This window comes from Ovis aries, chromosome 1 (genome assembly GCF_016772045.2).
Source record: "Ovis aries strain OAR_USU_Benz2616 breed Rambouillet chromosome 1, ARS-UI_Ramb_v3.0, whole genome shotgun sequence".
NCBI classification, from domain to species: Eukaryota; Metazoa; Chordata; class Mammalia; order Artiodactyla; family Bovidae; genus Ovis; species Ovis aries.
Genome location: NC_056054.1, coordinates 108,617,375 through 108,689,463, shown reverse-complemented (window position 1 = coordinate 108,689,463; position 72,089 = coordinate 108,617,375). Strand labels below are relative to the sequence as shown.

Genomic DNA, 72,089 nt, shown 5'->3' with positions numbered 1-72,089 from the left:
TTGAACTGCAATCAGTATGTTGGCTCTCAGGATAATTTTTGTTTTTCCCCACTCAGGAAAAATATTCTAAATTTGTGGATCTATATCATCTACATTTTGAGTGTAAGGAGAGGTTTTCACCAAGCCATCTTATTTACATAGACAAGAAGATAGAAAATGAGTAATAATACATTCTTTTTTCCTGGAAATAAAATAGACTTCATCCAAGATTTTCACTACCTAATTATAAAATCAAGAATAAAAAATTCCAAAGTAAGGAAGTTTGAACAATATTCCCAGAATCCAGTACATTGTATAATCTCATTCACTTTTTGTGTAACAACCACAGACAACAGCATTCACACAACATTAACTGCCTGTACATCATGACATTATACCATTGTTTGTTCTTTATAAGCTTTGAGTTGGACACTCAAGATTCAGTTTATACAACATACTATAGATTCATTGGCAAGAGCAAATTTTATGTGTGGGCATAACCAGTAGGTAATTCTCTTATACAACAAATATAGCACTGACAGTGAGGTAGCAGTAACACAGAGGTAGTGCAGGTAGTCTTGGAGAGAATACCAAATGGATCAGTGTGAGTGGCCACAGTACCTTGCTGTACATTCCCAGAGAGACCTGCTCTGAGAATGCAGACACACCATAGAAAGAGAGATTCTGAGAACCCCAACCCCCATTTCAGGGAGTCAGACACCGGAAAAGTGAATCTGTGCTCTTGTACTGTTACCATCACCATTAGTATCTCCTACTTGCCTAAAACTTGGTTAAAGGTATTGACAGATTCACTGGGACATGAAGATGATGGCCAGGAATAAGGGCCCTCAGAACTTAATTTTTTTTCCACACTAATCCTGTAAAACACAGTCCAGTTTTCTTGGGCTCTCCTAGTGGCTCAGATGATAAGGAATCTGCCTGCAATGCAGGAGACTCGTGTTCAGGTCCTCTCTCAAAAGCCCATGCTGCCAGAGCAAAAACCTGAGTGGAAACAAATTATTTCTGAATCTCAGTTACTCCAATCGAGAAGCTCAGAAGACAAGATCCTGTCTTTATTGGTGACAAGCAGAGTGAAAGGTAGCGATGAAAAGGTAAAAATTTACCTCTGATTCCCTTAAGTTCCCTAAAAAAACAAATACAACAAATATCTTACAGTCTACTCCAAAAGCAGGAAAAACATACACCCTGGGTCCAGAATTAAGATTTCTAAGTCTGAGGACAACAGAGGACCTTCCACTGAAGTACAAGGCAGGTGCCCAAGTGAGCTGGTATCTAGTGGTCGCCTGAGGGCAGCTACTGTGTGCAATCTTACACAGTCTGAGTGGTGTTCCCAGTATCTAAGAGTATTAGTATTAACTACAAATGGAGGCTGGGTTTGAGAATTTCCTGAGCAGACATTTAAGTCATGTAAGAAAAACGAAATCTGGCTTATTTCAAGAGTGTAAGTGAAATTAAACCTAGATTATTCTTTGTAAATGGCTCTGACAATCATAAAAGAAACATAGTTATCTTCCTAAAAATGACATGAGAAACTTCCACTGTAATAACCAATCACTGTAAAAATTAATAACATCCTCATTTTTACTCTGTAAGTCATTCTGTAAATTCAGGTCCCCAAGCTTCACATCAGTCTTTGAATTTGGAAGCTCCCTGTTTGTGAACTGTTTTTATATCCACAATAAATTCTTACTAAATATTACTCATTTATTTGGGGGTTTTAATTTTGACATTTCTGGGGTTTGGGCAAGGTGTTACACTAAACAAAAGAAATTGAAGCAAATGAGTAGCCTGTGGTATTACTTTTTGTTTTTAATGTTGTGATTTTAACCAAATGCTAATAGTTAACAGTAGATCTGAAAATGGCCAGTATATTTTGACCTACTTATTTATATATGCACTCATTCATTTTTTTTAACAATGACTTATTGAGTGCCTACTGTTTGCACATATAATATCTCTACACTACCTCTTCACCACCCAAATTGTCATCACCCACCCCAACTTAGGGTTTCCTTTGTGGTTCAGATCGTAAAGAATCTGCCTGTGATGTATGAGGCCTGGGTTCGATCCCTGGGTCTAGAAGTTTCCCTAGAGAAGGAAATGGCAAATCACTCCAGGATTCTTGCCTGGAGAATCCCATGGACAGAGTAGCCTGGTGGGCTGCAGTCCACGGGGTCCAAAGAGAAGGACACGACTGAGCACTAACACTTGCCACGTTATGCCAAACTTGAAAGTGAATTCACAGACTCCCTTTTAGCTCAGGAACATTGCTTGGCTTAGTCTTGTCCAGGATCCATAGATTCCTTTTTTTCCTTAATATATATATTTTATTGAAGTATAATTAACTTACAATGTTTCATCTACACAGCAAGATGATTCCATTATACATATACATATATATTATTTTTGAAATTATTTTTTATTATAGGTTATTACAGATATTTACTATAGTTCCCTGTGCTATACAGTAAACCTTGTTGCTTGTTGCATATCTATTTTTTTATATTAGAAATCTAGCATTCTATTCATACCAAGTCAAACAAGTGGAATCAAAATGTCATTAATTTTTTAATTAGGCAAAAATTCATGCTTTCTAAATTATATATATATATTATACACATTATTTATATATATATATATATATATATGTGGCCACCTCATGTGAAGAGTTGACTCACTGGAAAAGACTCTGATGCTGGGAGGGATTGGGGGCAGGAAGAGAAGGGGACGACAGAGGATGAGATGGCTGGATGGCATCACTGAGTCGATGGACGTGAGTTTGAGTGAACTCCGGAAGTTGGTGATGGACAGGGAGGCCTGGTGTGCTGCGATTCATGGGGTTGCAAAGAGTCAGAAACAACTGAACAACTGAAATGAACGGAACTGATCTGATTGTGAACAGTGCTTCTATGTACCTCCACGTACAAGTATTTCTTTGAACATCTGTTCTCAGTCATTATGGATATTACAACTAGAAGTGGAATTGCTGAGTGAAATGATTACCTTAATGTCTAATTTTGTGTAATATTCAGTTTTCCATAGTACCTGTACAATCTTATATTCCCACAAGCAATGTGTGAGGGATGGAATTTTAAATGGGTGGATGGATACATATATATATATAATAGATGCATACTATATTAGGGGTAAATTAACATTTTAAAATACATATTATTAACTATTCAAAATAAAAATAAACTAATTATAATAGAGAATTTTAAAATAATTTTTTGCAGTTCTCTTGAACATGTGACTTAGTAGAACACTGCTATATTTTCATATCTGCTCCCAAATACAATCTGATGTCCAATAGTCTCTGGAAAACAATTTACACTCAAATAACAGGTTGGTGTTGGTATAAAAATAGCTTTGAACTCATGTCAAGAGCAAGCAAGTGTCCCTGAACACACCTCAAGAACAACTTACCTAGATCTGGTACTTCTGTAGGGGATGTGTGAAGGTATCATGTCTTCTAAGTTAGAACATTTCTAAAAAAGTTTCATTTTAAGTAACTATCTCATTACCCTGAGGTAACCAAAGACAGAATGAGTACTTGATCTTTCCATATATTTACCAATTTTCGAGAGAATGAATTGCTTATACGGCTTCCTAGCAGAACAATGGGTAAGTTTTTGCATTATTGAACACTCATGAATTTCAGCATATTAAAAATATTTGAATCCATCCTGGCCATTGTTTCTCTTGAGGTTCAAACTGTCCCAGCTCTGACATGGGAACATTTTAAAACCAGTCACTTATGAATCTTTTCAACATGCCTTTATCATTGAGCTTCCCTTTACCTTCTGGTACAGCAAAGTTGTTCCAGATTCCTGTAGAAACTTCCTACCCCAAACTAGAAATTAGCCATTTCTCCAAGATGCTTTAATGACTTTCAATGGGAAAATAATATGTGGAAACCATAATCTGAGTCCTAAGCATTGGTTTGGGGGATTTTCAAGTGACTAGGATCTTTTTTCTAAAGTTTAAATATTATGATATTTTACTTTATACTTGCAATAAATATATTTTACATTTTTATGTATACTTCAAGTTTAAAACTACAGAGTTTTATTTATCCATCTCATATCAACTACTCTTCTCCACAAAGAAAATCCTGGTTCCCAGGGAATCAACACAAATGTACTCACCTAATTTCACTATACACTATACTCTATACTATCTACCTGTCCCACTGTACACTCTATCTCACTAGCCTATATACACTCGATAGTCTTAGAACAATAAAAACCCTACCACCTAAACTATGATGTGGGGTAATTTAAGATTTATTTTCTTCCCCTACAGTGTATCTTCTGGAGACATATAAATTTTTATGCTTCAAATCACCCTGACTTCTGGTGTGTTACAAACTTGATAAGCAGTTATGCTCCTTGTTGCATTTTGCTTTAATTTTTAGGAATAGAAACTCCTGTTTGTTCAATCTATCATGTTGTTAAATGTCTATGTGGAGCAGGGTATCCTGAATGTCAGAGTTAGTAGCTCAGCAAGTCCTTTCTCCAAATAGTGATAACAATAGTTGGACAAAATTTTCAAAATAACCAACTTTAGATTTCTAGAAAATCACCAAAGATATGGAACAAAAGCTATTCAAAGAACTACCTGAACCTCAGCAAGAACAGTGGGAGGGGCAACTTGACATGGGGTTGTTTCCATGCTTTCCTTGACTTCTGGATACAGATATTTGGCAACCTCTTTGACCTCCAAATTCCACCAAGAAACAAACACAATTTAAGCCCCACCCAAATCACTCACAAGCACCAGATCTCATCTTTGTTGAGTCTTCTTGTCATTAGCAAGCACTTAGTTTGCAATTTTAGGAAGCTATAGCTGATATAATGCTACATGTTAACCATATTTTTTACCTAGCAACCTATTCTTAAAATGCCTCTGTTTTTCTCTCTTGTAATTGACTCAAGGCCATGTTACTGAGTTCTGAGCAATGAAATGCAGTGTGCTGGAGATGTAGCTTCCTCCAGGCCTGACCATGTAGGCAACGTGCTGATCATCTTGCCATGCAGTGCCATCCTGGAGGTCACCTGTTAGGGAATGTTTAACAGGAGGATTCCTACATGCTGTTTCTCATAAATCATCTGTTCCTTATCAGTGGAATGGCAAGCTGCTCCCAGGACTGAGGTCATTATATGAGACAGGCTTGAATCTTCAGTAAACATTCTCTGTACAACAAAACTGCTTCATCTCAATCCTCTTTCTTGAGATATGGATTGTCTCCTGACCTTGTGACCAATATTAATCCCTTGTTCCCTTGGTAATGGTTGCTGTATGTTTGGTTTTCTGATCTTTATCATTGTCGAAAGAAATTTCTTGTACAACAGCCTATATATACTCACAGAAAGATCATCAAAGCACCTTTGATCCATCAGAGCTAGGGTCCCTGTGTCTTTCTTTCTTTCATTTTCTCCCTCTCTCTCTCTCTGGCTAATTCTCTGGAGCGTACAAACCCGCGATGCTCACTCTCCTGTCCGGGCTTCCAAGACCCCCTTGAGAAGGTGCCCTGTGCCTTTGTGAGCAATGCAAGCCCCGTGTCCAGGTCTTTGGTTCTCTGCACAAACCACAGAATATCAGCCTCTTTCTCTCTTTCACTGTCTTATCACCAACTCTGGACCACCAGGTTCCAGTCCACTAAAGGACCCTAACAGTCACCCATTACAGATGGCAGATAAAGGAAAAAGGGCTGTCTGGCCTACATGAGGTTTGCTTTCCTGAGAAATATACTTTGTTGTCTTTAGCTGCTGGATCCTCAGATTTATTTAAAACTGCAACACAACTATCTTTACTGGTTAATATTGTTACCAAACCAAACTTGGGTCTACTTGTCCAACTCGCAGTAAAATCAATCTACTGACATTGAGTTATGGTGAAGCATTTATTGCAAGGTGCCCAGCATGGGACCGAGCAAGGAGAATGGGCAACTCATGCTCTAAAGACCTGAACTCACTAAAGGCTTTCAAGGAAAGATTTTTTAAAGACTGAATGAAGGAGAAGGTCTCCAGGTGCATGATCAGCTTGTGCACACCCTTCTGATGGGTTGATGATGAGGTAACTGGGTGGTATTTCAGCAGTTAAAATCATCAACCTCTGGTTCTAACTAGTCTGCGATTTACCTGTTGGTGGTCAGCCTGCAGTTAACTTCTTTCACCTGACAAAGGTTTTAGCATCTGCAAAATAGTACACGGATATGGTTTGGAATATTATCTATGTCCCTTGAGGAGGAATTAAAGGTTGTTGACTTTGTTTTGTAGCTAAACGATAATATTGTCTTGTCATGCTTGACTATTTTCCTTTGTTTCTGCATTTCCTCACTTCTCCAATTAAGTTTGCCCTTGGGAATTCAGAGAAGGACTAGGAGGGGAAAGCTTTTCTACAGACAAAAAGCAGAGAACACTAGGTTTGTTCCCAGAAAGGCCTTGCAGGGTCCTGCTCAGTTACCATATTATAGAACCCAGTAACTAGTATTCTTTCCCTTCTCCTGAATTGAGAACCAAATGAGATACAGATAGAGAGGATAAGATGTGTGGATGAAATTGTCAATTTAATTTCTGATAAACTTCCTAGAGAATTTTCCTTAAGTGTGTAATCCAAGTAATCTTGCTGGCACTGAAAATTGAAGTGGACTTACTCACTCTTATAAACTGCTTTTGTTCAAGCCCCAAAATCCATATGTTGAAGCCCTAACTTCCTGTGTGGCTATATTTAAAAATGAAGCCTCTAAGAAAGTATTGATAATTGAGATTAAATAATGTCCTGAGTGTGGGAACTTTTAAGAAGAGACACCAGAGAACTCTCACCTTCTCTCTCTCCCTCTCTCTCTTTCCCTTTCTCTCTCTTTCTCCTATCTCCCACCCCCTGCTCACCACACGCACTGGGGAAAGTTCACATGAGGACATATCAAAAAGGTGGCTGTCCATAAGCAAGCCAAAAGGAGAACCTTCACCAGACTTCTCAAGAATTGTAAAAAAATTTCTGTGGTTTTATGTAACCCAGGTTGTGTGTTTTGCTATGTAGCCTAGACAGACTAATACACTAATCTAGTCCAGGCAATTCTGGAAAATCTCCAAGTACCTCCACCTCAGGGTCTGTTTCTGATCAAGTCAGGGGATGGAGGAGAGACCAGAGCTGGCACTTCTGAGAGCAGCTTGGCTCCAGAGACAAAGAGCAGGAAGAAGCTGTTGAGACATATCTCAAACCCAGTTTCTCTCCTGGAGTCACCAATGAACTAATTCACTCTATTGTCATGGGAAAGAATAGGTATAAGAAAAAAAAATATTTATGGGAAATAAGATGGTATCAGCTCTATCCCCTGACATGATAATGTCCACCCACTCATTCAAACAGAAACCTAGAAATCTGCATTTTTTGAAAATTTATCTCTTCTTGTGAAGAAGATTGAACACTGAATAATTGATGCTTTTGAACTGTGGTGTTGGAGGAGACTCTTGAGAGTCCCTTGGACTGCAAGGAGATCCAACAAGTCCATTCTGAAGGAGATCAGCCCTGGGATTTCTTTGGAAGGAACGATGCTAAAGCTGAAACCCCAGTACTTTGGCCACCTCATGTGAAGAGTTAACTCATTGGAAAAGACTCTGATGCTGGTAAGGATTGGGGGTAGGAGGAGAAGGGGACAACAGAGGATGAGATTGCTGGATGGCATCACAGACTCAATGAACATGAATCTGAGTGAACTCCAGGAGATGGTGATGGACAGGGAGGCCTGGCGTGCTGCGATTCATGGGGTCGCAGAGTCAAACACGACTGAGCGACTGAACTAAACTGAACTTACTCCTTACAGTCACCATGGCATTTGTCTCCATAATCTATAAAATATGCCCCTCTCTAACCTCACTATCATTTAGCTCTGCTTTCATCACATGTGACCCAGGTCAAGGCCACAACTCCTTATCTAGACAATGCAATCCAAACCCTCTCTCTATCTTTTCAGCACTATGGTCATCATTACTACAAAAAAAAAAAAGCAAACTTAATCATGTCAAGTTCATGCTATTAATAGCTCATTTAATTTCATAAAAATAATCCAAACTCCTATATACGTCACTTTTATACACAAAGGTTCATATATTAATGTATCATTACCCAACAAAAAGGGTTGAGGAGGTGAAAGGAGTGAGATGTGCAAGAAGGGAAAACGACAGACTATTTATATCAGGGAACGTTTATGAACATATATCCAAGAGTCTGAAATCTGTATGAAGTGCAACAGGGAAAGAAGGAGGTGGTTATATAAGCTGTCTAGACACACATGATCCCCACGGAATAATCTGATATGGATGGGACATCCTGATTAAAGTCCAACCTGGGACTTCCCTGGTGGTCCAGTGGTTAAGAATCCACCTTGCAATGCAGGAGACATGGGTTCAATTGCAGTCAGGGAACTAAGATCCCACATCTTGCAGAGCAACTAAGTCCACACACTGCAACTAGAGAGTGCATGCACAGCAACAGAATATCCCACATGCTGCAGTGAAGACCCACATGCCACAAGGAAGAACCGAGGTAGCCACATAAGTAACTAAATATTAAAAAGAATGCATCCTGCCTGAGGGCCCTTGCCCATCGTGGGGGACTCCAGTGCTCTTCCTCTGTCACCAGCCTTCCCCAGGCTCCCTCTTCTCGCCCCACTGGTGCCTAGCCACTAGTGTCCTCACACTCACCTTTGCCTGGGCTCTTACCTAGCCCTCCACCAAGCTCAATCAGTGGGTTGTTTAACTGCTATAGATCACTGTCCTCAGCACTCCACTGTTGTGTGCCCACCCCACAGTGTCACACTCTACGCCATCATCCCCTCTGTGCCAGCAGAAACCTCACCCTCTGACCACTTCCCTGCTCAAGAAACCACACTGCTTCCATAACACAGGCCTTTTACTGGTCTTTCATTTCCCCATCAGTACTTCTTCAAGTGATTCTCTCCCCTTCCTAGCTCCCAGCAGCAGTCTCTGCTTCTGTTCTGGGTCCTCCTGCCTCTCACATCTACAGCAGTGGGAAGGGTACCCTGAGATCCAGGATAAACTTCTTACTAGAATACACGGATTATTGCCCAGGGTCTCAATTTCTCCCACTGTAAAATGACTGCACTAAAAGAATTTGACATTCTCCAATTCTGCTTCAACTCTAACATTTTTTGGCTTGGTTTGTATTGACATTTATTTTTATTTACATAATCTTTTCTTTCTCTACCTCCTGAACTTCTTTTCTATGGTTCCATGATATTCTCTATTTACCTTAAACCTGAGTCGCCTGGGTCTCTTCTCTCTTTTATCACCACTCTTCCCTATCCATTCATTCTAAGTGCTGCCCACCACCTTGGCTAAATTTTGAAACCTAAAACATTGCCTTATCACTAGACCTTAAGTTTTCTTTGTGTAAATATATTAACAACAGGCAAAATTCTTTTTTTGTAAAATAAAATCAAAAAGAACACTAATAGATGGAGAAATATACTATGTTCATGGATTGGAAGAAAAAATATAGTGAAAATGAGTATACTACCCAAAACAATCTACAAATTCAATGCAATCCCGAACAAGCTACCAACGGTATTTTTCACAGAGGTAGAACAAATAATTTCATAATTTGTATGGAAATACAAAAAACCTCAAATAGCCAAAGCAATCTTGAGAAAGAAGAATGGAATTGGAGGAATCAACCTGCCTGACTTCAGGCTCTACTACAAAGCCACAGTCATCAAGACAGTATGGTACTGGCACAAAGACAGAAATCTAGATCAATGGAACAAAATAGAAAGCCCAGAGATAAATCCACGCACCTATGGACACCTTATCTTTGGCAAAGGAGGCAAGAATATACAATGGATTAAAGACAATCTTTTTAGCAAGTGGTGCTGTGAAAACTGGTCAACCACTTGTAAAAGAATGAAACTAGAACACTTTCTAACACCACACACAAAAATAAACTCAAAATGGATTAAAGATCTAAATGTAAGACCACAAACTATAAAACACTTAGAGGAGAACATAGGCAAAACACTCTCCGACATAAATCACGGAAGGATCCTCTGTGACCCACCTTCCAGAATATTGGAATAAAAGCAAAAATAAACAAATGGGACCTAATTAAACTTAAAAGCTTCTACACAACACAGGAAACTATAAGCAAGGTGAAAAGACAGCCTTCGGAATGGGAGAAAATAATAGAAAATGAAGCAACTGACAAACAACTAATCTCAAAAGTATACAAACAAATCCTATAGCTCAATTCCAGAAAAATAAATGACCCAATCAAAAAATGGTCCAAAGAAAAAAACAGACATTTCTCCAAAGAAGACATACAGATGGCTAACAAACACATGAAAAGATGCTCAACATCACTCATTATCAGAGAAATACAAATCAAAACCACAATGAGGTACCATTTCACTCCAGTTAGAATGGCTCCTATCCAAAAGTCTACAAGCGATAAACGCTGGAGACAGTGTGGAGAAAAGGGAACCCTCTTACACTGTTGGTGGGAATGCAAACTAGTACAGCCACTATTGAGAAGTGTGGAGTTTTCTTAAAAAAACTGGAAATAGAACTGCCTTATGACACAGCAATCCCATTGCTGGGCATACACACCAAGGAAACCAGAATTGAAAGAGACACGTGTACCCCAATGTTCATCGCAGCACAGTGTATAATAGCCAAGACATGGAAGCAACCTCAGTTCAGTTCAGTTCAGTCTCTCAGTCGTGTCCGACTCTTTGCGACCCCATGAATTGCAGCATGCTATGCCTCCCTGTCCTCACCAACTCCTGGAGTTTACTCAGATTCACGTCCATTGAGTCAGTGATGCCATCCAGCCATCTCATCCTCTGTCATCCCCTTCTGCTCCTGCCCCCAATCCCTCCCAGCATCAGAGTCTTTTCCAATGAGTCAGCTCTTCGCATGAGGTGGCCAAAGTACTGCAGTTCCAGCTTTACCATCATTCCTTCCAAAGAAATCCCAGGGCTGTTCTTCAGAATGGACTGGTTGGATCTCCTTGCAGTCCAAGGGACTCTCAAGAGTCTTCTCCAACACCACTATTCAAACGCATCAATTCTTCGGCGCTCAGCCTTCTTCACAGTCCAACTCTCACATCCATACATGACTACTGGAAAAACCATAGCCTTGACTAAATGGACCTTAGTCGGCAAAGTAATGACTCTGCTTTTGCATACACTCTCTAGGTTGGTCATAACTTTTCTTCTAAGGAGTAAGCATCTTTTAATTTCATGGCGGCAGTCACATCTGCAGTGATTTTGGAGCCCTAGATGTCCATCAGCAGATGAATGGATAAGAAAGCTGTGGTAAATATACACAATGGAGTATTACTCAGCCATTAAAAAGAATTAATTTGAATCAGTTCTAATGAGGTGGATGAAACTGGATCCTATTGTACAGAGTGAAGTAAGCCAGAAAGAAAAACACCAATACAGTATACTAATGCACATATATGGAATTTAGAAAGATGATACGATAACCCTGTATGTGAGATAGCAAAAGAGACACAAATGTATAGAACAGGCTTTTGGACTCTGTAGGAGAGGGAGAGGCTAAGATTATTTGGGAGAATGGCATTGAAACCTGTATAATATCATATATGAAATGAATCGCCAGTCCAGGTTCAATGCATGATACTGGATGTTTGGGGCTAGTGCACTGGGACTACCCAGAGGGATGGTACAGGAGGGAAGAAGGAAGGGGGTTCAGGATGGGGAACACGTGTATACCTGTGGTGCATTCATGTTGATGTATCGCAAAACCAATACAATATTGTAAAGTAATTAACCTCCAATTAAAATTTAAAAAATAAATAAATAAAAGCCAAGAAATGAACAAGAAAAAACTACCACATGACAGAGGTATAATAGGTAACCTATAGTTTTGTAAATTATTAATACAAGCATATGCTGACCTCACAAGATGAATAAAATCTTTAAGAAGGAACTCAAACAAGACATTGAAAATAAGAGTGGGAAATGGAAGCTGACACTTCGGCTTCCCAGGGCATTGTCATGAGTTGGTTCCCAAGACTTATGTCTATAGTAGCCACATGAGTGAGGAGGTAATGTCTTGAAATCACCCACCTCCCGAAATGCAAGTTGTCATGGGACTTTTTAAGGGTTCCCAGGTAGGGCTAGTAGTAAAGAACCCACCTGCCAATGTACAAAACATAAGAGACTTGCGTTTGATCCCTAGGTTGGGAAGATCCCCTGGAGGAGGGCATGGCAACCCAATCCAGTATTCTTCTCTAGAGAATCCCACAGACAGAGGAACCTCAAGGGCTACAGTCTGTAAGGTCACAAAAAGTTGGACACAACTGAAGTAACTTCGCATGCACGCATGCATGGGACTTTTTACTACACCCTCAGTGAAATTGGATTAGGAAAAAAGAAAATCCACCCATATGAACAGGGAAATAATAAGAAAACTTATGCCTGCTTTGTGCTTTGCCTAGAAAATTTTTAAATCATTCTTATGAAAGTTCTTAATCACAGGTTTGCTAACATGAGTTTGGCATTGAAAATATCTATTTAATTTTTAATGCCCAATCAGAATTTAATATCTTCCCCATCCAGAGATCAAACCCATGTCTTTATGTCTCCTACATTGGCAGGCAGGTTCTTTACCACTAGTGCACCTGGGAAGCCCATATGCCACTATACACTTGCCCAAATCTGCAGAATGCACAGGTGACACTAGAGGTAAGGAATCTGCCTGCCAATACGGGAGATGTAAGAGATGTGGGTTCGACCTCTGGGTTGGGAAGATGCCCTGGAGGAGGGCATGGCAACCCACTCCAGTTTTCTTGCCTGGAGAATCTCATGGGCAGAGGAGCCTGGCGGGATACAGCTCATGGTTATGCAAAGAGATGGACATGACTGAAGTGACTGAGCATGCACAGAATGCACAAAACCTTTTCTAAACAACCAATTAAAAAGAAAATCTATTCTGATCAACTGATGCTAGGCAACAGAGTGAATTACCTTTCCATGTGCTCTAAGTAAGATGATGATTTTTAAATTTTCTTATTTCTTTGGATGATATATTACTTCTGGTATTTTTTCAGCTTTTTTAAAAAACTGAAGTACAGTTTACATAAAACTGTATATGAATCACAGGCATATGATATAGTGATTCAGAACTTTTATATGTTATACTCCATTTGTAGTTATTATAAGATATTGGCTATACTCTCTGTGTTGTATAATATATCCTTGTTTGTTAGCCTTTTAAAATAAAATGTTATTGTCATTTCTGTTGTGTCTTTTGAATATTAAGTAACTAATAGCTCATTCTTTTAAAGGTTTCAGACTTGGCAAAAGTAAACACAGAACTGAACTCTAGGGATCCATGACCAACACAATCTTCTTTTTTTTCTAATATATGCTGTCCTTGCTTTATGCAATTTCAACATATAAAGGTTTCAGTTACCATGGTTTATTTAAATAATGCCAAATCCCCAACAATATGGCTCAAAATTCAGTTACCACAGTATATTAAATACTAGTAATTGAATTAAGCACAAACTGTACTAGTAGCTCACCATTCTATGAAAGACAGTGGAAATAATAAATGTGCAATCAGTAACCAATGACATCAATGATCAACCACAACACTTCTTTCAAAGCTTGTCAGTGACTACTAATTCCATGCACAGAGAGCAAATTGTGTACAGCTGGCGCTTGAATAATGTGATTTGAGCTACATGACTCCACTTATAGCTGATTTTTTTCAGTTAATACAGTCTACAGTACTACATGATCAGAGGTCAACTGAATCTGCACATGTAGAACTGTGGTTTTGGAGAGCCAACTGTGAAGTTATACATGGATTTTCAACTGCAGAAAGAGTTGGCCCCCTAACTCCAGATTGTTTCAGAGTCAACTGTACCCACATTATTTCTTTGTATTCCAATAATAAATCCATGTGGCATTTATATGGATTGCAACATGTCAGGCTTTCCTGTCCTTCACTATATCTTTTGCTATCAAAATTTTCAAATTAATGTGCACAGATCAAAGTATATAGAATGCCATCAAAAATTTTTTAAGTATTTCAAGGTGCTTGTCAATTATATTTTTCACACAGGGTGATACTATCATATACCTGATGTTTCAAATCATTTTTGTCTGTATTCAGCTTTTGTAGCTATGTATGATTTATATAATTCCTTCCCAATCATCTCATGTACTAAGCTAGCTATTCAACACACACACACACACACACACACACACAAATGTTTTATGTATTTATAAATACATAAATCTAATAATTACGTTTTACCTGGCTCATATCTGAGATGATATCATCAAATCATAGTGGAAAATATTTAGCATTTCTTACCTTATTTAAAATTGCTTGGTTTGGACTTCCCTGGTGCTCCAGTGGTTAAGACTCTGTGCTCCCAATGCAAGCGGCCTGGGTTCAATCCCTGGTCAGAGAACTAGGTCCCACATGCCATAACTAAGACTTGGTAAAGCCAAAGAAATTAATATTTTAAAATTTTAAAAATTGCTTGATCTATAACATCTACCATAATTTCAATGGATGGTTTCATATTTCATCCCCTAAATAATGTGCTACTATATTATTTGTTGTAAATGTTAGTCTTCTGCATAAATGTTCTATCATACTGATAGTGTTGGCATAATTTACATAATATCTGCCAAATGAAGAGAACGCTAATACATTTTCTTGGGTGGTGCTCTGAACGCTTGATTTTGTCCTATCAAGCATTCGATCATGCATATGATGTATTCATTTACAGCATGTCGATATTTTCAAAATAGTCATAGTCCCACAGCGCTTATAGTTTCACAATTGATCATATTTCATTTTGAATATTTATTATGTATTCAAACATTGTTAAGGAGTTTTAACTTCCTTTTGCTATTAACATGATAACTCTACTGATCATCTACTCATTTCCTTTATTAGATAATTTTTTCATCACTAAAAGATTTTCAGTATAAATTTTAAAATAATAATAAAGAAATACATATAGGATTTTAGAAAACAGAATCTAGTTATTTTTCACCAATTGAAAAATTTGTGTTAATTGATGTTATATATATATATATATATATATATATATATAGTCATATACTGACTATACTCACTGTAGTCACTATATTGAGTGGTGAACACCACTAAGCCATAAAAAAGAATGAAATAATGCCATTTGAAGCAACATGGAAGGAACTAGAGATTGCCATACTAAGTGAAGTAAGTCAGAAAAAAGAAAATCAAACATCATATGATATCACTTACATGTGGAATCTAAAAATGACTGAAATGAATGTATCTGCAAGGAGGAAACAGAATCATGGACATAGAGAACAAACTGTAGCTGCCAAGGTAGAGAGATGGAATGGGAGGTCGGAGTTAGCAGATATAAGCTTTTATTTAGAGAGCTTTCCATTCTATATATAAAACAAGGTCCTACTATATAGCCCAGAGACCTATAGTCAATATCTTACAATAAATATTTTTAATATTGCATATATATGAATAACTGAATCACTTTATTGTATCACAATAAGTAACACAACATTGTAAATCAACTATACTTCAATTTTTAAAAGAAGGAAGAATTTTTATTTTTTTGAAAAGCATCATATCTTTTCTTAATCTTTTTACTGAGCATTCAAAAATGTACCCAATCATACAGTTCATTGATATATCACAAATAGAACACATCTATATTATGCAATTCAGATCAACAAGTAGAATATCACTAGTACCTGGGAAGACTCCATATGTCACTCCTTACTGCATCTCTCATTCCTAAACATAACCACTATTTTGACTTTTAACATCATAATTAGTTTTTCTCTCCCACTGTAGTATCTTCTGCCTAAAGAATATGCTTCAATATTTCCTTTTCTGATAACAAATTGCTTCAGTTTGCTCTTGTCTAAAACTAAGAACAGTATTTACCTTCAGTTTTGATGGATAGTCTCATTGACTACAGATTTCTAGATTTTCAATTTTATTGTCTTAGAACTCTGAAAACAGTATTGCATGCAATTCTGGTGTACATTGTTTTCTTTGAGATGTCAGATGCTAGTTTAGTGATAGAAAACTAGTCTCTAGTCTCTGGCTATTATTAAAATATTCTCTTTGTTTTTGGTTTTTGGTAGTTTTACTGTGATGTATGTGGTATGATTATACACAGGAGGTGATGAATAGATTCACAGATTAGATCTGGTAGACGAGTGCCTAAAGAAGTTTGGATGGAACTTTGTAACACTGTACAGAGGCAGAGACCAAAATCATCCCAAAGAAAAAGAAATGCAAGAAGGCAAAGTGGTGGTCTGAGGAGGCTTTACAAATACCTGAAGAAAGAAGAGAAGCGAAAGGCAAGGGATACAGGGAAAGATATACTCAACTGAATGCAGAGTTCCAGAGAATAGCAAGCAGAGAGAGATAAGAAGGCCTTCTTAAATGACCAATGCAAAAATTAGAGAAAAACAATAGAATGAGAAAGATTAGAAATCTCTTCAAGAAAATTGGATGTAACAAGGGAACATTTCATGCAAAGATCAGCATGATAGAGTACAGAAACGATAAGGACCTAACAGAAACAGAAGATTTTAAGAAGCGGTGAGAAGAATACACAGAAAAACTATACAAAAAAGACCTTAATGACTCAGATAACCACAATGGTGCGATCACTCACCTACAGTCAGACATCCTGGAATGTGAAGTCAAGTGGGCCTTAGGAAGCATCACTGCAAACAAAGCTAGTGAAGGTGATGGAATTCCAGCTGAGTTATTTCAAATCCTAAAAGATGATGCTTGAAAGTGCTGGCCAATATGCCAGCAAATTTGGAAAACTCAGCAGTGTCCACATGACTGGAAAATGTCAGTTTTCATTCCAGTCCCAAAGAAAGGCAATGCCAAAGAAATTTGTATGGAGATCAAGAAGAAACAGATGGAGCTCAATATGGAACAAAGGACTGGTTCAAAATTGGGAAAGGAGAGTGAAAAGGCTGTATATTGTCACCCTACTTATTTAACTTCTATGCAGAGTACATCATGCAAAATGCCAGGCTGGATGAATCACAAGTTGGAATCCAGATTTCCAGGTGAAATGTCAACAACCTCAGATATGTAGATGATACCACTGTAATGGCAGGAAATGAAGAGTGCCGGGGTCCAGCCCCTGCAGGTTCTAGGAGAACCTGAAGGAAAAACCATGTTGGTGGATGATTTAGAGAGAGATAAGGAAAGAATACTGTAGACAAGAAAATAGAGGCAAGAAAGAGGCTGATATTCCTTGGTTTACATAGAAAGCTAATAAAGTCTTAGAAGCCCAGGCAGAAAAGTGAATGCAGAGAGCCTCTGTGTTCCAAGGGATCAGCCTGAAAAAGAAAGTAAGAGAGCAAAAAGGAAAAACACGGGGTGACCAAGCTTCTTCAAGCGAGGCCCAATAGCTTTATTTTTAAAGGCATTTTTATACCTTGTCTTATACATAGAGGGAAATGAAAGATGCAAAGGCATACAGAGTCAGCCCAAACATTACATCTGTTTTGTCTTTATTGAAACCAGGATTTTTTTTTTTTTTTTTTTTTTTTTTGCAATCCTTTCCCATAGGTAATGTTGTGTACATTATCTTTTGGCTTTGGAGGCCTGTGGACATTTTATGACCCTCTTTTGATAAAGGCTGCTCAACCAGAAAACTTATTTTCCCTCAAAGTGTTTTTTCTTTGTATTTCTAATCTATGTCAACCTCAGAAAGTATTAAACAAGTTACATTTCTCACAGAGCAAAAGTGCAGTGAGTTACAAGAAAGAACCAATTAGCTCAAAAGTCTGATGTAGTTAATTTCAAGGCTGCACTTGTTTTCAAGGCTGCTTCTTTACTAACTAAGACTTCTGGGGGTTCTGGACAGTCATCATCTGCCTAAAAAGGAACACCGGTGGTACACCCAGAAAACTGAGCAGAAGGGAAAGGTGATAAGTCGCAGTGACTGCGCTCACCTAACTCCTAAGCTACTCGGACATGGGAAGGGCACAAAACGCAGGCCCAACCAAATCTGCATCTCTGAGGGCTACCTGAGCGCTGAGCCTGATCGGCTTAGACCGGGGAGGTGCATGAAGCCTAGGGCCGGCCTCAGATGGTTCCTGAGTTCCCTGGTGGAGCAACATAGAGCCTGAGCGGTGTGTGCTGCGAGCAGGGGCAAGCCCAGCGTGGATGAGACACTGCAAGTACACACCAGTAATATTTGTTTGCAGCATCCCTCCCTCCCCAGAGCACAACTGAACAAGTGAGCCTAAAAAAAAAAAGAAAAGTGTCCACCACCACCTCCCTGAGTCAAGACGGAAATCAGACGCTGAAGAGACCAGCAAACAGAAGAAATTAAACAGAGGGAACCGCCTTGGAAGTGATCCCACACTGCCCACAACACCAGGGAAAGGGCCAGATATATCTTTACTATTTTTATGATCATTCTTTTTTTTTTTATGTTGATGTTGTTGCGTGATTGTTTTTTCTTCTTTTCTTTTTCCTCTTCTTTTTTTTAACTTTCTTAAAATTTTAAGTCCTCTACTTCTCTAATTTTTATTTTTATAACCTACTATTACTTTTCCAAAAAAAAGACATTATTTTTAAAGCAAACCCGTACATAGTCTTTTTGTGGTTGATGTTATTGTTTTTTATAATTCTTATGGCTTGTTTTTTTCTTCGTCTTCTTCTTCTTCTTCTTCTTTTCTTTAATATTGTATTTTTGAAAATCCAATCTCTACTCCAGATTTTTAATCTTTGCTTTTTTGGTTTTTGTTGTCAATTTTGTACATTTAAAACCCCAATCTTTAGTGCCCAATTTTACCTGAGAGCGAGATTACTGGCTTGACCACTTTCTCCTCCTTTCAACTCTCCTTTTTCTTCACCAGGTGGCCTCTGTCTCTTCTCGCCCCCTTCTCTTCTCTGCCCAACTCTGTGAATCTCTGTGTGTTCCAGACGGTGGAAAACACTCAGGGAACAGGTTACTGGCCGGATCTGTCTCTCTCCTTTTCATTTCCCTCTTTTATCCTCCTGGCCACCTCTGTCTACTTCCTCCCCTCCTCTTCCCTGTATAACTCTGTTAACACCACTGAGCAGTCCAGACTGTGGAGTGCACATAAGGAAATGATTACTGGCTAGCTTGCTCTCTCCTCTTTCTTTTTTTAATTTTTTTTATTTTTTTATTTTTACTTTATTTTACTTTACAATACTGTATTGGTTTTGCCATACATTGACATGAATCCACCACGGATGTACATGCAATCCCAAACATGAACCCCCCTCCCACTTCCTTCCCCACAACATCCCTCTGGGTCATCCCCGTGCACGAGCCCCAAGCATGCTGTATCCTGCATTGGACATAGACTGGTGATTTGATTCTTACATGATATTATACATGTTTCAATGCCATTCTCCCAAATCATCCCACCCTCTCCCTCTCCCTCTCCCTCTCCCTCTCCCTCTCCCTCTCCCTCTCCCTCTTCCTCAGAGTCCAGAAGTCTGCTATACACATCTGTGTCTTTTTTGCTGTCTTGCATACAGGGTCATCATTGCCATCTTTCTAAATTCCATATATATGTGTTAGTATACTGTATTGGTGTCTTTCCTTCTGGCTTACTTCACTCTGTATAATCGGCTCCAGTTTTATCCATCTCATCAGGACTGATTCAAATGTATTCTTTTTAATGGCTGAGTAATACTCCATTGTGTATATGTACCACAGCTTTCTTATCCATTCATCTGCTGATGGACATCTAGGTTGTTTCCATGTCCTGGCTATTATAAACAGTGCTGCGATGAACATTGGGGTACATGTGTCTCTTTCAATTCTGGTTTCCTCGGTGTGTATGCCCAGCAGTGGGATTGCTGGGTCATAAGGCAGTTCTATTTGCAATTTTTTTAAAGGAATCTCCACACTGTTTTCATAGTGGTTGTACTAGTTTGCATTCCCACCAACAGTGTAGGAGGGTTCCCTTTTCTCCACACCCTCTCCAGCATTTATTGCTTGCTGACTGGTGTGAAATGGTACCTCATTGTGGTTTTGATTTGCATTTCTCTAATAATGTGTGATGTTGTTGCTCTCTCCTCTTTTGATCCCACCTCATCTCATTCCAGTCACCTCTAACTACCCCCTCCCTCTTCTCTTCTCCATGTAACTCAGTGAACCTCTCTGGGTGTCCCTCAATGTGGAGACACCTTTCATCTTTAACCTAGATGTTTTATCATCGGTGCTGTATAGATGGAGAAGTCTTGAGGCTATCGTAAAAATAAAACTGAAAACCAGAGCAGGAAGCTTAAGTCCAAATCCTGAGAATATCAGAGAAATCTTGAATCCAGGGAACATTAATCTATAGGAGCTCATAAAATGCCTCCATAACTACACTGAAACCAAGCACCACCCAAGGGCCAACAACTTCCAGAGAAAGACATACCATGCAAATTCTCCAGCAACACAGGAACACACCCCTGAGCTTCAATATACAGGCAGCTCAAAGTTATTCCAGAACAATTGACGTCTCATAACCCATTACTGGACACTTCATAGCACTCCAGAGAGAAGAAATCCAGCTCTACCCACCAGAACTCCACACAAGCCTCCTTAACCAAGACACCTTGACAAGCCACTGATACAACCCCACCCACAGTGAGGAAACTCCATAATGAAGAGAACTCTACAAGTTCCCAGAATATAGAAAGGCCACCTCAAATGCAGCAATATAACCAAGATGAAGAGAGAGAGGAATATCCAGCGGGTAAATAAACAGGAGAAATGCCCACCAAATCAAACAAAAGAGGAAGAGATAGGGAATCTACCTGAGAAAGAATTCCAAATATTGATAGTGAAAATGATCCAAAATCTTGAAATCAAAATGCAATCACAGATAAATAGTCTGGAGTCAAGGATTGAGAAGATGCAAGAAAGGTTTAACAAGGATGTAGAAGAAATAAAAAAGAGTCAATATATAATGAATAATGCAATAAATGAGATCAGAAACACTCTGGAGGCAACCAATAGTAGAATAATGGAGGCAGAAGATAGGATTAGTGAAATAGAAGATAGAATGGTAGAAATAAATGAATCAGAGAGGAGAAAAGAAAAACGAATTAAAAGAAATGAGGACAATCTCAGAGATCCCCAGGACAATATGAAACACTCCAACATTCGAATTATAGGAGTCCCAGAAGAAGAAGACAAAAGAAAGGCCATGAGAAAATACTTGAGGAGATAATAGCTGAAAACTTCCCTAAAATGGAGAAGGAAATAATCACCCAAGTCCAAGAAACCCAGAGAGTTCCAAACAGGATAAACCCAAGGAGAAACACCCCAAGACATATATTAATCAAATTAACAAAGACCAAACACAAAGAACAAATATTAAAAGCAGCAAGGGGAAAATAACACACAAGGGGATTCCCATAAGGATAACAGCTGATCTTTCAATAGAAATTCCTCAGACCAGGAGGGAATGGCAAGACATACTTAAAGTGATGCAAGAAAATAACCTACAGCCCAGATTACTGTACCCAGCAAGGATCTCATTCAAATACGAAGGGGAAATCAAAAGCTTTCCAGACAAGCAAAAGCTGAGAGAATTCAACACCACCAAACCAGCTCTCCAACAAATGCTAAAGGATAATCTTTACACAGGAAACACAAAAAGGGCGTATAAATCCGAATCCAAAACAACAACGTAAATGGTAACGGGATCATACTTATCAATAATTACCTTCAACGTAAGTGGGTTGAATGCCCCAACCAAAAGACAAAGACTGGCTGAATGGATACAAAAACAAGATCCCTATATATGCTGCCTACAAGAGACCCACCTCAAAACAAGGGACACATACAGACTGAAAGTGAAGGGCTGGAAAAGATATTCCATGAAAATAGAGACCAAAAGAAAGCAGGAGAAGCAATACTCATATCCTATAGAATAAACTTTAAAGCAAAGTCTGTGAAAAGAGACAAAGAAAGCCACTACATAATGATCAAAGGATCAATCCAAGAAGAAGATATAACAATTATAAATATATATGCACCCAACATAGAAGCACCACAATATGTAAGACAAATGCTAACAAGTATGAAAGGGGGAATTAACAATAACACAATAATAGTGGGAGACTTTAATACCCCACTCACACCTATGGACAGATCAACTAAACAGAAAATTAACAAAGAAACACAAACTTTAAATGATACATTAGACCAGTTAGACCTAATTGATATCTATAGGACATTTCACCCCAAAACAATGAATTTCACCTTTTTCTCAAGTGCTCACGGAACCTTCTCCAGGATAGATCACATCCTGGGCCATAAATCTAACCTTGATAAATTCAAAAAAATTGAAATCATTCCAAGCATCTTTTCTGACCATAATGTATTAAGATTAGATCTCAATTACAGGATAAAAACTATTACAAATTCCAACATATGGAGGCTGAACAACACGCTTCTGAATAACCAAAAAATCACAGAAGAAATCAAAGTATGCATAGAAACAAATGAAAATGAAAACACAACAACCCAAAACCTGTGGGACACTATAAAATAGTGCTAAGGGAAAGTTCACAACAATACAGCATACATCAAGTAACAAGAAAAAGTAAATAAATAATCTAACTCTACACCTAAAGCAACTAGAAAAGGAAGAAATAGAGAACCCCAGAGTTAGTAGAAGGAAAGAAAACTTAAAAATTATGGCAGAAATAAATGCAAAAGAAACAAAAGAGACCATAGCAAAAATCAACAAAGCCAAAACCTGTTTCTTTGAAAGGATAAATAAAATTGACAAAGCATTAGCCAGACTCATTGAGAAACAAAAGGAGAAAAATCAAATCAATAAAATTACAAATGAAAATGGAGAGATCACAAAACACAACACAGAAATACAAAGGATCATAAGAGACTACTATCAGCAATTATGAGCCAATAAAATGGACAACGTGGAAGAAATGGACAAATTCTTAGAAAACTACAACTTTCCAAAACTGAACCAGGAAGAAGTAGAAAATCTTAACAGACCCGTCACAAGAAATTGAAACTGTAATCAGAAATCTTCAAGCAAACAAAGGCCCAGATGGCTTCACAGCTGAATTCTACCAAAAATTTAGAGAAGAGCTAACACCTATCCTACTCAAACTCTTCCAGAAAATTGCAGAGAAAGGTCAACTTCCAAACGCATTCTATGAAGCCACCATCATCCTAATACCAAAACCTGACAAAGATGCTACAAAAAAAGAAAACTACAAGCCAATATCACTGATGAACATAGATGCAGAATTCCTCAACAAAATTCTAGCAATCAGAATCCAACAACACAATAAAAAGATCATACACCATGACCAAGTGGGCTTTATCCCAGGGATGCAAGGATTCTTCAATATCTGCAAATCAATCAATGTAATTCACCACATTAACAAATTTAAAAATAAAAGCCATATGATTATCTCAATAGATGCAGAGAAGGCCTTTGACAAAATTCAACACCCATTTATGATTAAAAAAAAAAAACTCTCCAGAAAGCAGGAAAAGAAGGAACATACTTCAACATAATAAAAGCTATATATGACAAACCCACAGCAAACATTATCCTCAATGGTGAAAATTTGAAAGCATTTCCCCTAAAGTCAGGAACAAGACAAGGGTGCCACTTTCACCGCTACTATTCAACATAGTTCTGGAAGTTTTGGCCACAGCAATCAGGGCAGAAAAAGAAATAAAAGGAATCCAAATTGGAAAAGAAGAAGTAAAACTCTCACTGTTTGCAGATGACATGATCCTCTACATAGAAAATCCTAAAGACTCCACCAGAAGATTACTAGAGCTAATCAATGAATATAGTAAAGTTTCAGGATATAAAATCAACACACAGAAATCCCGTGTATTCCTATACACTAATAATGAGAAAGTAGAAAAAGAAATTAAGGAAACAATTCCATTCACCATTGCAATGAAAAGAATAAAATACTTAGGAATATATCTACCTAAACAAACTAAAGACCTATATATAGAAAACTATAAAATGCTAATGAAAGAAATCAAAGAGGACACTAATAGATGGAGAAATACACCATGTTCATGGATCAGAAGAATCAATATAGTGAAAATGAGTATACTACCCAAAGCAATCTACAAATTCAATGCAATCCTTATCAAGCTACCAGCGGTATTTTTCACAGAACTAGAACAAATAATTTCAAGATTTGTATGGAAATACAAAAAACCTCGAATAGCCAAAGCAATCTTGAGAAAGAAGAATGGAACTGGAGGAATCAACTTGCCTGACTTCAGACTCTACTACAAAGCCACAGTCATCAAGACAGTACGGTACTGGCACAAAGACAGAAATCTAGATCAATGGAACAAAATAGAAAGCTGAAAGATAAATCCACACACATATGGACACCTTATCTTTGGCAAAGGAGGCAAGAATATACAATGGAGTAAAAACTATCTCTTTAACAAGTGGTGCTGGGAAAACTGGTCAACCACTTGTAAAAGAATGAAACTAGATCACTTTCTAACACCACACACAAAAATAAACTCAAAATGGATTAAAGATCTAAATGTAAGACCAGAAACTATAAAACTCTTAGAGGAGAACATAGGCAAAAGACTCTCCGACATAAATCACGGCAGGATCCTCTATGATCCACCTCCCAGAATACTGGAAATAAAAGCAAAAATAAACAAATGGGATCTAATTAAAATTAAAAGCTTCTGCACAACAAAGGAAAATAAAAGCCAGGTGAAAAGACAGCCTTCTGAATGGGAGAAAATAATAGCAAATGAAGCAACTGACAAACAACTAATCTCAAAAATATACAAGGAACTCCTACAGCTCAACTCCAGAAAAATAAATGACCCAATCAAAAAATGGGCCAAAGAACTAAACAGGCATTTCTCCAAGAAGACATACAGATGGCTAACAAACACATGAAAAGATGCTCAACATCACTCATTATCAGAGAAATGCAAATCAAGACCACAATGAGGTACCATTTCACACCAGTCAGAATGGCTGCGATCATAAAGTCTACTAGCAATAAATGCTGGAGAGGGTGTGGAGAAAAGGGAACCCTCTTACACCATTGGTGGGAATTCAAATACAGCCACTATGGAGAACAGTGTGGAGATTCCTTAAAAATTGCAAATAGAACTACCTTATGACCCAGCAATCCCATTGCTGGGCATACACACTGAGGAAACCAGAATTGAAAGAGACACATGTACCCCAATGTTCATCACAGCACTGTTTATAATAGCCAGGGCATGGAAACAACCTAGATGTCCATCAGCAGATGAATGGATAAGAAAGCTGTGGTCCATATACACAATGAAGTATTACTCAGCCATTAAAAAGATACATTTGATTCAGTTCTAATGAGGTGGATGAAACTGGAACCGATTATACAGAGTGAAGTAAGCCAGAAAGAAAAACAACAATACAGTATACTGACACATATATATGGAATTTAGAAAGATGGTAACAATCACCCTGTATGGGAGACAGCAAAAGAGACACAGATGTATAGAATGAACTTTTGGACTCAGAGGGAGAGGGAGAGGGTGGGATGATTTGGGAGAATGGCATTGAAACATGTATAGTATCGTGTAAGAAACAAAGTGCCAGTCTAGGTTCAATACAGGATACAGGATGCTTGGGGCTGGTGCACGGGGATGATCCAGAGAGATGATATGGGGTGGGAGGTGGGAGGGGGATTCAGGCTTGGGAGCTCCTATACATCCGTGGTGGATTCATGTCAATGTATGGCAAAACCAATACAGTATTATAAAGTAAAATAAAGTAAAAATAAAATTTAAAATGAATAAATAAATCCTTCAGGAGAATCTCCAAAAAATAAAATAAAATTTACAGTTCAGTCTCAACATGCATCATCGCCTCTTTCAGGGCATCCACCCCCACCTTTCACTTCCCATTTACAACCTCTTGTGTTGCCAACACCAAAGAAATATTTTTGGACATAGTATCAACATACTGGGCAGTGTGTACTTGTTGAGCCAACGACATCGCTGCTAAGCAACAATAACAGTAACATTAACAGTAACAGTTGAAGTAACAGAAGTAATTGCTGTTATTAAAGCAGATATTTTTAAGATAAGTAAGCCCATAAACCATCTTGATCACATTAAATCTTGTAGTTGTTGTAGCACAGCAAAACCATAGTTATCATACCAATAAGTGGTTACAGTCACGAATATCATAAGATTGGGTGGACGTTGCAATACCACAAAGGAGCAAAGATTATATTGAGAGTTAAACAAGATGAAAGCATACATTGTTTATAAAATATTACATTAGGTCTATCTGAATAATTTATTTGTACATTAAGTTTTTTTTGAGATCTCTGTTGTCAGTCGTCTTAGAGTCTGTTGGACTTTTCAGGTGGACAGCGGAGGCAGGGGCAGAGGAGTGTCTTTCTTCTTTTGTGGTCGAAGCTATGGGGGAACTGTATGTCTAGGGGACTGTGACATGGCGAATCAGTCTGTCTGGGATCCAAACAGGAGAAGTGGAATCCTGTAGGAACACACAAGCATACCCTTTCCCACAAGTTAGCAACACGTTTGGCCTTTTTTACTCTCTAGCAAGGAGGTCTTTTTACTTGACCAGGGTCCAAGTCGTAGCCCCTTCAGGAGTCCAGTGCCTCGTCATTGCCGTCTGTCTCTGTGTGTCTATGTTTAAATGATTAATTACAAACAAAGCATGGTATAAAACATGATGTGGAGAGGAATACTTAAATTTTTCTTGTTTTAATTTAGCTCTCTGATTGACCAGCGTTGGCTTGGTAGGAAAAGGGTTAATCTTTTTCAACAATGTAAGAGACATCTGTTTTAGTATCTAATAGCCTTGACATTTTATTTTTTTGAATTAAAAGATCTTTTAAAGGCCTTGGAGCTGTAATTTTTTGCACCCAAAAGTCTAGATCACTAGATTTAAATGTTCTGGGGCCCCTAGCTTGAGAAGTTAAGTTTATTTTTGTCTGATAATAAGGTAAAAGCAAAAGCTGTGTTACTCTTCCACCTTTATTAATTTACACAGTTTTGGTAGGCGGCAAGATCAAAACTTTAATTTCTCCAATATAATCAGAATCTACTACACCAGGCACCACCGAAATTTTTTGAAAACAAAGCTAGCTATGCCCTAGCACAAGTCTCACAACGCCCTCAGGTAGGGGGCTAGCCACTACCGTTGGAATCAGAGTAACCAGCACATCAGGGGTTAATATTATTGCCAAGTCTCCTTTTTGCTGTTTCTCTCCTAGCCTGGGTGAGGCCCCCCTAAGCAGCTCTGCTTATTGTGCATGCGTCCGCTTTTAAAGTTACTTTGTTCAAAAAACTTTTTATCTTTTTCAGCCTTAGGCAATGCTTTAAGAGGCTTTGGGGACAAAGTGGGGAACTCCTGTACCCTGGGAGGTGCAAATGAGGCAGCAGCGATCTCACCTTAAATCAGGAAGTGGTGGATAAGTTTTTAAAGGTTTGTGTAGAGGAGAGGGGGCTCGCCAGGGTGCCTGGCCACAGCGTCCTGTAAGCCCTCTCCTTCTTCGGGAGGTAGAGCACAGTGTCCCTCTTTTTCTCTGTCAAACAGCAGAAAATATGATCTGCATAGAAGGTGGAGACCTATTACCATCCACCGTTATAGCCTCTCCCATAGGCTATCTAACAGCCTCATGACGGGGGTCCAGGACATTTCTAATCATATTCCACAGAGCAAAAGCATCTACAGGAAACTTTTTCTGGCCCATGTAAAGTATAATAAGTTTTTTAGTTGTTTTCCTACCTTTTCCCAAGTATCTAAATTAACAGTGTCCTCTTCTGGAAACCAAGGACATTGTTCTTATACAAATGTAAAAAAGGATTGAACACTAGCCTTTTAATTTTGATTCCTCTTTTGTTTAACAGTTGCAAAATTACTTCTATAAAGAGTTGTCGTTCTTGTGACTCATTGTTACCCGTGTCAGAGATTTTTTTAGAGAAAGATTTAAGATTTCAGTACTGATTTCTACAGAGAAAGATTTAAGATTTCAGCAGAGATCTCTGTAAGTCTCCGAGAACCGCACTCTGAAAAGAACACTCAGGGACAGCCTCTAGTGGACTGACAAAGTTTATTATCCAATTGTGTAGTTTTATAATTTTCAGGTAATAGAGCATAAGGCTGACTTGCACGTAGCCATTCCAGATAAACATTAAAGCATTCAAGCATAAAATACAGTTCCCACAGCCTAAGCCATAACACAGCTTTGGTGAAACTCTAAGGGAGCCTTATCATAAAACAACAGTCCTTGCTCTCAGAAACAGGTGGTCAGAAGGAAGCCTTCGAATGCCTCATGGCTGGGCGTATAACCCTTCGTTATCCGTTCCCAGACTTGGGCCCTCGGTGAACACTCATAACCCTTTGTTATGCTCATCCCAGCTTCCAACCTTCGTCATGAGTAAAGCAAATACATTCTCAGTATTTGCTCAAAGCCTTCCAGCTCCTCCACAGATCTCTTGTCTTATATTGCAAGAGTTAACACTGTAACACTGATTTCTTGTCTTATATTGCAAGAATCAGCACTTCAGGTTTCTTTCAACCTGTCAACTGGGTTTCTTTTAACCCAATACTTCCCATCCCTCTTTTCCTACCTACCTTATGCAGAGGGGTCCCAGAAACCCTGAGTGGGGACCTAGCTGTTTCGAGTAACTGCACAATGGAGGAGGATTACCTTTTAGGTTCCTGTTCGTGGCGCCACATGCCGGGGTCCAGCCCCTGCAAGATCCAGGGAAACCTGAAGGAAAAAAGACATTGCGGATGATTTAGAGAGAGATAAGGAAAAAATATTGTAGATAAGAAAATAGAGGCAAGAAAGAGGCTGATATTCCTTGGTTTACATAGAAAGCTAATAAAGTCTTAGAAGCCCAGGCAGAAAAGTGAATGCAGAGAGCCTCTGTGTTCCAAGGGATCAGCCTGAAAAAGAAAGTAAGAGAGCAAAAAAGAAAAACACGGGGTGACCAAGCTTCTTCAAGCGAGGCCCAATAGCTTTATTTTTAAAGGCATTTTTATACCTTGTCTTATACATAGAGGGAAATGAAAGATGCAAAGGCATACAGAGTCAGCCCAAACATTATATCTGTTTTGTCTTTATTGAAACCAGGATTTTTTTTTTTCAATCCTTTCCCATAGACGATGTTGTGTACATTATCTTTTGGCCTTGGAGGCCTGTGGACATTTTATGACCCTCTTTTAATAAAGGCTGCTCAACCAGAAAACTTATTTTCCCTCAAAGTGTTTTTTCTTTGTATTTCTAATCTATGTCAACCTCAGAAAGTATTAAACAAGTTACATTTCTCACAGAGCAAAAGTGCAGTGAGTTACAAGAAAGAACCAATTAGCTCAAAAGTCTGATGTAGTTAATTTCAAGGCTGCACTTGTTTTTCTTACTTTCCAACTATGTTAACTAATGCACTCCCAGGTGCACAGTGGATAAGAGATATGGGAACTTAGCAACAAGCATTGGCCTAATAATGAAATCCTATGCCAGCACTACTCTAATAAATTTTAACTCTTTAAAAGGCTCTATGTTTTAGGCTTTCCATGCCTCTCATAGTTGGGAGGCTGTAAATAATCATATGCATAGCTGCAAGAGTCTGGATATACCTGCCAAGTAAGCTGGAATGCTAACAGAGGGACTTTGATTGGAAATATTCCTCTCATGTCCAGGAGACTTAGTAGCTATAGCCCTAAGTTAATTTTCTCCAGGGAAAGGTAGTCAGGAATAGCCCCCTGTTAATGTTAGAGGAATTGTTAAAAGTCATAAAATAATAAAACAGACATATTCTGGTTTTGAGGTACATGCTCGAGAAAGCCTAGGGAGCCCCTTGAGTTTTAAAGCCTTGCTTAACAGTTCTCTTCCTCATGACCTTGTCAAGGGTGGAATCTCCCGTGGTGGCTCCCTGCAGAAGAAGAACTAAGGAGTCTCTAGATGAAAGGGAATGAGGAGAGTCAGAAAGCTGGCTTAAAATTCAACTTTCAAAATATTAAGATCATGGCACCTACACCTATCTCTTCATGGCAAATAGAAGGGAAAAAAGTGGAAGCAGTGACAGATTTTATTTTCTTGGACTCCAAATCAATACAGACAGTGAGTTCAGTTGAGTTCCGTTCACTCGTTCAGTCGTGTCCGACTCTTTGTGACCCCATGAATAGAAGTTAAATAAGCAGGGTGACAATATACAGCCTTGAAGTACTCCTTTTCTTATTTGGAACCAGTCTGTTCCATGTCCAGTTCTAACTGTTGCTTCCTGACCTGCATACAGATTTCTCAAGAGGCAGGTCAGGTGGTCTGGTATTCCCATCTCTCTCAGAATTTTCCACAGTTTCTTGTGATCCACACAGTCAAAGGCTTTGGCATAGTCAATAAAGCAGAAATAGATGTTTTCTGAAACTCCCTTGCTTTTTCCATGATCCAGCGGATGTTGGCAATTCGATCTCTGGTTCCTCTTCCTATTCTAAAACCAGCTTGAACATCTGGAAGTTCATGGTTCACGTATTGCTGAAAGCTGGCTTGGAGAATATTGAGCATTACTTTACTAGTGTGTGAGATGATTGCAATTGTGTGGTAGTTTGGGCATTTTTTGGCGTTGCCTTTTTTGGGGATTGGAAAGAAAACTGACCTTTTCCAGTCCTGTGGCCACTGCTGAGTTTTCCAAATTTGCTGGCATGTTGAGTGCAGCACTTTCACAGCATCATCTTTCAGGATTTGAAACAGCTCAACTGGAATTCCATCACCTCCACTAGCTTTGTTTGTAGTGATGTTTTCTAAGGCCCACTTGACTTCACATTCCAGGATGTCTGGCTCTAGGTGTGTGATCACACTATCGTGGTTATCTTGGTCATGAAAACCTTTTTTGTACAGTTCTTCTGTGTATTCTTAACAATATGTATATATCAATCCCAATCTCCCAGATTATTCCTTCCCCTTTCAGCTGGTGACAGTGTTTGTTTTCTACATCTGTAACTCTATTTGCATCTTGGAAATATGTTCATTTTTACCATTTTTTAGATTTCATGTACAAGCAACATTGTATGCTGTCTCTCTGTCTGACATTTCACTCAGTATGACAGTCTTGGATCCATCCCTGTTTTACAAATTACATTACTTTGCTTTTTTTTTTTAATGGCTGAGCAATATTCCACTGTATATATGGGCTACAGGACTTCACTGGTGGCTCTGACGGTAAAGCGGCTGTCTACAGTGTGGGAGATCCGGGTTCGATCCCTGGGTTGGGAAGATCCCCTGGAGAAGGAAATGGCAATCCATTCCAGTACTATTGCCTCAAAATTCCCACGGACAGAGGAGCCTGGTAGGCTACAGTCCATGGGGTCGCAAAGAGTCGGACATGACTAATCGACTTACTTTCACTTTCACTTTTTTCTTTATCCATTCCCAACATAGAGATTTTTGTATGCTGTGTAGCTTTTTTATTGTTGTGGCCTGGACAGGCTCTAGAAGGACTTTTCTTCTAGTGTCCACTTGAGGCTTACTGTGCTAGGCTGCTGCTACTTAGGATGGTTTTGTCCAAGTGGCTATTTTTCATACAGATGAGTGTCCTAGGTCAGTTTCTAAGGAAACACACTCATGTGTGTGCAGGAGGCTTGCTGGCGGTGCTCTCAGCAACAGGAGGACTGAGGAGAGGATGAGGCTGAACTGTGCTGCAGATTCAGTAGAGGATCTAATCAAACTCACAGAGACTTCTGGAGCTAGGAGGACCCTTCAGAGACTTCCTAAAGCTAGGTAATGTGACGTACTTTTTACTCACGTTTGATATGTGTTTTCTGCAGGGCAGGGATGTTCCTAGGCCAAACCACTTCTTCCAGTGTAGGCAATTCCCAGAGAGGAGCACGTCTGTGAGCTGTCAGCAGCCAGCACTCCCTGAGACTGAGAAAACATGCCTGCTTATCTTGAAGCGGGTACACTGGTGGCTCCACAGCATCTGCTAGAGCAAGGGCGCATTTCTATGGAAGTAGAGATTTACTTGCTAAGCCTTAAATAAACACACAGACCTCAAAAAATCAGCATTGAAAACAGGCCACAAAGCAAATCTTAAGAAAATGTGTATGAGATTCTATGAACAATGGCCTTCAATTAGGTTGCCTCTGGATGAATGGCTGAGGCAAAGAATCTGTTAAAGAAACCAGAGACTCTTAGATATGGGCTATTTTAAAACACTGGTACCAGTTTTGCCCTTGTTTTCAGTTTGGACTAGGCGGGGAGCTTAGATAAGATATCTCAAATTTGGTTCCTTTACTATATTATTTTGAACTGGCTTCACAGTAAAGGAGACTTGTGAAGAAATTCACCTTGAATTCACACATTTTATATAGAAGCTCAGGGGTCACTTCCCATTATAGAGACTCAACTTGTTTGTTCCAACTCTGTTGTTGCCTGGATTCCTGAGACAGAATTTGAGGTGTACACATGGAAAGATGGTAGGTTTTATTAATAAACAATTTAAAGGCTTCCCTGGTGGCTCAGACAATAAAGAATATGCCTTCAGTGCAGGAAACCTGGGCTCGATCCCTGGGTCAGGAATATCCCTTGGTGAAGGGAATGGCTACCCACTCCAGTATTCTTGTCTGGAGAATTTCATGGACAGTGGAGCCTGGCAGGCTACAGTGCATAGGGTCACAAAGAGTCAGACATGGCTAAGTGACTAACATTTTCACTTTTTTCAGAGGCCTTCTGCTTCTAGGAATGGTGGACTATCCAATTTGAATCAACTCTTTTGTCAAAGAGAAGTAAAAAAAAAAAAAAACAAGAAAATATGAAATAAAATCTGCCTCAAGACATTGAGGAACTAACAAAGGAGAAATAAATCACTGGCTTAATATCTAGGAGAAAATAGAAATTCACAGAATGAGTCTTATAGTTGAGCTCCTTTTCCACTACGATCATCTTCTGATTCCATGAGAGGTGCTGAAAGCACTGAAAAAGTTTATTTTAAGGAGTTGTTTATTGATGTTAGGAGAATGTTGCTTTTTATGTTTGAGCAAGTATTTCTGACAATGGACAATATTTGGTCAATATATAATGCACATATACAATGCACAGTAAGAGGCAGAGAGAAGGCCAAAAGGCAGAGACAAATTTTTATGTTTAAATGTCTCTTGTCTTGCCATACAGTATGCATTTTACTCCACAAGTGTCCATTTCTTCTTGATCTTGTAAGGGGTCACATGTCCCACCAGGATGACACTTAGATCTGGATCATGTTAACTGTCAATAATACATCATTTAATCCACTTTCTTTTGTCTCCCAAATCTTCTGTAACTGTGCCTTGACTTCTAATGGGTGAAACAGTTCTCAGAACTTTCTGAGAACTTTTTTCTGGGTTATAATCCTCACATTTGGCTTGAATAAAATTTTCCATTTCTTTCTTAGAAAAACAAACAGAAAACACACCAAGAAGCACATCAAAGCTTTCAACAGACTTGCAAATCTTTAAATGTATCATGGCCTGAACTTTGGGTTACAATCTTAAAGGGCTGTATCTGAAGTCAGTGTAGATCAGAAGGAGTGTAACTCTGCAGAGACTGTAACCAAGCTTCAGTTTATTGTAATTTCTGAAATTAATAAGGTGATTTTGTATTGTCAATACCCACAAATGATTCTAGGGGAAGGTAACATTTTCCTAAGCCCGAGATTTCTGTATACTTTTGAAGTGCAAATGATCAACACTAAAAAACAAAATTTAAAACAAAAACAAGTATAATATATATGAAATGAATCGCCAGTCCAGGTTCGATGCATGATACTGGATGCTTGGGGCTGGTGCACTGAGATGACCCAGAGGGATGGTATGTGGAGGGAGGAGGGAGGGGGGTTCAGGATGGGCAACATGTGTATACCTGTGGCGGCTTCATGTTGATGTATGGCAAAACCAATACAATATTGTAAAGTAATTAACCTCCAATTAAAATAAATAAATTTATATTAAAAAATAAAAGCAAAACCCAAATACTGAGAAACATAGAGACAAGGTAAAATGAATAATTTTTCTTTAGAACAATGCAGAGAACAACACGGACAACAGATACAGGTTTACTACCATCCTAGATAATGAAGTAATCAGGCCCAGACTTTGAAATGAGTAGGCTTAACACATTCAAGAAGGTAAAAACAAGATTGAGAGTTTTGGCAGCTAAATGGAAGTTACATAGAGAGAAGCAAATGAACATTCTGTAATAGAAAAATAAAATGAAAGTAGCTAAAAAATGGATGAATATATTACCAGATAAGACCTCACTAAAGATGGAATTAGTGAACTGGAAGATAGATTGGAAAAATATATCTAGAATGAATTTTGAAGGAACAAAGTAGAAAATACAGAAAAGACAAAGTATGCAGCTGAGGAAATACCATATAAAGGTCAAATATGTGCATGAAAGTGAAGGCACTCAGTCGTGTCCGACTCTTTGCAACCCCATGGACTGTAGCCTACCAGGCTTCTCAGTCCAGGTTATTTTCCAGGCAATAGTAATGAAGTGGATTGCCATTTCCTCCTCCAGGGGATCTTCCCGACCCAGGGATCGAACCCGGGTCTCCCACATTGTAGACAGACGCTTAACCGTCTGAGCCACCAGGGAAGTCCCTTCAAATATATGCATAGCTGGTCACAAAGTGACTGAAGAGATGTAGGGATGAAATAATGGTTGAGAACTCCCCAAAAGAGAAAAATGGGATCAAGAATTCCAATGAAGAAGGAGAAAATGACAAAAACAACAAAAATGTCATAACAAATGTTGTTGTTCAGTCAGTAGGTCATACCCAACTGTTTGTGACCACATGGACTGTAGTAGTTTAGGCTCCTCTGTCCTCCACTAGCTCCTGGAGTTCATGTTGAGTCAATGATGCTATCCAACCATCTTATTCTGTGTCATCCCCATCTCCTCCTGCACTCAATCTCTCCTGGCCTTCTGGTCTTTACCAATGAGTTGGCTCTCTCATCAGGTAGCCAAAATGTTAGAGCTTCAACTTCAGCATCAGTCCTTCCAATGAATACTCAAGGCTGATTTTCTTTAGGATTAACAGTTTTTGACCTCCTTGCAGTCCAAGGAACTCTCACAAGTCTTCTCCAGCACCACAATTTGAAAGCATCAATTCTTCAACACTCAGTCTTCTTTATGGTCCAACTCTCACATCTGTACATGACTACTGGAAAAATCATACGGACTGACTATATGGACCTTTGTTGGCAGAGTAATATCTCTTCTTTTCAACACACTGTCCAGATTTGTTATAGTTTTCCTTCCAAGGAGCAAGTGTTTTTTAGTTTCATGGTTGTACCCACTGTCTGCTCAAAATTCTCCAAGCCAGGCTTCAGCAATACGTGAACTGTGAACTTCCTGATGTTCAAGCTGGTTTTAGAAAAGGCAGAGGAACCACAGATCAAATTGCCAACATCCGCTGGATCATGGAAAAAGCAAGAGAGTTCCAGAAAAACATCTACTTCTGCTTTATTGACTATGCCAAAGCCTTAGACTGTGTGGATCACAATAAACTGTGGAAAATTCTGAGAAAGATGGGAATAGCAGACCACGTGATCTGCCTCTTAAGAAATCTGTATGCAGGTCAGGAAGCAACAGTTAAAACTGGACGTGGAACAACACACTGGTTCCAAATAGGAAAAGAAGTAAGTCAAAGCTGTATATTGTCACCCTGCTTATTCAACTTATATGCAGAGTACATCATGAGAAACGCTGGGCTGGAAGAAGCACAAGCTGGAATTAAGATTGCCGGGAGAAATCTCAATTACCTCAGATATGCAGATGACACCACCCTTATGGCAGAAAGTGAAGAGGAATTCAAAAGCCTCTTGATTAAAGTGAAAGAGGAAAGTGAAAAAGTTGGCTTAAAGCTCAACATTCAGAAAACGAAGATCATGGCATCCTGTCCCATCGCTTCATGGGAGATAGATGAGGAAACAGTGGAAACAGTGTCAGACTTTATTTTGGGGGGCTCCAAAGTCACTGCAGATGGTGACTGCAGCCATGAAATTAAAAGATGCTTACTCCTTGGAAGGAAAGTTATGACCAACCTAGATATCATATTGAAAAGCAGAGACACTACTTTGCCAACAAAGGTCCATCTAGTCAAGGATATGGTTTTTCCTGTGCTCATGTATGGATGTGAGAGTTGGACTGTGAAAAAGGCTGAGCGCCGAAGAATTGATGCTTTTGAACTGTGGTGTTGGAGAAGACTCTTGAGAGTCCCTTGGACTGCAAGGAGATCCAACCAGTCCATTCTGAAGGAGAGCAGCCCTGGGATTTCTTTGGAAGGAATGATGGTAAAGCTGAAACTCCAGTACTTTGGCCACCTCATGTGAAGAGTTGACTCACTGGAAAAGACTCTGATGCTGGGAGGGATTGGGGGCAGGAAGAGAAGGGGATGAGATGGCTGGATGGCATCACAGACTTAATGGACGTGAGTCTGAGTGAACTCCGGGAGTTGGTGATGGACAGGGAGGCCTGGCGTGCTGCGATTCATGGGGTCGCAAAGAGTCAGACATGACTGAGCGACTGACCTGAACTGAACTGATCCCACAGTTTGGGTTGCTATCTCACATTAACTCCCTCAATTGTTTTCATGGCATTCAGGCCTGCATCTCCCTGTTGAGCCGCTGCTTGCTGGTAGTGGATGCGAGCGTCTGGGCTACTCTTCCACTGGGAGTTGTGGTTAGGTGCATAATCTGTGGGTTTTATTTATTTATATTTTCCTCCTGATTATGTTGCCCTCTGAGATTCCAAAACTCCCCACAGACCCGCCAGGGAGAGGTTTCCTGGTGTTTGTAAACTTCTCCTCCTTCAGGACTCCCTCCTTGGGATGGGTCTCCATCCCTAACTCTTTTGTCTCTCTTTTTACCTTTTATATTTTGTCCTACCTCCTTTCAAAGACGATATGCTGACTTTCTCGGTGCCTGGCATCCTCCACCAGCATTCAGAAGTGGTTTTGTGGAATTTGCTCAGTGTTCAAATGATCTTTCAATGAATTTGTGGGAGAGAAAGTGATCTCCCCGTCCTATTCCTCCACCATCTTAGGACTGCTTCCCCCAACTGATTATCTTCTTTGCAGCCAAAATGGAGAAGCTCTATACAGTCAGCAAAAACAAGACCGGGAACTGACTGTGGCTCAGATCATGAACTCCTTATTGCCAAATTCAGACTTAAATTTAAGAAACTAGGGGAAAACACTAGACCATTCATGTATTACCTAAATTAAATCCCTTATGATTATACATTAGAAGTGAGAAATAGATTTAAGGGACTAGATTTGATAGACAAATTACCTGATGAACTATGAACGGAGGTTCATGGCTTTGTACAGGAGACAGCAATAAAGACCATGCCCAATAAAAAGAAATATGAAAAAGCAAAATGGCTGTCTGAGAAGGCCTTACAAATTTCTGTAAAAAGAAGAGAAACAAAAACCAAATGAGAAAAAGAAAGATATACCCATTTGAATGCAGAGTTCTAAAGAATAGCAAGGAGAGATAAGAAAGCCTTCCTCTATGATCAGTGAAAGAAATAGAGGAAAACAATAGAATGGGAAAGACTAGCGATCTCTTCAAGAAAATTAGAGATACCAAGTGAACATTTCATGCAGAGTTGGGCACAATAAAAAACAGAAATAGTATGAACATAACAAAAGCAGAAGATGTTAAGAAGAAGTGGCAAGAATACACAGAACTGTACCAAAAAAAAGGTCTTCACAACCCAGATAATCCTGATGGTGTGATCACTCACCTAGAGCCAGACAACCTGGAATGCAAAGACAAGTGGGCCTTAGGAAGCCTCATTACGAATAAAGCTAGTGGAGGTGATGGAATTCCAGTTGAGCTATTTCAAATCTTAAAAGAGGATGCTATGAAAGTGCTACACTCAATATGCCAGCAAATTTGGAAAACTCAGTACTGGCCACAGGACTGGAAAAGAACAGTTTTCATTCCAATCCCAAAGAAAGGCAGTGTCAAAGAATGCTCAAACTACGACACAATTGCAATCATCTCACACGCTACTTAAGTAATGCTCAAAATTCTCCAAGCCATGCTTCAACAATACGTGAAATGTGAAATTCCAGATGTTCAAGCTGGTTTTAGAAAAAGGCAGAGGAAGCAGATGTCAAATTGCCAACATCCACTGGATCATTGAAAAAGCAAAAGAGTTCTAGAAAAACATCTATTTCTGCTTTATTAACTACACCAAAGCCTTTGACTGTGTGGATCACAACAAGCTGTGGAAAATTCTGAGAGATGGGAATACCAGACTTGCCTCTTGAGAAATCTGTATGCAAGTCAAGAAGCCACAATTAGAATTGGACATGGAACACATGACTGGTTCCAAATAGGAAAAGGAGTACGTCAACACTATATATTGTTGCCATGCTTATTTAACTTATATGCATAGTACATCATGAGAAACTCTGGGCTGGATGAAGCACAAGCTGAAATCAAGATTGCCAGGAGAAATTTCAATAACCTCAGATATGCAGATGACACCACCTTATGGCAGAAAGTGAAGAACTAAAGAGCCTGTTGATGAAAGTGAAAGAGGAGAGTGAAAAAGTTGGCTTAAAGCTCAACATTCAGAAAACTAAGATCATGGCACCTGGTCCCATCACTTCATGGCAAATAGATGGAGAAACAGTGTCAGACATTATTTTGGGGGGCTCCAAAAATCACTGAAGATTGTGATTGCAGCCATGAAATTAAAAAATTCTTACTTCTTGGGAGAAAAGTTATGAACAACCTAGACAGCATATTAAAAAGTATGGCGGGGTGGTCCTAAGATGGCCGAGGAATAGGACAGGGAGACCACTTTCTCCCCCACAAATTCATCAAAAGAACATTTGAACACTGAGCAAATTCCACAAAACAACTTCTGAATGCTGGCAGAGGACATCAGTCACCCAGAAAGGCAGACCATTGTGTTCGAAAGGAGGTAGGACAAAATATAAAAGATAAAAAGAGAGACAAAGAGGTAGGGATGGAGATCCGTCCCATGAAGGGAGTCTGGAAAAAGAGAGAAGTTTCCAAACACCAGGAAACACCCTCACTGGCAAGTTTGTGGGAAGGCTTAGAACCTCAGAGGGTAACATAACTGGGAGGAAAAATAAATAAATAATTAAAACCCACAGGTTATGAGCCTAAAGGCAACTCCCAGTGGAGAAGCAGCGCAGATGCTTACACTCACCACTAGCAAGCAGGGATTGGACAGGGAGGCATGGGCTGCATTGCTCAGGGCAAGGACTGGGCCTGAATGCCAAGAAGGCAATCTGAGGGAACTAACTAGAGATAGCAACTTAGACTGTGGGATAGCTATCCTGCGAAAAGCCCTAACCTAAGACACTGCCAGGCCTGCTCACAGAAGAAAGGACTGAGCAGAGCTAGCTGGCTGCGGACTGGCCCATCCCTCACCAGAGACAGGGGCAATCGCGGCCCCAGAGAGGCATCATTTATCAAACTGAAAGCAGGCGTCCTTGCTAACCAAGACTACTTGAGATTCTGGATGGTCGACATCCACTGGGAGGGTCGCAACCAGAAATCAGCTTCCCCGGAGAGACACACAGCACACCTGAGAAAGTGCGCCAGTTGTGCACCCAGAAAACCAAGCGGCAGGGATGGAAGAGGCAATAACTTGCAGCGACAGCGCTCTCCAAGCATCTGGTCACCTGAGCTCCTCGGACTGGGGAAGAGCACAAAATGCAGGCCCATTCAAGTCTGTGCCTTTGTGGAGTATCCAAGAACCTGAACCTGAATGGTTCAGACCTGGAAAGTGCATGCAACCTAGGGCCAGCCTCAGACAGTTCCCAGCAGAGCAACCTAGAGCCTAAGCAGTGTAAATAGGGAAAGCACACACGCTGTAAGCGGGGGCAAACCCAGTGTGGCCGAGACACTGGGAGCACTCCCCACAGGTGCCAGTGTTATTTGTTTACAGTGTTCCTCCCTCCTCACAGCACAATTAAACAAGTTAACCTAAAACAGTGTCCACACCACCACCCCCTTGTGTCAGGGTGGAAATTAGACACTGAAGAGGCCAGTAAACAGAAGAAGATAAAATAAACAGAGGGAACCTCCTTGGAAGTGACAGGTACAATAGATTAAAACCCTACAGTTAGCACCGACTACATAGAAAGGGGCCTAGAGATCTTGAGAAAAGTAAGTTGGATCAATTAATGAACTGGCCCCACACTGTCCGCAACAACACCAGAGAAAGTCCTAGATATATTTTCACTATTATCATTTTATTAATTAATTTTTTTTATTTTTAAGTCCTCTATTACTCCTTTAATTTTCATTTTTATAACCCACTATTACTTTGCAAAAAAAAAGAACCAATTTTTAAAGCAAACTTTATATATATATAATAATGTTGTGACTTTGCTTTTTCCTTTAATATTGTATTTTTGAGAATCTAACCTCCACTCTAGATTTTTAATCTTTGCTTTTTGGCATTTGTTATCAATTTTGTACCTTTAAGAACCCAATCTTCAGGACCCATTTTTACTTGGGAGTGAGATTACTGGCTGGATTGCTCTCTCCCCTTTGGACTCTCCTTTTTCTCCACCAGGTTGCCTCTATCTCCTCCCTCCCACTTCTCTTTTCTAACCAACTCTGTGAATCTCTTTGTGTGTTCTGGGTTGTGGAAGACACCTAGGGAACTGATTATTGGCTAGATCTGTCACTCTCCTTTTGATTCCTACTTTTATCCTCCTGGCCACCTCTATCTACTTCCTCCCTCTTCTGTTCTCTGTGTAACTCCATGAACATTTCTGAGGGGTCCAGACTGTGGAGAGCACTAGAGAAGTGATTACTGGCTAGCTTGCTCTCTCCTCTTTTGTTTCCCCCTCTTCTCCTCCTGGTCACCTCTATCTCCTTCCTCCCTCTTCTCTTCTCCATGTAACTCTGTGTACCTCTCCAGGTGTCCCTCACTGTAAAGAAACTTTTCATCATTAACCTAAATTTTTTATCATCCGTGCTGTATAGATGGAGAAGTCTTGAGGCTACTGTAAGAATAAGACTGAAAACCAGAGACAGGAGGCTTAAGTTCAAATCCTGAGAATACCAGAGAATTCCTGACTCCAGGGAACATTAATCGACAGGAGCTCATCAAACACCTCCATACCTACACTGAAACCAAGCACTACCCAAGGGCCAACAAATTCCAAAAAAGACATACCACACAAATTCTCCAACAACACGGGAACATAGCCCTGAGCATCAATATCCAGGTGGCCCAAAGTCACACCAAACCCACTGACATGTCAAAACCCATTACTGGACACTTCACTGCACTCAAGAGAGAAGAAATCCAGCTCTACCCACCAAAACAATGACACAAGCTTGCCTAACCAGGAAACCTTCGCAAGCCACACATCCAAACTCACCCACAGTGAGGAACCTCCATAATAAAAAAAGAACCACAAACTGCCAGAATATGGAAAGGCCAACCCAAACACAGCAATATAAACAAGATGAAAAGGCAGAGAAATATTTAGCAGGTAAAGGAACATGATAAATGCCCACCAAACCAAACAAAGTAGTAACAGATAGGGAATCTACCTGATAAAGAATTCCGAATAATGATAGTGAAAATGATCCAAAATCTTGAAAATAAAATGTAGTTACAGATAAATAGCCTGGAGACAAGGATTGAGAAGTTCAAGAAATGTTTAACAAAGACCTAGAAGAAATTTAAAAAGAGTAAATATATAGTGAATAATGCAATAAATTATATCAAAAACACTCTGGAGGGAATCAACAGTAGAGTAACGGAGGCAGAAGACAGAATTAGTGAGGTAGAAGATAGAATGGAAAAGATAAATGAAACAGAGAAGAAAAAATAATTAAAAGAAATGAGGACAACCTCAGAAACCTCTGGGACAATGTTAAATGCCCCAGCACTCAAATCATAGGAATCCTAGAAGAAGAAGACAAAAAGAAAGACCATGTGAAAATACTTGGGGAGATAATAGTTGAAAACTTCCCAAAAATGGGAAAAGAAATAGTCACCCAAGTCCAAGAAATCCAGAGAGTCCCAAACAGGATAAATCCAAGACGAAACACCCCAAGACACATATTAATCAAATTAACAAACACCAAACGCAAAGAACAAATATTAAAAGAAGCAAAGGAAAAACAATAAACAACACACAAGGGGATTCCCATAAGGATAACAGCTGATCTTTCAATATAAACTCTTTAGGCCAGAAGAGAATAGCAAGACATAAAGTGATGAAAGAAAATAACCTACAGCCCAGATTACTGCACCCAGCAAGGATCTCATTCAAATATAAAGGAGAAATCAAAAGCTTTACAGACAAGCAACAGCTGAGAGAATTCAGCACCACCAAACCAGCTCTCCAACAGCTAAAGGATCTTCTCTAGACAGGAAACACAGAAAGTGTGCGTAAACTCGAACCCAAAACAATAAAGTAAATGGCAATGAGATCATACTTATCAATAATTAAATGTAAATAGGTTGAATGTCCCAATCAAAAGACAAAGACTGGCTAAATGGACACAAAAACAAGACCACTATATATGTTGTCTACAAGATCCCACCTCAAAACAAGGGACACATACAGACTGAAAGTGAGGGGCTGGAAAAGATATTCCATGCAAATAGAGACCAAAAGAAAGCAGGAGTAGCAATACTCACATCAGATAAAATAGACTTTAAAACAAAGGCTGTGAAAAGAGACAAAAAAGGACACTACATAATGATCAAAGGATCAATCCAACAAGAAGATATAACAATTATAAATATATATGCACCCAACATAGGAGCACTGCAATATTTAAGGAAAATGCTATCAAGTATGAAAGGGGAAATTAACAGTAACAGAGTAATAGTGGGAGACTTTAATATCCCACTCACACCTATGGATAGATCAACTAAATAGAAAATTAACAAGGAAACACAAACTTTAAATGATACAAAAGACTAGTTAGACCTAATTGATATCTATAGGACATTTCACCCCAAAACAATGAATTTCACCTTTTTCTCAAGTGCAAATGGAATTTTCTCCAAGATAGATCACATCCTGGGCCATATCTAGCCTTGGTAAATTTTTTTTTTTAATGAACTCATTCCAAGCATCTTTTCTGAGCACAATGCAGTAAGTTAGATGTCAGTTACAGGAGAAAAACTATTACAAATTCCAACATGTGAAGGCTGAACAACACGCTGCTGAATAACCAACAACCCACAGAAGAAGTCAAAAAAGAAAACAAAATATGCATAGAAACTAATGAAAATGAAAATACAACAACCCAAAATCTATGGGACACTGTAAAAGCAGTGCTAAGGGGAAGCTTCATAGCAATACAGGCATACCTCAAGAAACAAGAAAAAGTCAAATAAATAACCTAACTCTATTCCTAAAGCAACTAGAAAAGGAAGAAATCAAAAACCCCAGGGTTGGTAGCAGGAAAGAAATCTTTTTAAAATTAGGGCAGAAATAAATGCAAAAGAAACAAAAGAGACCATAGAAAAAAATCAACAAAGCCAAAAGCTGGTTCTTTGAGAAGTTAAATAAAATTGACAAACCACAAGCCAGACTCATCAAGAAACAAAGGGAGAAAAATCAAATCAACAAAATAAGAAATGAAAATGGAGAAATTACAACAGACAACATAGAAATACAAAGGATAATAAGAGACTACTATCACCAACAATATGCCAATAAAATGAACAACTTGGAAGAAATGGACAAATTCTTAGAAAAGTATAACTTTCCAAAACAGAACCAGGAAGAAATAGAAAATCTTAACAGACCCTTCTGTACTTAATCACAAGCACAGAAATTGAAACTGTAATCAGAAATCTTCCAGCAAAAAAAGCCCAGGACCAGATGGCTTCACAGCTGAATTCTACCAAAAATTTAGAGAAGAGCTAACACCTATCCTACTCAAACTCTTCCAGAAAATTGCAGAGGAAGGTAAACTTCCAAACTCATTCTATGAGGCCTCCGTTACTCTAATACCAAAACCTGACAAAGATGCTACAAAAAAAGAAAACTACAAGCCAATATCTCTGATGAACATAGATGCAAAAATTCTTAGCAAAATTCTAGGAAACCGAATCCAACAACATAGTAAAAAGATCATACACCATGAGCAAGTGGGCTTTATCCCAGGGATCCAAGGATTCTTCAATATCTACAAATCAATCAACATAATACACCACATTAACAAATTGAAAAATAAAAACCATATGATTATCTCAACAGATGCAGAGAAAGCCTTTGACAACACTCAACATCTGTTTATGATTTAAAAAAAAAAAAAAACCTCCAGAAAGCAGGAATAGAAGAAACATACTTCAACATAATAAAAACTATATATAACAAACCCACAGCAAACATTATCCTCAATGGTGAAAAACTGAAAGCATTTCCCCTAAAGTCAGGAACAAGACAAGGGTGTCCACTTTCACCACTACTACTCAACATAGTTTTGGAAGTTTTGGCCACAGCAATCAGAGCAGAAAAAGAAATAAAAGGAATCCAGAATGGAAAATAAGTAAAACTCTCACTGCTTGCAGATGACATGATCCTATACATAGAAAACCCTTTAGACTCCACCAGTAAAATACTAGAGCTAATTAATGAATATAGTAAAGTTGCAGGATGTAAAATTGACACACAGAAATCCCTTGCATTCCTATACACTAACAAGGAGAATACAGAACGAGAAATTAAGGAAACAATTCCATTCACCATTGCAACGAAAAGAATAAAATACTTAGGAATGAATCTACCTAAAAAACAAAAGAACTATACATAGAAAACTATACAACATTGATGAAAGAAATCAAAGTTGACACAAATATATGGAGAAATATACCATGTTCATGGATCAGAAGAATCAATATACTGAATATGAATATACTACCCAAAACAATCTATAGATTCAATGCAATCCCTATCAAGCTACCAATGGTATTTTTCAGAGAACTAGAACAAATAATTTCACAATTTGTATGGAAATACAAAAACCTCAAATAGCCAACACAATCTTGAGAAAGAAGGATGGAACTTGAGAAAGAAGAATCAACCTGCCTGACTTCAGGCTCTACTACAAAGCCACAGTCATCAAGACAGTATGGTACTGGCACAAAGACAGAAATATAGATCAATGGAACAAAATAAAAAGCCCAGAGATAAATCCACACACCTATGAACACCTTATCTTCGACAAAGGAGGCAAGAATATACAATGGATTAAAGACAATCTTTTTAACAAGTTGTGCTGGGAAAACTGGTCAACCACTTGTTAAAAAGAAAAAAGAAAGAAAGAAAGAAACTAGAACACTTTCTAACACCATACACAAAAACAAACTCAAAGTGGATTAAAGATCTAAATGTAAGGCCAGAAACTATAAACTATAAAACTATAAACTATAAAACTATAAAACTATAGAGGAAAACATAGGCAAAGCACTCTCAGACATAAATCACAGCAGGATCCTCTATGACCCACCTCCCAGAATACTGGAAATAAAAGCAAAAATAAACAAATGGGGCCTGATTAAAATTAAAATCTTTTGCACAACAAAGGAAACTATAGCAAGGTGAAAAGACAGCCCTCAGAATGGGAGAAAATAATAGAAAATGAAGCAATTGACAAAGAATTAATCTCAAAAATATACCAGGAAACCCTCAGCTCAATTCCAGAAAAATAAATGACCCAATCAAAGAATGTGCCAAAGAACTAAACAGACATTTCTCCAAAGAAGACATACGGATGGCTAACAAACACATGAAAAGATGCCCAACATCACTCATTATTAGAGAAATGAAAAACAAAACCACAATGAGGTACCATTTCACGCCAGTCAGAATAGCTGCTATCCAAAAGTTTACAAGCAATAAATGCTGGAGAGTGTGTAGAGAAAAGGGTACCCTCTTACACTATTGGTGGGAATGCAAACTAGTACAGCCACTATGGAGAACAGTGTGGAGTTTCCTCTAAAAACTGGAAATAGAACTGCCTTATGACCCAGCAATCCCACTGCTGAGCATACACACTAAGGAAACCAGAATTGAATGAGACATGTGGACCCCAGTGTTGATCGCAGCACTGTTTATAATAGCCAGGACATAGAAGCCTCCTAGATGTCCATCAGCAGACAAATGGATAAGAAAGCTGTGGTACATATACACAATGGAGTATTACTCAGCCATTAAAAAGAATACATTTGAGTCAGTTCTAATGAGATGGATGAAACTGGAGCCTATTATACAGAGTGAAGTAAGCCAGAAAGAAAAACACCAATACAGTATACTAACACATGTGTATAGAATATAGAAAGATGATAATGATAACCCTTTATGTGAGACAGCAAAAGAGAAACAGATGTATAGAACAGTCTTTGGACTCTGTGGGAGAGGGAGAGGGTGATTTGGTTTGGGAGAATGGCATTGAAACATGTATATTATCATATGTGAAACGAATCGCCAGTCCAGGTTCGATGCATGATATAGGGTGCTCGGGGCTGGTGCACTGGGATGACCCAGAAGGATGGGATGGGGAGGGTTGTGGAGGGGGTTCAGGACGGGGAACACATGTACACCCGTGGCAGATTCATGTCAATGTATGACAAAACCAATACAATATTGTAAAGTAATTAGCCTCCAAAAAAAAAAAAATAAAGAAAAAAAGAGAAAAGAAAGAAAAGAAAAAGAATAAAACAAAAAGCAGAGATGTGACTTTGTCATCAAAGTTCCATCTAGTCAAGGCTATGATTTTCCAGTAGTCATGTATGGATGTGAGAGTTGGACTATAAAGAAAGCTGAGTGCTGAAGAATTGATGCTTTTGAACTGTGGTGTTGGAGAGGACTCTTGCGAATCCCTAGGACTGCCAGGAGATCCAACCAGTCCATCCTAAAGGAGATCAGTCCTGAGTGTTCATTGGAAAGACTGATGTTGAAGCTGAAACTCCAATACTTTGGCCGCCTGATGCAAAGAGCTGATTCATTTGAAAAGACCTTGATTCTGGTAAAGACTGAAGATGGGAGGATAAGAGGACGACAGAGGATATGATGGTTGTATGGCATCACCAATTCAATACACATGAGTTTTGGTGATGGACAGGGAGGCCTGGTGTGCTGCAGTCCATGGGATCACAGGGAGTTGGACACGAATGAGCAACTGAACTGAACTCTTAATAACAGTACCAATGAAAAGCAGGTCAAAGAAACAGTTTCCAACATCGAGTCAAAATTAGTTATTCTCTGCAACAATTACTCCTTCTCTGCAACAGTTATCCACTGTCAAAGTCCATTCCACAGTCTTGTGGAAAAAAGGGGTGGTGACCATTCTGCTTTGTCAGAATGGATCTTTCTGGGAGTGTCTGCCATTGATGCCAGTGTTCCAATGTAGAATTGTCTTCTTTTTGTTTCTCTTTGGAAAGTGTCTACTTTACACCTGTAGGCCTACTAGATCAAGTCCACTGACTCAAGGCTTGATATTTCTAATAAGTTCTACTACCTGTCCTTAAACCACCCTGAATAATTAGGGCCTACATTCCACCTTCTTCTTTCTGTTTAAACACTTGGGGCAAAACTTTCACACCAATAGGCTTCCAGAGTTAGATAATAAGAATGGTCAGAGGCAAGTTTGAAGGTTCATCAAAAATTAAAATTAGAGCTGCCTTACGATTTGTCAGTCCAACTCCTGGGCACGTACCCAGACAAAACTCTAATCCAGAAAGATACATGCACCTCTATGTTCAGGGTAGCACTAACTACAATAGCCAAGATATGGAAACAACCTAAATGTCCATCAACAGATGAATGAATAAAGATGTGATGCATGTATACAGTGAACACTACTAGACCATAAAAAGAGAATGAAATAATGCAATTTGCAGCAACATGGATGGGCCTACAGCTTATCATACTGAGTGAAGTAAGTCAGAAAGAGAAAGAGAAATACGATGTGATATCTCTTATATGTGGAATCTAAACTATGACACAAATGAATTTATCTATAAAACAGGAACAGACTCTAAAGCATACAGGTAGATTTGTGACTGCCAAGGGGGAGATAGAGTAGCGAGGGATGGATTGGGAGTTTGGGATTAGCAAATGCAAACCACTGTTTATAGAATGGATAAACAAAGTCTTGTTGCATATCACAGGGAACTATATTCAATAAGCCATGATATAAGTGATATAATGATATAAGCTGTATTCAATAGACCGTGATTCCATGTGATAAACCATGATGGAAAGGAATATGAAAAAGAATATGAAATATATATTTATATATTCATTAAGTAATATAATAATTACTATATTATAAATAAATAAAATATATGTAATATGAAATATACTGAATATAAGAATATTCTCATATTCTTTTATATATTCTTGTGTGTGTGTGTGTGTATATATATATATATATATAACTGAATCACACTGCTTTAGAACAGAAATTCACACAACATTGGAAATCAACTATACTTCAGTACAACAAATTTTTTTTTTAAAAAAGCAATCAATGGAAAATTGCATCTGTTTCAATTCAAAAAAAATAACTAAAAATGTGCAAAATTTCTTGCCAAAGTGAGACTTCTAACCAGACAAGCATCAGATGCCTTAACACAGCAAAGATGGCAGAAAGGAAAAGAGTTTTAGAAGACTGTAAATTTGGTGCAAATTCAACACAGACTTTTACTGAGAGCATAGTGCATGCAGGCAAGACAATTTGACAGGGATACAAACAGTAAAAAGACGTGGATGCTGCTCTAAAAAAGCTTAAAAATTAGAAGGGAAAAGGAACTTAAATATCCACAACAAAAGGTCTAAAGTGAGGAGAAGATTTAGCAAAATCCAGTTAAATTGTGATAGTACTTTAGATGAGGCAGAGACAACTCCCACTTGTAAATCAGGGAAGGTCTTCTTCAGGAAGTGGCATCTGAAATAAGCCCTGATGGTCTATTCACATCTAAATACACAAAGGGCCCTTGGACTTAATTCCATTCAGAATTTAAATTATGAATTTTAAAGCCTTATAACACAGGATAGAAAAATAATTCTGCAAAATTACATTTAGCTTATATTGATCACTAAGTAGAAATAAACAACAACCAAAACAGGTATACAAGGAGAGTATGTATAACTCTCCTTGTATGTATGTATGACTGTCCTATGTCTACATGTGTCCTGAGCTCTTGAGCTGCTGGGATCTCTTTCTAAAGGGAGAAGAGTGCTTGGGGGCTCACAGTTTGTCCTGATGAGAATAGAGATGGAAGTCATTCTACATGGGATGGAGGTGAGAAGGAAAGAGCTGATAGATAAGAAGGAAGGAGCTGGGAGGAGGAAAACAGAAAAGAGAGTGAAAAAGAAATGGGCAAGCAAGTGGAGACTGAGGGAAAGTGTAGGAAAAATGGACACAACAACTCACCAGTGCTTCCTAAGCCAAAATGCAAGACCTGTTAGGAGTACCAGGGGCACAGTCACTGCCAAAATGATCCAACCCACAGAGCAGTGATGATCTGTGGATGGATGTGCACACAAGGGTGTCCTCTCAAACCAACCCACTGTTTTACTGCATTTCTGTGCCCTTCATTTGTTATTCAAGTATCTGCCTCAAAAATCTTCTTCCCTATTTCCTCTCCTATCTCTCATCAGAGATGACTCCATCTAACCTCTTCCCTATATCTAAGGGGTTCTCATTATCAACTCTCGTATTTCTTATTTTTATTCCTTTTGCGTCTGGAGTCCCTAGAATCCCCAAATTTTTCATCTAGCTCTCCTGCTCTGCTTGAGGACCACCTAGTCCCATCCCAGTGGGACTCCAGTTCTTCCTCACCCCAGTAGACGATGATGTCTTGGCCTCCTATACTGCTGTGCCTCACCTGGCAACTCAGGCCAGATGCCTCACTGGCTTCCACATCCAAGGAATCCCGAAGATACCACGTCCCATCAGCTTTAGGCAAGACATCACTTTTCTGAGTGCCCTATTGCTCCTGCTCACCCTGCATCTACATCACCCAAATGGGCTTTGGGTAGAAGCCAGAGGCATGACAAACCAGCATCAGATGGCCAGGGCCAGGACTGGAGCCAAGGGAGAACTAGGCCTCTGGTCTTACTGCATAGGACAGAGAAAATAGTCAGATGAGGACTCTAGTACAGACTAAGAGTTTCAGAGCTTCACGTCATCTTAGATGGACATACTTTTCCCATCGTTAGCAGTTGTCACCCATTATCCCCTCCCCCACTTGGCTCCTTATTAGGAAGATGAGAAGGTGTTATTTTAGAACAAAAAATTTGTGGAGAGAGAGTGCAGGATTGACCTCAACTCTGGAGATATGCCTTGTCTGCCTCAAGAAGACCCAAGAGGAAACATGGGCAGATGTCACTCAGCAGCTTATGTATTTCCTGGGTGTGTCCGCAAAAGCTGAATAGTCTGCTGACTAACATGACTTGTCTGGAAGCTCAGCAGTTCTGATCCTTGATAAGCAAACCACACAAAGTCTATTGAGGCTTCACCAGCATGCAACTCACAGCCTTCTGTTATCTGTATTTCAAAGGGATCTAGGGAAGAGGAGTTACCAATCAGAGAAAATAGGACATTAAAAGGAAAAAGTGAATCAAAAGATGATGGAAGCAGAAAGAAGAAGTTTAGAAGATTTGAGGAAATGAAGCAAGATTGGCTTGACAAAGGTTCAAAGAAAAGGAAATTGGTGGAAGCTGGAGATTGAGAAAGAGATGAATGGCATGAGGAGAAAAGTATTTGAAGAAGGCAATATAAAGGGTGTGGATAATAGATAATATAATAAGGAAGGACTTAGTGTGAGACAGTGGGGAGTATAATAATCAAGAGTGAGTGGAATGCAATAGGTTATATTGAGTGTGTAAATAGAGATTGCTGAAGAGATTGAATGGGGAAGAAAGTCACACTTTAAGGAGTCCATCACAGAGTGAGGAAACTGAAGGTATCTAGTCAGAGTCAAGCGGAAGGGGCTGTCACAGGTGACCACTATTGGAATATAATAAACCACAAGCCTTCAGTCAATGAGAGGGAAATGTATAAGTAAATAGCAGAAGTCTTGAACATTATGGGAAGACAGGGTCTGGATTACACCCTTTGCCCAACTGCTGTTCTATGGTAGGGAGAGGTAAGGTTCAGAATTGAGTGGAAATTGATTGGAGGATGTATATTAGAGAAATACAAAACTCAGAGATACACACACACACACACACACACACCTCACACTGTATCCCCAATACCCATTGAGGGAACTGAACTTATGTTCAAGATGCCATTGATTGGCACTGTTGTGAAATGCCTGCAAAACTATAGTGAATCTCCTGTGAGATACACTTTGCAGTTCCATTAACTCCTCATTGTTGACGTTGCCCTTGGACCAAGGCCAAAGGTCAATGACTGTGTGAGAGCTGCTTTTCCAGCCATGAGTCTGCAAGTCACCCAACTAAGCTGAGCCCAGATTTTGTACCCAGAAATGGTTATAAAATTATAAAATCCAAATGAAATAGAAGGAGATTGGCTCCTGGAAGGGACATTGGGAAGGAGAGAGAATGGAGAAAGAAGGTACTAAAGAGGGGAAACTTGGTATATAATAGAAAAGGCAAGCCATCGATATCTCAGTGGACATTTGGCTGCCCCAGGGTCCCAAGAGTTAGTTATATGCAGCTTTCAAGAGAGCACAGAGACCTGGAGTCGGGGATACTTAGAATGGAACTGGGCTGATAGCTCTCAATCTCCAGCTTGGGGAAACCATTACACAGGCACACACGCATGCATGCGTGGGTACACACACACACACACCTTCCTGGATAAGAGCTCTTACCTTCTTCATTGTCACCACCTGGGAGGAGAGTGAGGAACAATGAAAGTTGCAAAAACAGCATCTCATTTGCAGATGTCCTTTCTTACAGAAAAGTAGGTCTTTGATTTCTGTTCTAAACAAACCTACCCCAAAACACCTCTGTTCTGACTTCCTCTTCCTGCCAACAGGCAAACCTTTCTTTTAGTCACTGACTGAAGAAAGAAAGCTTGCTCCTTCCCTAAGTCCTGGACCGCATACTCAGATATTCATTTCCCTTCCACTTCTGATACTCCTCTCTGGATTCCAGTGTCTCTCCTTGTCACCAACATCCATTCTGCTCACCTTTCTATGATTTAACTGCTAGGGACCAAATCTTGTAGGAAAGTCAATGTATTTGTAAGGCCTCTTTTCTCATTCATACAATAAAAGAATGAAACTAAACGTCTTCTTAACATCCTATCTAATATTCTCATGCCCCTGCTCTTTTCCATCAGTCTTTCTCTTGCCTTGCTGAATATTTCCTCAAATATTCTCTTCCTGTTTCTCACCTTCACCTCACCTCATTCATATCTCTGACTTTTCTTGTTTCCTTTATTAGCTTTTTCAGAATCCCCTATGAGTTCTCTGAGAAACAGTATAAACTGACACATATTCTTCATTATTCTTAGGGAATAGCCAGTTCAGTTCAGTTCAGTTCAGTTGCTCAGTCATGTCCGACTTTTTGCGACCCCATGAATCACAGCACGCCAGGCCTTCCTGTCCATCACCATCTCCCGGAGTTCACTCAGACTCACGTCCATCGAGTCAGTGATGCCATCCAGCCATCTCATCCTCGGTCATCCCCTTCTCCTCCCGCCCCCAATCTTTCCCAGCATGAGAGTCTTTTCCAATGAGTCAACCCTTCGCATGAGGTGTCCAAAGTACTGGAGTTTCAGCTTTAGCATCATTCCTTCCAAAGAAATCCCAGGGTTGATCGCCTTCAGAATGGACTAGTTGGATCTCCTTGCAGTCCAAGGGACCCTCAAGAGTCTTCTCCAACACCACAGTTCAAAAGCATCAATTCTTCGGCGCTCAGCCTTCTTCACAGTCCAACTCTCACATCCATGCATGACTACTGGAAAAACCATAGCCTTGACTAGACGGACCTTAGTCAGCAAAGTAATGTCTCTGCTTTTGAATACACTATCTAGGTTGGTCATAACTTTCCTTCCAAGGAGTAAGCATCTTTTCATTTCATGGCTGCAGTCACCATCTGCAGTGATTTTGGAGCCCAAAAAAATAAAGTCTGACACTGTTTCTACTGTTTCCCCATCTATTCCCCATGAAGTGATAAAGTGACACATATTCTTCATTATTCTTAGGGAATAGCCAGTAGCCATCACAAAGACCACAGGAATATTGAAACATGTAAAGAAAAACCTCCTCTATTTGACCTTTATTGACATATATTCACTCACCAAAGAATCACTTAGCATCTGCCTGAAACCAAACATCTATTACACCTGTGAATTGTGTTATGTAGTGGCTGAAAATACAAATCACTTTATTCAAGGATGTTTTAAATTCCTTGGGAAAGTAAACATCTAAAACAAGAATTGTAAATCTTGGCATGCTGGAACTTATTATAAAGTATAAAGTATATATATTATAAAGTATAAACTCTAAACAAACAACAACAAAGAAAAACAAAAACAGCCTCCTTGAAACATTTGCCAAAATGGCAGCCCTTAACTGTTTTGTTTACCCAACAGGATCTTGTCTTCAGACATTGCCTTGAGGTATTTGACCTATAGTCTGTTTAAAAAATTGTTTTCACTGAGTAAATTTGAAGATCTAATGGCCTTTATTCGATGATTCATGAATTGGGCATCATTCTTTCTAGCAGCTGGAAGGGTACACAGAGGAACAGTATAAAATGGAGGGTTTTTACAGGAAGAAAGGTGGTGCAGAGGAGCAATTTTCAAAAGAAAAGAAAGGGTTATTTTAAGGCAGAACGTATTTTTGAGGGGAAGGGAATGGCAAGAATTTTATCATGTAGATTGCCTCTTCTTCCTCTGGAAGTTGGAGAGCGCCTATCTGAAAGATTATCTCACCGGTGCCAATTCAAAATTACAAAATGGTTGATTATGATTACATTTCTGATGAAGGCCAAAACTGCAATTAAGTTAGATATTGAATCAAGGTTTGAACATTCTTTCAACTGCCCTTCTTTGAGACTGTAGTGAAAACACCCTTTCCAGACCTGTGGTCACTGCTGAGTTTTTCAAATTTACTGACATATTGAGTGCAGCACTTTAATAGCATCATCTTTTAGTTAACAACTAAAATTGTTAGTTTCCGGAATTCCATCACCTCCACTAACTTTGTAGTAATGCTTCTTAAGGTCCACTTATATGTGGGTCAACAGTGAGAACCTTACATGGAACAGCTGACTGGTTCAAAATTAGGAAAGGAGTACAATAGGCTGTATATTGTCACCCAGTTTATTTAACTTATATGCACAGTACCTCATGGAAAATGTCAAGCTAGATGAATCACAAGCTGGAATCAAGATTTCTGGGAGAAATATCAACAAGCTCAGATATGCAGATGTCACAACCCTAATGTCAGAAAGAGAAGAGGAACTAAAGAGCCTTTTGAGGAAGGTGAAAGAGGAGAGTGAAAAAGCTGGCTTACAACTCAACATTCAAAAACTAAAATCATGGCATCTGGTCCCATTACTTCATGGCAAATAGAAGAGGAAAAAGTAGAAGCAGTGACAGATTTTACTTTCTTGGGCTCCAAAATCACTGTGGATGGTGAATGTAGCTATGAAATTAAAAGATGCTTGCTCCTTGAAAGGAACGTTAAAGCAAACCTAGATAGCATGTTAAAAAACAAAGACATCACTTTGCTGACCAAGGTCCGTATAGTCAAAGCTATGGATTTTCCAGTAATCATGTACAGATGTGGGAGTTGGACCATACAGTAAGTTGAGCACCAAAGAACTGGTGCTTTCAAATTGTGGTGCTAGAAAACACTCCTGGGAGTCCTTTGGGCAGCAAGGAGATCAAAACCAGTCAATCCTAAGGAAATCAATCCTGAATGTTCATTTGATGGACTGATGCTGAAGGTGAAGCTCCAAGACTTTGGCCACCTGATGCAAAGGGCTGATTCACTGGAAAAGACCCTGATGCTGGGAAAAATTGAAGGCAAAAGGAGAAGGGGTGACAGAGGATGAGATGGTTAAGTAGCATCACCAACTCAATAGTCATGAGTTTGAGCAAACTCTGGGAAATAGTGAAGGACAGGAAGCCTGGTGTGCTGTAGCCCATTGGTCCCAAAGTCAGACCCAACTTAGCAACTGAACAACAACAAAAAACCTTACTTGATGAAATGAGAAACTTTAGAGTGTTTTTTTTTTACTAAAGTACATGCTAATAAGTATGATGTTTACACAAAAGATCCTGCTATAAATCTCTTATTAATGATGTAAAAATTAATAAACAAAAACCTCAATCAATTAAAGTCAGGAAACCCGAAGTGGGGGTTCTCAGTATTTCCCATGGCTTACCACGTTTGCAGATGCCAAATTGCAATTCTCTGTTCTTCCTGAATAAATATATATATCCCATCTTGTCTTGGGATATATCTCGTCATCTATTTGTTTTAGGTCAACACATAACAAGAAACTAGTAACAATATGTGGGAAGTAAAGTGAATAGAATATTCTGGAGTCATTTATAAAAGATTCTCTTCTTATTGGTCTTCCCTGAATGTTCCATGCTCGCTTTATCATATGCTGCTCTCTGCTGGAAATGCTGATCTCCCTCATTCATGGTGTTTATAACTATTCAAAGTCTCTTAAATATTTGTTTATGCTACTTATCACCTGGATAGATGCATTTAGGCTATTTATTTTATTATTTCTTAGTATGTAACTAATCAGAAATTATCTTGAGCTAATTCAAAGAAGAAAACTTTTGGGAAAATTAAGTTAGAAAATAGAAACCCAGAAAGAGCTTCACTGGAATATTTGTAATTTTTAAAAGCTGGATAAGCAAAATCACAACTTTTCTTGAAACCATCACAATATTGAAGTATCAAGACCAACAATTAACCCAAAATTTAAGGAAAGACAGATTCTTCCAAGGAAATAAGAAAAGCAAATCCTTGTTTATTTTGGACAGATACCAGATGCTGCACAAGACAGTAAGAATAATTCAGCTAAAACTGTTAATAAATTCCTAAAGGCTAGTGTGAATATATAGAACCCTTAGGATCCATAGACAAGGGAAATTCACTTTTTTCCATGTACCTCACCAAGGGCTCCTGAAAGACTGGAATCAAATATATAGACCAGAGAAATCCTTCCTCATGGTACAGCCTGAGATCTGAGAAAGGCAGGAAGTCCCAACCAGATCTTGCCCCACTATCTCCCATACAGAAAAGGAGGGAGGCTGGGAGCATGGGAGGGGGAACAGAAGAAAGTTCTATTGTCTTCAGAACATGGGTGAAGACACACAGCAGCTGGAGGAAGGAGAAAAGTGGAGAAGGGACGCTAAAAGAGCCTGTCCTCACCTATTAGAGATTCCATCCTGCTGAGAACAATGTGGGAACACTTAGAAGGCCCAAGTCCCTTAAGAATAAGACAGAGCCAGATTAAGATAATGTCACTACTTCCCCTTCCAAGCAGGTGAGCGAGCAAGGAGTAGTAGGAACTTTCCACTGATGCAAGAGAGGCAATAGTGTGACCATAAATCTTCTTTAAGAACCTCACAAAGGAACTTTCCACTGATACAAGAGAACAAAGGAAATACCAAAGCCTGCAAGCCTGCAAGAGAACCAGGAAAGGCATTTCTCCCCTGCTTTTTAAATATGAGATCCCACATTTATATTTGGTGCTGGACTCCAAAATTGAGTAGCCACCAGTGATTATACCATTCACTGTAGACTGGGGAAAAGCAAGGAGGAGGCAGTTTGAGTTTGGGTAGGAAGAAGAGTTAACTACCTGAGGAATGGAGGCTGGAAACAACAGGTTGGGAGCATGGCAGAGAGACCAAGGACATAACAGATGGAGGAGGAGAGGAGGAACCCCAGAGGAGGAAGAAGAAGGGGGGAGGGAGGAACGAGAAGAAAGAGGAGGAGAGTGGCAGAGGCTGGGATGGGAGGAGGAAGGAGAGGAAGATGAGAGGGAGGAGCAGGAGGAGGATTGGAAAGAGAAGTGGAGCAGAGCCACTGGTTCTTCAACTCAGCTTCTGTGGGAAGCATTGGTCCTAATCAAGGAGCAGGAAGCAGCTGATACTTGAGTTGTGGCCCCACTGTAGACCTGCAGCTTTCCAGAGAGCTCCACTCCTGAGTATACACTCAGCTATGGTGGATGAAGTACAACTCTGACTGAGGAGAAAGGATAGGGGTTTCTCGGGAGCTGACTGAGAAATACTGAGAAATAGGGGAGCTGAGAAAAACCAGAATTGGAACCCAAACTCAAAGGATAAGGTGGGGGCAGGGGGGAGATGACTGTGACCAGAGGCGGGGGGTGGGGGGAGAAAGAAAAGAACTAAGAGATCTGCTCCCTGAACCAGCAAAACCTAGAAGAGAAATCTAGGCATGTTGGGCTATAACTTGATTGTAAATCAAGTTGGTTGGATATCCTAGGGGAGTCCGGTATTCTTCCCTGGGTCACAAGACCTCCCTGAGTCACAAGACCTCCCTGAGGATCCTTCTTGATTCATTGATCAAGACTTAAATCATTGGTGCTTAGGTCACCAGCAATCTCATATTCTTTCTAACAATTGTCTCTTGGTGCTCTTCCATACACAATCTAGCTCTTTAATTCCATCCCCTCAGGACCCAGGTGTGAGCTCCTCTCCCTACACTATCTCACAGGCTTATCCTACATCTCCTCCACACCAAAAGAAACCTCAGCTTCCCTGATAGAGAAATCCACTGCCTCTTATAATGATGTGCCTTTTACTGGCCTGATTTTCCCTCCCACTCTGCTTCAAGATTCCCCTTCACTTTTCTGGCTTCATGCATCTGTTCTGTTTGCTTCTCACCCCTCACAGCAAATACTCTGCACTTCTGGTGGCTCAGATGGTAAATAAAGAATCTTGTTTCAGTGAGGGAAACCTCAGTTTGATCCCTGAGTCAGGAAGATCCCCTGGAGAAGGGAATGGTTGCCCACTCCAGTACTCTTTCCTGGAGAATTCCATAGACAGAGAAACCTGGCCAGCTACAGTCCACAGGGTGGCAAAGAGTCAGACACGACTGAGTGACTGTCACTTCACATTTCAAAAGGAGGTTTGGACTGAGAGCAAGATAAACTCCTGGATAGACACTTGCTGGATATAGCAGTATATTGGAGCGATCATAGCATTCTGGACTTAGTTTTCTTATCTGTAAAATAATTAAGTAAAAATAACTGAATATGTCCAGCAACGCGATGGCTCCAACAATTTTGTGCCTTACTATGCTCCTACACCTTCTGACCAGTGTGTTCTCCTCTGTCACTACTCTGTGTCTCCCTCCTCTCTCATTCTTCTGTGTCTTCCCTTCATTCTCCACCAAGCCTTTATCTCAACTCTTGGCCTTCCTCTCCATCTGTTCCAGCTGGTTTTAGAAAAGGCAGGGGAACCAGAGATCAAATTGCCAACATCCACTGGATCATGGAAAAAGCAAGAGAGTTCCAGAAAAACATCTATTTCTGCTTTATTGACTATGCCAAAGCCTTTGACTGTGTGCATCACAATAAACTGTGGAAAATTCTGAAAGAGATAGGAATACCAGATCACCTAACCTGCCTCTTGAGAAATCTGTATGCAGGTCAGGAAGCAACAGTTAGAACTGGACATGGAACAACAGACTGGTTCCCAATAGGAAAAGTAGTACGTCAAGGCTGTATATTGTCACCCTGCTTATTTAACTTCTATGCAGAGTACATCATGAGAAACGCTGGATTGGAAGAAACACAAGCTGGAATCAAGATTGCTGGGAGAAATATCAATAACCTCAGATATGCAGATGACACCACCCTTATGGCAGAAAGTGAAGAGGAGCTAAAAAGCCTCTTGATGAAGTGAAAGAGGAAAGCGAAAAAGTTGGTATAAAGATCAACATTCAGAAAACGAAGATCATGGCATTTGGTCCCATCACTTCATGGGAAATAGATGGGGAAACAGTGTCAGACTTTAATTTTGGGGGCTCCAAAATCACTGCAGATGGTGACTGCAGCCATGAAATTAGAAGACACTTACTTCTTGGAAATAGATTCTTTTCTGGAACTCTCTTGCTTTTTCCATGATCCAGCAGATGTTGGCAATTTGATCTCTGGTTCTTCTGCCTTTTCTAAAACGAACTTGAACATCAGGGAGTTCACAGTTCACGTATTGCTGAAGCCTGGCTTGCAGAATTTTGAGCATTACTTTACTAGCATGTGAAATGAGTGCAATTGTGTGGTAGTTGGAGCATTCTTTGGCATTGCCTTTCTTTGGAATTGGAAAGAAAACTGACCTTTTCCAGTCCTGTGGCCACTGCTGAGCTTTCCAAATTTGTTGGCATATTGAGTGCAGCACTTTCACAGCATCATCTTTCAGGATTTGAAATAGCTCAACTGGAATTCCACCACGTCCACTAGCTTTCTGCTTTATTGACTATGCCAAAGCCTTTGACTGTGTGGATCACAATAAACTGTGGAAAATTCTGAAAGAGATGGGAATACCAGACCACCTAACCTGCCTCTTGAGAAATCTGTATGCAGATCAGGAAGCAACAGTTAGAACTGGACATGGAACAACAGACTGGTTCCAAATAGGAAAAGGTGTACGTCAAGGCTGTATATTGTCACCCTGCTTATTTAACTTCTATGCAGAGTACATCATGAGAAACGCTGGACTGGAAAAAACACAAGCTGGAATTAAGATTGCCAGGAGAAATATCAATTACCTCAGATATGGAGATGACACCACCCTTATGGCAGAAAGTGAAGAGGAGCTAAAAAGCCTCTTGATGAAAGTGAAAGAGGAGAGTGAAAAAGTTGACTTAAAGCTCAACATTCAGAAAACGAAGATCATGGCATCTGGTCCCATCACTTCATGGGAAACAGACAGGGAAACAGTGGAAACAGTGTCAGATTTTATTTTGGGGGGCTCCAAAATCACCGCAGATGGTGACTGCAGCCATGAAATTAAAAGACACCTACTTCTTGGAAGACAAGTTATAACCAACCTAGATAGCGTATTCAAAAGCAGAGACATTACTTTGCCGACTAAGGTCTATCTAGTCAAGGCTATGGTTTTTCCTGTGGTCATGTATGGATGTGAGAGTTGGACTGTGAAGAAAGCTGAGCGCCGAAGAATTGATGCTTTTGAACTGTGGTGTTGGAGAAGACTCTTGAGAGTCCCTTGGACTGCAAAGAGATCCAACCAGTCCATTCTGAAGGAGATCAGCCCTGGGATTTCTTTGGAGGGAATGATGCTGAAGCTGAAACTCCAGTACTTTGTACACCTCATGCAAAGAGTTGACTCATTGAAAAACACTCTGATGCTGGGAGGGATTGGGGGCAGGAGGTGAAAGGGACGACCGAGGACGAGATGGCTGGATGGCATCACTGACTCGATGGACGTGAGTCTGAGTGAACTCCAGGAGATGGTGATGAACAGGGAGGCCTGGCGTGCTGCGATTCATGGGATCACAAAGAGTCGGACACAACTGAGCAACTGAACTGAACTGAACTACTCCTTGGAAGAAAAGTTATGACCAACCTAGATAGTATATTCAAAAGCAGAGACATTACTTTGCCGAATAAGGTCCGTCTAGTCAAAGCTATGGTTTTTCCAGTGGTCATGTATGGATGTTAGAGTTGGACTGTGAAGAAGGCTGAGTACCGAAGAATTGATGCTTTTGAACTGTGGTGTTGGAGAAGACTCTTGAGAGTCCCTTGGACTGCAAGGAGATCCAACCAGTCCATTCTGAAGGAGATCAGCCCTGGGATTTCTTTGGAAGGAATGATGCTAAAGCTGAAACTCCAGTACTTTGGCCACCTCATGTGAAGAGCTGACTCATTGGAAAAGACTTTGACCCTGGGAAAGATTGGGGGCGGGAGGAGAAGGGGACGACCGAGGATGAGATGGCTGGATGGCATCACAGACTCGATGGACATGAGTCTGAGTGAACTCCGGGAGATGGTGATGAACAGGGAGGCCTGGCATGCTGCAGTTCATGGGGTCACAAAAAGTTGGACACGACTGGGCGACTGAACTGAACTGAACCCTACAACCTAATCTCACCTTTCTTCCTGAGTCATTTTCAAATCTAAAGCACTGTTTTATCATGTGATTCTTGGATTCCAGCGTTCTGTTCAGTTCAATTCAGTTGCTCAGTCGTGTCTGACTCTTTGTGACCCCAGGGACTGCAGCACGTCAGGCTTCTCTGTCCATCACCAACTCCCAGAGTTCACTCAAACTCATGTCCATTGAGTTGGTGATGCCATCCAACCATCTCATCCTCTGTCATACCCTTCTCCTCCCACCTTCAAACTTTCACAACATTAGGGTCTTTTCTAATGAGTCTGTTCATCACATCAGGTGACCAAAGTATTGGAGCTTCAGCTTCAGCATCTGTCCTTCCAGTGAATATTCAGGACTGATTTCATTTAGGATGGACTGGTTGGATCTCCTTGATGCCCAGGGGACTCTCAAGAGTCTTCTCCAACACCACAGTTCAAAAGCATCAATTCTTCAGTGCTCAGCCTTCTTTATGGCCCAACTCTAATATCCTTACGCGAATACTGGAAAAACCATATCTTTGACTATATGGACCTTTGTCACCAAAGTGATGTCTTTGCTTTTTAATGCACTGTCTAGGTTTTGGATATCTTTTCTTCCAAAAAGCAAGCATCTTTTCATTTCATGGCTGCAATCATCATCTGCAGTGATTTTGGAGCCCCAAAAAATAAATTCTGTCACTGTTTTCACTGTTTCCCATCTATTTCCCATGAAATGATGGGACCAGATGCCATAATCTTAGTTTTCTTAGTATTGAATTTTAAGCCAACTTTTTCAATCTCCTCTTTCACTTTCATCAAGAGGCTCTTTAGTTCTTCTTTGCTTTCTGCCATAAGGGTGGTGTCATCTGCTTATTTGAGGTTATTGATATTTCTCCCAGCAATTTTGATTCCAGCTTGTGATTCATCCAGTCCAGAATTTCTCATAATGTACTCTGCATATAAGTTAAATAAGCAGGGTGACAATATACAGCGTTGATGGACTCCCTTCCTGATTTGGAATCAATCTGTTGTTCCATGTCCTGTTCTACCTGTTGCTTCATGACCTGCATATAGGTTTCTCAAGAGGCAGGTCAGGTGGTCTGGTGTTCCCATCTCTTTCAGAATTTTCCAGTTTCTTGTGATCCACACAGTCAAAGGCTTTGGCATAGTCAATAAAGCAGAAATAGATGTTTTTCTGGAACTCTCTTGCTTTTTCCATGATCCAGCAAATGCTGGCAATTTGATCTCTGGCTCCTCTGCCTCTTCTAAAACCAGCTTGAAAATGTGGAAGTTCACAGTTTATGTATTGCTAAAGCTTGGCGTGGAGAATTTTGAGCATTACTTTACTAGCATGTGAGATGAGTGCAATTGTGTGGTAGTTTGAGCATTCTTTGGTATTGCCTTTCTTTGGGATTGGAATGAAAACTGACCTTGAAATGAAATGAAAATGTCACTTGAAATGTCACTTGAAACTGACCTTGAAATGAAATGAAAATGTCACTCTTCCATACACACACACACATACACATAGCTAAAACCTTAAACCATTACTTCACAAAACAGTGTATATAAATGGCTCAAAGGCATGTGAAAATATGTCGAGTACCATTAGCCATCATGGAAACATAAACCAAAAAATTTGGATACACTATACTCCCATTAGAAAGGTTAAAATTTAAAGGGTAAATACATCAAATATGAGTGACAATGTTGAGAAGATGAAAGGTAGATTGGTATAACCACTGAAAACTTGTTTGCCACTTATCTATTAAATGTGAAAAATACATATAAACCGGGCTCATCAATTTCATTTGTATGTCTATTTCCCAAGAGAAAGGGCTGTTTATGTTTGCAAAAAGACATGTATACAAGTGTTCAAAGCAACATTATTCAACATAACTAAAATCTGGAAACAGTGAAAATGTCCATCAACAGTAGAATGGCTAAATGGTGGTACAGTCACACAATGGAATGCTACACACCAATGGAAAATAACGAATTACTGCTATATGTTACAACATGAATAAATCTCACAAAAACAATGTTGACTGAAAGAAGGCAGACAAAAAATAGGTTTTACAATATGACCCTAGTAACATGAAATTCAAAAACAAATCTAAACTCTGGTCATAAAAATTAGAATATTTGTTGCCTTTAAAAAGATATTGAATACAAAATGGGTGTTGACTGGGAATTAGAAGCATGAGGGAAAAAAATTCTATGGGCTGAAAATATTCTATACCAGGGTAGTGAATTATGCTTAGATTCCCTCCAGAAAGCAGACCTAATTCTGGAGAGGAGAGAACATCAAAGTAAACTATATTGAAACAAGAAACGTTATATATAACATACTATCTATAATGCTAAGACGAAGATATGGAAAATGTGAGAGAAGAACTAGACTTGTAGATTCATGAGATGATGACCCGTTTTGATTTGTTTGTTTTTATTAGGCTGGGTCAAGTCCTAGTTGTAGCATGCAGAATCTTTTCATTCCAGCACCCAGGCTCTCTAGTTATGGTGCATGGACTTAGTTGCTCCATGGCATGTGGGATCTTAGTTCCCTGACCAGGGGTGGGACACATGAAACCCATGTTCTCTGCATTGCAAGGCATATACTCAAAAATCCGTAAGAATGTGTTCTATGCAATCTCTTTGCCTTGACCTCACTTCAACCTCAGGATCAACATTCTTGCTCTCTTTTCTTGATCATCTTCTTTTCTCTTCAGGGACACACTAGCACTACTACCTCTCAGATGTCACCCATATCAGTGCTTCTCAAATTTTAATGCATTTATAAACCCTGCTGATTTTGCTGAAATACAAATTGTGTTTCAGGAAGTCTTAGCTGAGCTCCAAGATTCTATATGTCTAACAAGGTGATAACTCTGTTCCTTATCATTGAAACATTTTAAATAATATGAGTCTACATTCTGTCTTCTGCCTTTCATTTAAAATACTTATAAATCAATTTGTTCAATTGCTCTCATGTTCAATTCTTTGTGACCCCACAGACTGCAGCAGGCCCAGGCTTCCCTGTCCTTCCCTATCTCACTATTGTTCAAACTCATGTTCATTGAGTCAGTGATGCCATCCATCCATTTCATCCTCTGTCCTCCCTTTCTCTTCCTACACTCAATCTTTCCCAGGATCAAGGTCTTTTCCAATGAGGACACTCTTCGCCTTAGGTGGCCAAAGTATTGTTGCTTCAGCTTCAACATCAGTTTCCAATGAACATTTAGGATGGATTTCCTTTAGGATTGACTGGCTTGATATCCTTGCAGTACAATGGACTCTCAATATAAAGAAATGTTTTCATTCAAATTAATCTCTAGAGTTAAAAAATAAGAATGGTCAAATATAAAACTGTGTTTCTCCTCAAGGGCTCAGAAAAATGACTAAAAAATAAGATCACTAAGTGCAGTCTCTTGGCCAAGTGAAAAGACTTTTAACCAGAAGAGCATCAGATGTCTCAACTACTACAAAGATGTTAGGAAGGAAAAAAAAAATTTTTAAGATCATAAGTTCAGAATAAATTCAATCCAGATTTTTACTTACAACATACTACATACAGATAAGACATTTTGCCATAGATACAAATAGTAAAAAGACATGGACTTTGTTCTCAAGAAGCTTAAAAAATAGAAGGGAAAGGGGAAATAAATCGCTACAACAAAGGGTCTAAAATGAGGAGGACTTTAAAATTCAGTTAAATTACAATGGCAGTTCAGACGAGGCAGAGACAGCTTCCACTTGTGAATGAGAAAAGACCCTCTGGAGGAAGTAACATCTGAAATAAGCCTGATGATGCACTCACATTTGAATACGTGAAGGATCCTAGAACCTTATTCCATTCAGAATTTAAAATCCCCAACACAGGTTAGAATGACAAATTCTGCAAAAATGCATTTAGCTTAATTGACAATTGATCATTAAGCAAAAAAACACAACAACTAAAAACTCTCTGTAAGGAAAGTGGAAAGGCCATCATCACCTAAGTCTGTTTAGATGTGTCCTGAGTTCCTGGGCAGCTGGGATCTCATTCCAAAGGGAGACTAGAGCTTGGGGATTCACGGTGTGTCCTAATGAGAACAAAGATGGAAGTTACTCTACATGGAGTGGAGGTAAGAAACAACTGCTAAAAAGAAAGAGGTCTGGAAAACTGATGAGAGAGAGAAGAAAAAGGATGGACAAACAAGTGGGGGCTTGAAAAAGGGCAGGAAGGATGCACACAAAGAACTCACCAGTGCTTCCAAAGCCAAAATGCAAGACCTGCCATGAGCACCAGTGTCACTATCACTGCCAAGGCGATCCAGCCCACAGAGCTGTGATGATCTGCGAACAGGACACACACAGGTTTCCTCACAACCCCACCCACTGTTTTACTGCATTTCTGTGCTCTTCCTTTGTTACTGGAGTGTCACCTCACCCTCTCCTTCTTCCCTATTTCTTCTCTCATCCCTCCTTCATCTAACCTCAAGATTTCCCTATGTCTCTAGGGTTCTCATTTTCAACTCCTATATTTTTTATTTTATCTTTATTCCTTTTGGGTCTGCAGTCCCTAGAATCCCCAATTTTTCACCTGGCTCTCTTAGTCTGCTTGAGGACCACCTATTCCCATCCCAGCAGGGCCCCAGTTTTTCCTCACCCCAGTGGAGGATGATGTCCTGGCCTCCTAGACTGCTGTGTCTCACCCGGCAACTCAGGCCAGATGCCTCACTGGCTTCCACATCCAAGGAAACTCGAAGATATGATGTCCCATCAGCATTAGGTAAGATGTCATTTCTCTGAGTGCCCTGTTGCTCCTGCTCACCCCGCATCCACATCACCCAAATGGGCTTTGGGTAGAAGCCAGAGACGTGACAAACCAGCGTCAGTTGGCCAGGGCCAGGACTGGGGCCTGGGGACAGCCAGGCCTCTGGTCGTACTGCAGAGGACAGGAAAGATGGTCAGATGAGGACTCTAATGCAGACCCAGAAGTTCAGATTTTACATCAATTTAGATAGACACACTTTCCCACATTGACCCTGGCCTGATTCCTGGATCAGGAAGATCCTCTGGAGAAGGGATAGGCTATCCCTCCAGGATTGTTGGGCTTCCCTTGTGGCTCAGCTGGTAAAGAATCCACCTGCAATGCAGGAGACCTGGGTTTGGAAAATCTGGAGAAGGGGAAAGGCTACTCACTCCAGTATTCTGGCCTGGAGAATTCCATGGACTGTAACAGATCATGGGGTTTCAAAGAATCAAATACAAGTGAGCAACTTTCACTTTCCCATATCTAGGATTGTCACCCATTATCCTCTCCACCTCTTAGTTCCATGTTAGGAAATGAAAAGGTGTGATTTTAGAACAAAATATTAATGGAAAAGGGTGTGGAACTAACCTTGTCTCTGGAGATATGCCTTCCCAGCATCAAGAAGACCCAAGAGGAAACGTGGGCAGGTATCACTGAGCAGCTTGTGTATTGTTTCCTGGTTTCCTTTGAACAAATTGAATAGTCTTCTGAGGATCTGAGCCCTCCTTCCACCCTCTGGAGAGGACACCCATGACTTGTTCTGAAAGCTCAAGAAGTCTGATCCTTGATAAGCAGTCCGAATAAAGCCTACTGGGGCTTCCCCAGCATGCAGCTCACAGCCTTTTGCTATCTGTCCCTCAAAGGGATCTGGCAAAGAAAATTAGAGAAAAGAGGGCATAAAAAAGATAAAATTAATCAAAGGACGATGGAAACAGAAGGGAGAATTTTTCAGATATTTCATCAGATATTTCATCAGATATTCAGAGAAAGGGGAATTATTGGCAATTGGGAATATAGGAAGAGATGAATGACATAAGGAGGAAGGTAAAATATTTAAAGAAGGCAGTGTAAATTATGTGAGCAAGAGAATAAGGAAGGACTTAAAGTGAGAAAATGGAGGTTAAGATAACCCAGGATGAATGAAATGCGATAGATAACACTGAATATATAGGCATCTATGCCTAGTTGGAAACTGGAGAAAGAGGCTGTTGCAAGGGACCAATGAGGCAAGATAATAAAGCACAAGCCTGCAGTCAATGAGAGAGGAGTCTGTAAATAGCAGAAGTCTTGAACCTTCTGAGAAATCAGGGTCTGGATTATACCCTCTGCCCAAAAGGATACAATTGCAATTCTATGGTGTGGAGAGTTAAGTTTCAGAATTGACTGTAGGCTGTTTCTTAGAGAAATAAACTCATTAAAACACACACCCCCTACCATATCCCCAATCCCTGTTAAGGAAAATGAACTTACATTCTAATTTCCATTTCTTGGCAAGGCTGTAAAATGCCTGAACAAATCTAACGAAGCTCATGTGAAAAAAATTTTGCATTTCCATCAACTCCTCATTGCTGAAGTTGCCCTTGGACCAAGGCCACAGGTAAATAATAGTGCCAGGGTTGTTCTTCCAGCCATGAGTCTGCAACTCACCCAACCAGCCTGAGCACAGACTTTGCACCCAAGAACTGTTGTGAAAGGATAAGACACAGATGACTTTGAAGGAAACGGGCTCCTGAAAGCCTGTGGGGAAAGAACAAAGACAATAAGGAGGGGCATTGGGAAGGAGAGATTGGAGAATGAAAGATGCCAAAGAAAGGAAACTCAGAATCTAGATGAAAGGCAAGATATCTCAGCAGACACATGCCTGCCCCAGGGCCCTATGTGCTATATATGAATATAATCTTCAAAAGAGCACAGGGGTCTGTGTCAGGGATACTCAGAATGAAACTAGGCTGATACTCTCAATCTTCTGGTTTGGGAAATAACCCCATACACACAGGTATGCACGTGCGTGTGCACACAAACACACACAGTCACACACACATACATCTACCTTCTGGAACAGAGTTCTTATTCTCTTCATTGTCTCCACCCACGAAAAGAGCCAGGAGCAATGGAAGTTGCAGAAACAGCATCTCATTTGCAGATGTTTTTTTCTCTCAGAAAAGTTGCTCTTTGATTTCTGTTCTAAGCAAACCTACGACACAACACCTCTACTCTAACTTCCTTCTCTTACCAATGAACCTTCCCTTTATTCAGTCTGAAAAAAAAAAAAAAAAAAAAGAAAGACAGAAAGAAATCTGCTTCTTCCCTAATCCCCAGACTGCCTACACAAATGCTCATTTCTCTTCCAGTTCTGACTCTTCTCTAGCTTCCAAGTTCTCTCCTTGTCACCAGCTTCCATCCTGTTCATCTTCCCCAATCTAACTGTTATGGACCAAGTCTTATGGGTATTGAAAAGTCAATGTACCAGTAAGGACCTTCTCAACCATGAAATAAAAGCATGAAACTAAATGTCTTCCCAGCAACCTGCTTAAAGTTCTCATGCCACTGCTCTTTTCTGTTACTCTGTCTTTCTCCTGCTTTTTTTAAAATATTTCCTCAAATATTTTCTCCCCCTCTCTCACTCCCACCCATCTCATTCACACCTCTGAGTTCTCACTCATTGCTTTTCTAGCTTTTTCAGGATCCCCTATGATTTCCCTGAGAAACAGTATAAACTGACACATATTCTTCATTATTCTTAGGGAGCAGCCAGTAGCCATCACAGAGATCACAGGAGCATTGCAACATAAAGAAAACCCTCCTCTGTTTGACTTGCATTGTCATATAGTCACTCATCAAACAATCACGTAGCACCTGCCTGAGAAAGAGTATCTGTTACACTTGTGAATCATGTTACACACAATGCAATAACCTTATTCAAAGACTTTTTAGATTCCTTGGGGGATAAAACACTGAAACAAGAATTGCAAATCTTGCTGTGCTGAGACTTATTATAATGTATAAACTGTAGACCAAACACACACACACACACACACACACACACACACACACACACACACACACACACATTCTTGAAACAACATTTTCCAAAATGGTGACCCTTAACTGTTTTGTTTACCCAACAGGATCTTGACTTCAGAGGTTGTCCTGAGGTGTTACATCTATAGCCTGTGTGGAAGGAAAAAAAAAAAGTTTTAACTGAGTAAATTTGAAGATCTTCTGGCTTTATTCAATGATTCATTAATTGGACAACATCCCATCTAGCAACTACAAAGGCACTCAGAGAAACAGCATAAAATGGAAGGTTTTTATAAAATGGGCAGGTCAGGTGAGCTATTTATCAACAGAAAAGATTATTTTAGACTAGGACAACTTCTTTTTGAGGGGAAGGGAATAGAGAGAATTTTATCATGTAGATTGCATCTTCTTCCTCTGGAGGATGGAGAGGGCCTCACAGGGAGATTATCCCATTGGTGCTGATCAGAAAATTACAAAATAGTTGATTAAGATTACATTTCTGGTGAAGGTTGGAAATGAAGTTAAGTCAGATATTGAATCTAGATTTGGCATCATGCACTTTAGCCAAGTGACTCCAGTATGGGCCTGTGGTTTTCTCTTCAACAACCCCTACTGTACTGGATCCCCAACATCTAACAGAGTGCCTGGTAAGTGGTAGGTGCTCAGTGAATATTTTTTAGTGTTGGCATAATTTGATACAGGCATCAAATGATATTGTACGTTATAGTGATCTTCAACATAAAATTATTCAAGAATCAGAAAACGTTATTTACCCCTACTTGATGAAGTGAGAAACTTTAGAGTTTTACTTCAGATTAAAGTATATGCTAATAAACATGAAGTTTACAGAAAGGTTCCTGCTGTAAATCTCTTATTAATGATGTAAAAAATAATAAACAGAAATCTCAATTAAATAGAGTTGGGAGAACCAAAGTGGGGACTCTCAAGCTTTCACATGGGTCACCATGATTGCAGATGCCAAATTGCAATTCTCTGCTCATCCAGAATAAACCCATCTTGTTTGGGGATATATGTGGTCATCTACTTGTTTTAGGTCAACACATAATAAGAAGCCACTGAGAATATATAGGAAATAAAGTTAATAGAATATAATGAAGTCATTTATCCAAGATTATTTTCTTACTGGTCTTAACTGAATGCTTCGTGCTTGCTTTATCATATGCTGCTCTCTACTGGAAATGCTGATCTCCCTCATTCATGGTGTTTGTAACTGTCTAAAGTCACTTAAATACTTGTTTATGCTACTTATAACCTGGATAGATGTATTTATGCTATTTATTTTGTTAATTCTTAGTATATAAGCAAACAAAAGTTATTTCAGGCTAATTCAAGGAAGAAATTTTTTTATTAAGATAAGAAAATAAAAAGCTAAAAAGAGTTTCATTTGAATATTTGTAATTTTTAAAAGCTGGACAAGCAAAATCACAACTTTTCTTGAAACCATCACAGCACTGAAGTATCAGGGCCATCAATTAACCCAAAACTTAAGGAAAGACAGATTCCTCCAAGGAAATACGAAATGCAAATCCTTGCTTGCTTGGGACAAATGTCGGATGCTACAGAAGCCAGCGAGAATAATTCACATAAAATTGTTTATAAACTCCTAAAGGCATGAGTATCTACACACTGAGAGTTACAGATAAGGGAAAGTCACTCAGTCGTGTCTGACTCTTTGTGACCCAATGGACTACCAGGCTCCTCCATCCATGGGATTTTCCAGGGAAGAATACTGGAGTGGGTTGCCATTTCCTTCTCCATACAGATAAGGGAAATTCACTTTTTTCCATGGACCTCACCAGGGTCTCCTGAAAGATTGAAATCAAGGATATAGGCCGGAGAAATCCTTCCTCATGGTACAAGACTGAGATCTGAGATAAGCAAGAAGTCCCAACCAGATCTTCTCCACTATCTCCCACACAGAAAAGGAGGGAGAGTGGGAGGGTGGGAGTGTGGGAGGGGGAAAGGAAGAAAGCTCTGTTGTCTTCAGGACATAGGTGAAGACACACAGCAGCTGGAGGAAGGAGAAAAGGGAAGAAGCGACACTAAAATAGCCTGTCCTTAATTTTTAAAGCTTCCATCTCACCGAGAACAAGGTGAAACACTTAGAAGGCCTAACCCTCAAAACTGAAAGACTAGGCACCTGCCTAAGAATGAGACTGAGTCAGAATAAAAATAATGCTCCTACTCAGTCTCCAAACCAGATGAGCCAGCATGGAATAGTAAGAAAGTTCCACTGCTGCACAAGAGGAAATAGTGTGGTCATAAATCTTGAAGCACCTCACAAAGGAAATACCAAAGCCTGTGAGTGAAGCAGACATTAAGAAAAATTCTCTATCCACACTGAACAAAGTAATACTAGAGGAATTTGAAGACTGTTAAAACAACAACAAAACATGAATCCACTTAACACCTAATTGACAGAAATCTACACACTCAGTGTTTCACAAAAGTCTATTTCAAGACCAAAAAATTAAACAAAAACACTGTTTACTTCAGCGTCTCTTGTACACAATATGATTGCATTTCAACCAGGAGTTATTAAACACACACAAAAAAAGTCATGAAAGTAAAGCACCCAGGAAACTAAGATAGTCTGCACTTGCAGAAAGATGTCCTTTGCCCTAGAGACAGTGACTCTAACCAATTAAAACAGACAAACAAACCAAAAAAAAAAAAAAATCTAAACAAACATAGCTTGAAAGACAGAGAGACAGAGAACGAAGTTGACTTCAAAAGAAAAGGAAAAAATTGATGTCTTAGAACAATTAAAAGCCCTTTTTCCCTGCTTTTTACATATGAGGCCCCATATTTACATTTTGTTCAGCTCAGTTCAGTCACTCAGTCATGTCTGACTCTTTGCGACCCCATGGACTGTAGTATGCCAGGCCTCCCTGTCTATCATCAACTCCTGGAGTTTACCCAATTGAGTCGGTGATGCCATCCAGCCATCTCATCCTCTGTCGTCCCCTTCTCTTCCTGCCTTCAATCTTTCCCAGCATCAGGGTCTTTTCAAATGAGTCAGCTCTTCACATCAGGTGGCCAAAGTACTGGAGTTTCAGCTCCAACATCAGTCCTTCCAATGAACACTCAGGACTGA

The 72,089-nt window shown here is 39.6% G+C and overlaps 1 protein-coding gene, 1 long non-coding RNA gene and 1 pseudogene across 2 annotated transcripts; all 3 read right to left on the bottom strand.

Moving 5' to 3' along the window:
• Positions 1-28,155: 28,155 nt before the first annotated feature.
• Positions 28,156-32,811, bottom strand: LOC121816032 (uncharacterized). Its single transcript, XR_006061237.2, has 2 exons — positions 31,867-32,811; positions 28,156-28,835 (listed from the first exon to the last, which is right to left on the bottom strand). It is a non-coding gene; the product is annotated as an uncharacterized LOC121816032 (long non-coding RNA).
• Positions 32,812-42,007: 9,196 nt separating this feature from the next.
• On the bottom strand, positions 42,008-53,680 carry LOC101114924 (T-cell surface glycoprotein CD1a-like; annotated as a pseudogene).
• Positions 53,681-64,086: 10,406 nt separating this feature from the next.
• LOC101110103 (T-cell surface glycoprotein CD1a-like) lies at positions 64,087-68,303 on the bottom strand. Its single transcript, XM_004002636.6, has 6 exons — positions 68,001-68,303; positions 67,421-67,687; positions 66,539-66,817; positions 65,804-66,082; positions 65,400-65,490; positions 64,087-65,237 (listed from the first exon to the last, which is right to left on the bottom strand). Exons 1-6 carry the CDS (start codon positions 68,080-68,082, stop codon positions 65,195-65,197), a joined length of 1,041 nt encoding a protein of 346 aa, XP_004002685.2. The 5' UTR covers positions 68,083-68,303; the 3' UTR covers positions 64,087-65,194.
• Positions 68,304-72,089: the final 3,786 nt, after the last annotated feature.

What these genes read in the sequence shown, in the direction of transcription:
- LOC101110103 (XM_004002636.6), bottom strand. Translation starts at nt 68,082, where the DNA reads ATGCTGTTTCTGCAACTTCCATTGCTCCTGGCTCTTTTCGTGGGTGGA. An exon ending in TAAGAACTCTGTTCCAGAAG is followed by an intron (nt 67,688 to 68,000) that starts GTAGATGTATGT and finishes CTTTCCCCACAG; the next exon opens with GCTTTCAGGAGCCCGTTTCC. An exon ending in GGACATCATCCTCCACTGGG is followed by an intron (nt 65,491 to 65,803) that starts GTGAGGAAAAAC and finishes TCCTGTTCGCAG; the next exon opens with ATCATCACAGCTCTGTGGGC.